Source organism: Oryza sativa, chromosome 6 (genome assembly GCF_034140825.1).
Source record: "Oryza sativa Japonica Group chromosome 6, ASM3414082v1".
Classification (NCBI taxonomy): Eukaryota; Viridiplantae; Streptophyta; class Magnoliopsida; order Poales; family Poaceae; genus Oryza; species Oryza sativa.
The window spans coordinates 8449364-8521452 of record NC_089040.1 but is presented as its reverse complement, the minus strand read 5'-3'; the positions used below and the strand labels follow the sequence as shown (position 1 = coordinate 8521452).

General features: G+C 40.2%; 3 protein-coding genes across 5 annotated transcripts; 1 reads left to right on the top strand and 2 right to left on the bottom strand.

The window, feature by feature from the left end:
- The first annotated feature begins 26063 nt into the window (after positions 1-26063).
- LOC4340685 (putative 1-phosphatidylinositol-3-phosphate 5-kinase FAB1C) lies at positions 26064-34432 on the top strand. The gene is made up of 11 exons (XM_015787356.3): positions 26064-26771; positions 26859-27608; positions 27700-27853; positions 27940-28278; positions 28420-29154; positions 29238-29569; positions 29641-29767; positions 30394-30552; positions 30670-32118; positions 32209-32475; positions 33857-34432. The coding sequence occupies exons 1-11, from the start codon at positions 26509-26511 to the stop codon at positions 34109-34111; spliced, it is 4830 nt and encodes a 1609-aa protein (XP_015642842.1). The 5' UTR covers positions 26064-26508; the 3' UTR covers positions 34112-34432.
- Positions 34433-35330: 898 nt separating this feature from the next.
- On the bottom strand, positions 35331-50416 carry LOC4340684 (uncharacterized). 3 transcript variants are annotated; one of them, XR_001546712.3, is made up of 42 exons: positions 50151-50416; positions 49972-50044; positions 49651-49728; positions 49490-49570; positions 49234-49307; positions 49094-49148; positions 48934-48982; positions 48654-48791; positions 48477-48558; positions 47804-47882; positions 47613-47656; positions 47340-47534; positions 46828-46903; positions 45506-45586; positions 45310-45390; positions 44809-44885; positions 44652-44706; positions 44514-44562; positions 44204-44341; positions 43535-43616; positions 43371-43449; positions 43082-43128; positions 42785-42999; positions 42563-42650; positions 42365-42484; positions 42164-42282; positions 41977-42049; positions 41782-41901; positions 41407-41475; positions 41087-41257; positions 40962-41009; positions 40680-40821; positions 39672-39769; positions 39185-39329; positions 39000-39085; positions 38791-38901; positions 38483-38557; positions 38104-38177; positions 37789-37977; positions 37588-37698; positions 36317-36397; positions 35331-35821 (listed from the first exon to the last, which is right to left on the bottom strand). XR_001546712.3 is itself a non-coding variant. In XM_015787354.3 (42 exons), exons 1-42 carry the CDS (start codon positions 50259-50261, stop codon positions 35642-35644), a joined length of 4152 nt encoding a protein of 1383 aa, XP_015642840.1. In that variant the 5' UTR covers positions 50262-50416; the 3' UTR covers positions 35331-35641. The 3 variants fall into 3 exon arrangements, 2 of the variants coding, with proteins under 2 accessions (XP_015642840.1, XP_015642841.1); XM_015787354.3 differs by having other exon boundaries at positions 38091-38177; XM_015787355.3 differs by having other exon boundaries at positions 38112-38177.
- An 18293-nt stretch (positions 50417-68709) lies between these two features.
- On the bottom strand, positions 68710-69138 carry LOC107275396 (transcription factor MYB44). Its single transcript, XM_015786781.1, has one exon. It carries the CDS (start codon positions 69136-69138, stop codon positions 68710-68712), a length of 429 nt encoding a protein of 142 aa, XP_015642267.1.
- Positions 69139-72089: the final 2951 nt, after the last annotated feature.

Sequence of the window (72089 nt, the reverse complement as noted above, 5' to 3'; positions counted from 1 at the left end):
TATTACATGATAAAACATTGGTAGTACTTTATGTGTGACTATTTTTTTTAATTTTTTCATAAAATTTTCAAATAAGACGAACGGTCAAAATGCTAAACACGAATATATATGGCTGCACTTATTTTGGAACGGAGGTAGTATATTTATAAGCTTTTTTAAAAAAATAAGCAAATCAATTTTTCATGTTTACTTAATTAATTATTCGTTAATGACATGTCTCATTTACATGAAACAATTTGCTCTAGCTAAATGTTCAAGTCAAACCCACCCATAGGCTGAGTTATTGCGCTGAAAAAAATTCCTTGTTCAACGTGAGCACGTTTTCCGAACTAATAAACAATCTGTTTCACGCAAAAGTTTTCTATGTAGAGGTTTCTTTTTAAAAATAAGATAAATTTATTTATGAAACCTTTAATAATTAATACTCGATTAATCATTTGGTAATCGCTTATATTTTGCGCCACCAAAAAAACTAAGGCAAGCTGCTCTCCCTAACTCAGTCTTATTGTATTTTTTTTTTAAAGTTTATTGCTTCTCTTCTTACGAGAGAGTGCGAGAGAAAATTAAATTGCTTACTCCTTCTCTCCTTAGAACGGAATAATAATGCATTGCCCTTACACTTGGTGAAATGAGACGATTCAATTCAGTAATAACATTGTACTCATCGATGACGATTCTATACAGCAAAGACACTTCCACCCACAACACCTAATATATTGCGTTCCTCCCAATATGATGTACCGTGACGTTCACCATCACGCTCGCTTTCTGCCAATTTTAAAGATCACACTTTAGTCAGCTGTTTAATCATAAGTTTCTTTCTTCCTTTCTTAATTATATTTCAACAGAGGATAAAAAGTGGTGGTGGTTGTGACACTTTCATTCCACAGGAATCCTTCCTTTTATACTCCTGTATAGTCAATCTTTAGTCGTTAGGCCACACGCAAGATTATACTCCTGCATGCGCAAGAACACATCACTGCTTACAGCTGCAGTACAATCATTGTAAAGCTAAACACAGGGTTCACGTGGCGGTAATCACCTCACTAATACCCATGGGTTATTTGAGCTGCAACCAATTTATGATTTTAAAACATGGTTTTAAAATTAACCTGGAGGTTGTTTTCCTCTTTCGTAGTCCACTTTTATATTTTGATCAAAAAATAGAAATGTAAAATATAAATAAGTCTTACACTAAAATTGTTTTTTTCTAGTTGCTTCAGTCACATGTTTTGGGCTTATAAACCGTGGCTATGTAAATGCCTTCCAAACATGCTTATAGAGTCGAGAGTATTTAGATGATGGTCTCGGTTGGCCGTGGATTAAAAAAAAAAAGAACAGCCCAAGGCCCATATTTTTTTTAGAGAGGGTATTTTCCATATATGTAAAAAGAAACTTCTGGATAGAGAAAAAAGAAAAGTCCCTTATTAATATATTATATTAGTGATACGCTTTGATCAATTATGTTGTTCTATTGTATATCACCGTGTTATATTTGTAGTATTTTTAAGTGTATATATATGTTGGATCTCCTATATCCAAAATCCTAGGTACGTCACTGCATATATAATTCAAATCCTCATTAATTTCTTTTCAAAAAAGAATAAGAGAAACCCAATAGAGATGCTGTTTCAACTTATTTTTTTGGCACAATGCCACGATTCAACATACCCGATCACATTACAAAGTGAAATATACTATTATTACCTTTTTCATGCCATGTTGTAGTATCCTTGTTTCTTCTCTTTGCTTTTTTTAACGATCTACACAAGACCATGGGAAGATTCATATTGATATAGCATGAAAAAATACTGGAAAAAAAAAGGAGAAAAAGACCATTCCACCATGTGCTAGAGGCTCCAAACACTTCCTGGAGAAGCACACTAGCACCAAGTCGTTGTTGTGCGTGACCAATCTCGCTACTCTACAAGAGGATCGGAGACGCTTCCACCTCAAACCAACTTCACCAATAAGGTCAGGTGTACTTAGGAACTATAGCGTGTGTATAGAATCGAGGGTATAAAGGAATCGCACACACCAACCGATAGGTTTACAGTATGGTTGTATACACGCATGACAAGCTTAAAAACTATAGACATGAACTTAATGACTCCGTGTTATTTAAGAATTAAATAATTCTAAAATATTAAACTAGGTTGGATTTGAAGAGATGATTTTGCCAGGGTGGCGATCTAAATGGACAATAACGTGGCAATGACCTCTCATGTCAGGCTTCTTTCTTATACATCTATTATTCTCTTATAGCAGGGCCCACTTATCATTTCTTTCTTCTAATCAGTAACTTTCTCTCTTAATCCTTGACCACAACGTTCTCCAATTCTACATCGCATCTCACTCTCTCTACCATGGGCATTATTCTTGTGTGTGTCTTGGGGGTGGTAGCAAGGGCGGAGCTAGAACGAAATTGAGGGGGTTCCACCAACATATTTTAGTCTATTTTGGATTGAGTTTAGCTTGATACGGGTGTCTAAGTTGGAATCGAGGAGGTGTATATATAGTGAAAATTGATAATCTATAGCTGAAAAAATTTCTGAACCGGGTTCCTGGGCACCCCCCTTGATACACCTAGCTCCGCCCCTGGATGGTAGGAGCTCGAGATAAAGTGCGGTAGCGCGAGAGCTTGGGCTATGGCATTATCTTGTTTCTCTTGAGGAGCATAATATTTATAATAAATTGGAAAAGTGAAGAAAAGAACTCATTGCCCGTTTAGGGGAGCTTCTAACTACTGCAGCTTCTACCAAAAGCAGAAAATCTCCTAAACAGTCCAGTTTTTTGTTCAAATTTTGAAAAGCTGTAGTTGTAGTTTCTGAACTAGAAACCAGAAGCTGTAAAACCCAGCTTTTCCAGATTCTCAAAAGCTGACTATCAATTAGCTGCTTCGCAGAATCTTGATCTCCCCAAACGGGCCCTCAGCCTTAATCACTAGGTGGTTGGTCTCTCTCCTTTTCTTTGAAAAATATGATACAAGAGTATTCTTTACCTTTTTCATGGTCAAAGTAGTTCAAATTGATGGTATCATATTCCTATTTTCTACTCTCTCCGTAGCGAATATAAGGACACGCGAGAAGAATTTGGGAAAAATTAAGCTAGAAAGAAAAAAAAGACTCAATTGCCCCTCATTAAAGTTCCGGAATCAGTTAGCTACATATTGGCGTAATTAATTAAAGACCGATTTGTTCAGTTAACCTAGGCCTTAAAATGTATATTTGGGAAAATGCTTTATATCGTACGTACGATGAAACCGAAATATCGGACGCGTCATCTACTGCAAATCGGTATATGGATAGGATGAACCATATCACTGTAACATCCATGGCCAATCGTTTCCTTTTGTTCTTACCTCTTCTCTTTAAATATTTTTTCTTCTAAATTACTTATCCGATCTACGAACCGATCACACTGTTGTATTCGTTACAATTAAATCTTTACAACAAGATATTATATGATTATATTATGTCAAAAGAAAAACATATGTTTCAAACCGTTAAAACTAAATGTTTCATACATGATAGTGATATGTTTCAATGTGCGTCATCAGTGTGTTTCACAAAATTCCTGATACTACCTGCTACTACTCTCTCTCTCCTCTCTCTCTCCACCTCATTCATGCACACATGCATGTATTTTAGCAAGCTTCAAAATAATTTTTCTCTTAAATTACATATCCAATATATGATCCGATCACACCATTGTATTTGTTTTAATTAAATCTTTACAATAAGATATCGTATGACTATATTTTGATAATGGAAAAACATATGTTTCAATCCGTTAATACTTGTTGTTTCATACGTGAGCAATATGTTTCAACGTGTATCTTCACCATGTTTCATAAAATATTTAAATGTTTCTGTTGCTGATTTTTTTGTTTCACCATATATAACTTAATGCTTCACTTGTTGGTCAACTGCAACATTTGACCATCCGATTTTTTGATGGGCATCGGACGTCCGATGGGTAGCTTTCTCTGTATATTTGACTTTTGATTGGTAAGTGATAGTATTAATTTAGCAGCAATCTATGGATCGAGTTGAGTCATTAAGACACAACCACAAGTTAATGCACTGTAGACGGTTATTCTCACAAGTCCTTATATTTTGGAACAAAAATTAAATATTTATATTTGGGAACGGTGGAGCAACAAAAAAAATACTCTACTCCCTCCATCCCATAATATAAGAGATTTTGGAGGGATGTGACATATGGGACGGAGGGAGTACTACGGTAGCACAGTAATTAAAAAGAAATGATGGAATATCAACGAATACACAAAATTCCATTGGTAAATACGTCAATTGACTTTGCTTTGTTCCACCTTATCCCTCTAGCTCTATTTGGGGTTCTGACGGCTACGTATTTTCAGAAACATTAGTTACGGAGAATTCAGAAAATAAATAGGAAAATGAACCCCGAGATTTTCCTGACTATCAATAGTTAGCTACTCATAAATTGCTTCTTAGTTATTTTAACTTCGAATTAAATTATCCAGATAATTGATACACAGCGACTTACCGTGATATATAACCGTCTCCGGTAGTCCGGTGTAACTGACCGGTTCATTAACTACCATTGTTTTGTTATCCTGGTGAATATATACATTCAGCAAAAGCGGAAATAATACTGGAGACGTCTTCTTTACTCTATTTAATGTTCTTTTCCTCCAGAATCAACTTGCAATTGATTGGACAAATCGAAAAGGACCCATCTTGTATGACTTATTATTCATGTGCTGATCGATTATTCTTGTGTCCAAATGTTTAATCATAAAAGGAAAAACATATGTTTTCCTTTAAGCGCACATAGATTCTTTTTTTTCTATACATGTTTTCTATTCTGGTTTTAATTGGAAAATAAAAACTGTTACCAACGCAAATAATGTAGTCAAAAGAGGAAGAACATTCTAATCCTTGAGGGGATACCTCCTAGTGTAAATATTTCTCTCCAATTCAATGCAAATAGTTGTGAAAAAATTCTAAATTTGTTTTTGCCAGCTTAGAGTATACTAACATCTACCACTCCACTAAAAATCATATTCAAATTCTATCTACACATTGAGAAATGAAAAAGACCGATTAAGACGTGAATAGTAATATTATTCACACTATTCACATCTGAATATGTCTATTTCATTTCTCAATGTGTGGGGTTGAGTTTTGACTTAATTTTTCTGGAGTAGTCTAAGTACATGTTATGAATGTTAACAAATTTTTTAAAGAATTATTAACAACTATTTGGATAGTGTTTGAACAAATGAGTGGGCACCCCCTCGAGAATTCAAAACGCTTTCCCAGTCAAAAGAGGAGATGAGTTTTTAAAAGATAAAAGAACTTTTGTTCAACTCAAATCATTTTGAAAGTCTTTTATATATAAAAAAAAGAACCATATTGAGAACCCTCCCGATTTATGCATAACTAGAATACACCCGATCCAACACACACGTATGAGGGTTGAAAACGGTTCAGAAAGTTTCCAGATTCTGGACCTGTTTTTGAAAACAAGAAGTAACGGTAGGGTTTTGTTTCAAAAACTTTTAGAAAACAAAACAGATTCGGACTTTTTTTTGCCTCAAACGAAAACGAATACAATAAAGGCACTATTTGTTAGAAAGTGGAATAGGTCATAAACTTACCGCAAAATTTCTCGGAAAAGAACTTGAAATTTTCTCTAGGCAATATTTGTTGTTCAAAAGATGAAAAATTGGACTTTAACGAAGTGGTATGTGAATTGTGATGTTATTCTTATAATATAAAGTGGTATTGTTATTTGCTAAAATTTGGAATTTTTTATCTATTGTTTTAGAAAAAAAAGGTAGAAGTTCAGTTTAAGTGGTTTTTATATTTTGATAAATATTCATAACATTATTCACTTCATTTTTGTAGTTGATAATATTCGATCATGTTTTTGTATTCGGGGTTTCCAGTTCTGAAAAAAAAAGGAAACAAAAATGGTAGAGGTGGGTTTCTTCCGTTTCTGATTTGTTTTCATCCCTACATACATATAAAGTTTAGGGTTAATTAGATCTATACCATTAAAAATTTGTCAGTTTTGAAATATACCATTACTCTTTGTGTATTTGTAACGAGGGACTAGGGGAGGGAGGAGCCGCATCGTCAGGGTAGTTGGAGGAAGATGCCATCGGTGGCGGGGACCGAGGGCCCCATGGCAACGCTGTCGTCGGTGTGGAGCTCTGCGTAGGAGGACACCAGCAGCGGCACGAGGTGGAGGGAGGCGCGGACATCCTGGCCGAAGGAGCGCTGGAGAGGAAGGAGATGGCGGCTATAGTGACCATGTCCATCGTCAGTCATGCTTACCGCTGCCGTTGCCGAACTATCGCCTGTCTTTCACGCCATGGAAGAGAGGAGGAAGGAGAAAGGGAAAGAAGGAAGAAGGGGAAAGGGGCAGGTTGGTTCAATTTTTTTTTCATAAATGAATCCAAGGGGTAAGTAATGGCATATCTGAAACATGTGTAAAATTATAATGGCCCAAATACGCGAATACTAGTGGTAAATTTGAAACCAACATATTTTTTATGGCATGGATCCAATTAACCGTAAAGTTTATTACAATTAGAGAATATAGGAAAAGTTGTGAGAAACCAATCCTTAGGCTAAATCGCCATCTATTTTCTGGGGGGGGGGGGAACGTGTCTTGACCACTTACTCAAAGTGCTGACATACCGTTGCAACCAAATTTTGTGAACCCAACTTCTAAAAAATAGCCCAAGTACAAAACCTGTATGTAACTAGACATATAACCTGCAAAGGAAATGAAAATTTCCTTTTGTTAAACACCATATAATTTCTGCATAGCCATATATAATAACAACAAGTAATAGCCACACCTAGTAGGACCTTTGTTGCCACTCCAATTTGGCCCACCTTCTCCACCTTGAGCATCCTTGCTGCCACCGGAGTTGAGGGAAATGGGAGACTTTTCTCGTCCCTTCTCTCGTTAGTTTTTAGGAGTTAATTAATAAACTCTGGAGATTAGATCTATTATGTTATAAAAACTCTGGGTGATCTCATCAATACCTTGGATGGGATTGACACCCTCGTGCCCGATGGTGGTTAGACACTGCAGTTGTGTAGTGCCTCGCATCTCCTTGCCCTCTCAAGGCACTCCATTCCAACCAACGCGGTGGTATCCATCCATAGCGTCCATAACCGATTCCCTATATATATTTGTACCAATGATCAATGAGAATCTAATCCTCTTCGCTCAATCTCTCTCGCTCTCGCTTTAATCTGAACATGTTATCAGCACTGCTCGCGAAGGAGAAGAGGAAGAGAAGGAAATTGTTGACGCGAAATCTTCCACTTGACATGCCAGATGTGCATTGATCGCGCCAACACTGAGGCCTGGGAGATTTTGCTTCTTTTTTTTATTGGCAACTTGGTTTGTGAGGTCCTATGCAAAGATTTTGGAAGGTGCCGATGATCGAATAAATGGCTTTGGCTTTAGCCTTTAAGTCCGAGTCGCTAAATTGATCGGCAACACTGGTTTGCTGCTATGTTGGAGGAACAAATATGATGGTCGATATTCGTTCATTTGCTTTTTCGTATGTCAGAGTTGGTCAGTATTATGGTTACATGTTTTTTAAAATATTACATTATGTGGAGCCTCTTTGTTTTAGGTCGATATATTGTTATGTATAGTTATTGTAACCACATGTTCTGTAATCTTTTATATCATTTGTTATAATCTATCCTGTTCAGAAAGAAAAGACCTACATGATGAAAAACATTACATACAATACAAAGTGATGACACATACTTCCTCTGTTCCAAAATAAATAAAATTAGTAGGGGAATATGGCATATTTTAGTACTCTGAATTTGAGTAGTAGTAGGATGAGTTACATCTCGTAATAGTTTTATTTATTTTAGGATGAAGGGAGTATATATACTCCTACATAACAAAAGTTGCAAAACTACTGACATATGTGATTCATTCCGGCCCATACATCACAACATCTTATCTAAGATATTATCATCAAGTTGTTAGCTATATTCTTCACATTGTATTTCACTGGAAGACAAGGGGTTTTCTGGATAAAACATGACAGGGTGTCAGTCGGTTATGTGCGATATTTTTAATAAACATGAGGAGCTTTTTGCAAAATAGCAAAACACGCTTAACCTCTTCGAGGAGCCGAAAAAATTCAGAAAACAGAGAAAATCGGAGAGGGTATGGGGCGTTAATAACTTGTTATTTTGATAGGTTAGACTCTGCCAGACCAATGTCAAATAAGCTATTTGTGGCAAATTGTTAATACGATTATAATACAATTGTTTTTTATAGGCGAAACAATTTTATACTAGTTAATGTGGTGGTAACCGGATCACCCAAAAGCCAAAACCACAGTGTAAAACCGGCCTTAATTAACGTGAAACTAGCTTTTTTCCACGCATAAATAAAATAAAAGCAACTAGTTAATCTACGGTTAGTTGATCATTATTCATGAAAAGTCGCTGAAGAAAAACTCGAGTACTTGACGTACAATTCATTGCCGCGCATCTTTCAACAAACCCCGTACAGAAAAATCTTATACCGCGCATGTTTCTCCTGAAGAAACCAAACCGTGACACCGGTGCCTTCTCGCGGGGAGACGCCGCGTCCACCACGCATGTTTTCGCATTGGCTCGTTGCGCGTTTCCGCATGCTACTCTTTTTTCTTTCTATAATGGAGTAAAAATTTCGCTATATGTTTTGAAGAAGTTACAATCACTTAATATAAAATTCTCACAAGAAAACAGATACTTAGACAACAATAAAACCAACATATATAAGGAGAAAAAATGGCATCATCTTTTCGCTTATACTTATACTTATAAGCCAGAATTTGAATTTTTAACCTTAAATTTGGAGCTAATTTCGAGGTTTTTTCATCGAAGTTTATTTTTCAGCCTTTGATTGTAGATCACTAAGAACACGTATATAAAAGTTATATATATAAATTACTTTTTTTTTGTAAATACACATTTCACTTATTTCACGAATAAGCGAAACAATGGCTCCATAATTGCTGAAGTTTATCTGTGAATCTTCACTGCATGATAGTAGGTTCTAATTTTCAACGTGCAGAATATATGAGCTCCCTGCCCGTCGGTTTCGCGTTTTTGTTTCACCGTACCGCGCACTGTCTCACCTCACGGTGTCACTGCAGTGCAGCAGATGCGTCACGCATGGCGGCGACGCCGTCCATCATGCGTCTCTGCCCGTCTCTCCCGCCTTCCTCGAGGGCCCGGGGCCCCTCTGTGCCCAAGAGCGCGATAGGCGATCGGCTCGAAACGGACCAATCATCTCCGGCATGCACAATCTCTCCAGCCTGCACGTCTCTCCTCGTTGCGTTGGTCTATCTATCCTAATCCGGTGGCCTTCTTCCACCAACAATCGCCTTTAATAACAGTTCAAAAGAAATAAAAAAGAAGAAAAACAATCGCCTTTAGGCGTCACCGGTCTCTGTCCTGGGGGCCACCTCATCCAACGTTCAACCTAAAAACGCTGTGCAGTGTGCAGCTGGGACACGCTACATGGGCCCTGTGTTCCAGTGAGAGTCCCAGCGACGCTCGGAGGAAGGACGGGTGGAGCCGTGGGGAGTGGAGAATGGAGAACGAGACACGAGGAACAAGCCAGACTATATACAGGAGTGCATTTGGAGTTTGCTGGAAACACTATCTGTATATATGCTAAAATGTACGCCCTATCTGGAGTAATACTTTTTAGTTGTTTTTTTTATCGTAAATCATCTTTTATACTCCCTCCGTACAAAAGTTTTAAGCATATTCCATTTTTCAGTTTTTCCCAAAGAAATTATCATATTTGTAATTAATTTTCATGCATCCAAGATTTCAATAAAAATATTATCTTTTTGTTTTATTCCCTCTATCCCATTTTAAGTGTAAATATAAGTTTTCGCGCCTAATTTTGATAGTCCGTCTTAGGCTGTGTTTAGTTCACGCAAAAATTGGAAGTTTGGTTGAAATTGGAACGATGCGACGGAAAAGTTGGAAGTTTATGTGAGTAGGAAAGTTTGATGTTATGGAAAAAGTTGGAAGTTTGAAGAAAAATTTGGGATCTAAACACGGTGTTATTTAAATTTTTTTATAATTAGTATTTTTGTTGTTATGCAATGATAAAACATGAATATTACTTTACTGGTGACTTATATTTTTAAATTTTTTCAAAAAAAATTTAAATAAGACGGATGGTTAAAGTTGGACGCGGAAAACTAGGACTGCACTTAAAATGGGACGGAGAGAGTATAAGGCTAGAATAAATTATTGACGAGAACCTGAGCAGTCATCTTAATACTTATTGGTTGTATGCATGATATGATTTCTTGATCTTTGGTGTTGGTGACCACAGAAATATGTGACTTTTGGATTGAGGGAGTATGCTATACATAAAATATTTTTTCTATTATCTTTTGCACAAGTTATTCCTCTCTCATATATGACACGTAAATATTTTTTTTGAATAATACATGAAAGATATCTTGGAACAGATACACAAATTTGTATGTTTTGTAAGGAGGCTACACGAAAAATTCATAAATTTTTAAACAAACCTTCTAATGAAAAAAAATCAATTCTCAACCTTAATCTTAATTTGGTACATGTAGGTGGATAAACAAAATTAAGGTTGTGTTCGAAACAGCTGCTCGACTATGATGCTCCATCGTTTTTCGTGAGCTTACTTCTCGAACTACTAAACTAAACAGTTCATTTCGTAAAAAATTAGAAGTTCCTTTTAAAAAATCAAATAAATGCATTTATTAAATTTATAATAATTAATATTCGATTAATTATGTGTCAATGGTTTGTATCATTTCACATGCTTCCGAAAAATCTAAGCCATCAATCTTATTCGAACTAAGTAAAAAACGGCATAAATAATAGTGTCTGTGTCTAGGAGAAAATTCGACATAATTTTTTTTAGTGCGGAGGGGAAAAAATGAGTTGTTGTCGATTCATATATAGCATGATACTTTGTTTTATAGAGGCTATCAACTTACCATGGTTGAACAATATATAAAGTTTCCAACCATTAATTCTCACCAAAATATTTTTATCATATTTTTTTCCCTTTCCATCCCTATACGACAAAATTTCATTTTATTTTGGGCTAAGAGAGGTTTCTCTCTTCTACACGCAAGTAGATTAGTCTAGTAGTTAACGTTTTTATGGGCTAGCTATTAATTGTTATTATAACACAATCAACACTATATATGTTGTTTAGAGAATTATATCATTATTAGTTATATATGAATATATTCAAGATAGCTAAACAGATGGCTTATTTATTAAATGTGATATATGACATAATAAAAAATATAACTAATTATAAACTACTGTTCATACCCTAATCCTAAGTAATGGGGCACGATCCGAGCTCACTGTTTCGGTTTGTCTCTTCTTTTTTTTCTTTTTTTTTTTTGGAAAACTCATGCATTTGTAGAAAGAGATGAATGGAAAGAAGGGACTGTCATAACTGTTGAGCGGGCCATGCCGGCTGTTTCAATTCTCTCTGACTGAATTTGCTGACTTATTACTTGTTGGTATGCATGCATGTCAGCATGTGTGGAGGCCATGCACACAATATATGAAAATTCCACGTAAGCCAAAACCGGATGGGTTAAGATGAAGATGGCAATTTCTGTTATTTTTTCTTTTAACACACAACTCAAAGGCAAACGCCTATATACGAAGTCACCACAGCGTTCCAAGAGATCGGCCATACCGGCGCTACATTGTATATTACTGAAACAATGACTAAGTGTAAATATGAGATATGTGTAAAGTTTAGAACTTAAATCTGGATGGACATGTTTCCACCATAAGAAATGCTCTTGTTTGATTTGGCGTTAGATCGACCATGCTTAACACAATTTCTATCTGTTTTTAATAGTAAAGGTTGAAAAGTGAACCATTTTAGAGTTGCAAGTTCAAAATTGGACCAAAACAATTTTAAGGCTTAAAAATAAAGTTCAAATTATAAAATACTACTTGTTAAGATTACACCCGGAACCACTACGATAACGTGAGAATGGCGCGTATTGAGTGTAGAATCAAAATGTACTCCTAAAAACAACATTATTTTTAATCCTGCGCTGGCTAGTTGTATCGAGCTCTGGCATTTATAAAATGTGTTAAAATAGGCCTACATCGTCCAATGATATCCCTAGAGCGGCGCTACGGATGGACACGACCTTGATTACTCTTAAACATGTTCGATCTGACGCCAAATTAAACAAATTAACAAGTTGCTTTCAGGTGTACATGTAAGTATATATAATAATGTCGAACCGTATATATGTTGACGATTTGGTTAAAAGTGTACATGACAGTTTTTATACTCATATTGGCACCTTTTTGCTGATGTTACTATGTCTGCGAATAGATGAGAAGGGAACATCAAGGCATTATTTGTCTTGTACGATCTGCTTTGTGAGTTGCGAGAGAAGACACACAATAAGAGAGAGTCTTCAGTTCCACCAAAGTGGCTAATTTTGGTGTAATAAGTAAGTTTTAGGGTTCTTCCATATAAAGTTGTTTATATGTAATAGTGAGTCTTAGGTATTTTTCCAACTCCCTCCGTTTCAGAGTATAAGACTTTTTAGCATTATCTATATTCATATATATGTTAATTAATCTAGACACATATATATGCCTAGATTCATTAACATCTATATGAATGTGGGCAATGCTAGAAAGTCTTAGATTGTGAAACGGAGGAAGTACATCATTTGCGAGATACTCGACAAAGATCTTAAAAGTCATCTTGTTTGTCGGGTTGCTAATAATTAAATTATTGGTGCCGGTTTTAGTGCTAAGGGCACCATGATTTATTTGGTGATGCCAATTTAAGCAATGGTGGAGGACATGGTCAAGGTCAGACACTCGTCATACCTTGGCGAGGCCATGAAAGCACTCCTTCCTCAACAGGGATTGCCTACAGTACTAGGCCCACACGTCAGCCACTGCTACTACACCAGTAGTACTGCAGAGGATCTACACTCCTTCCTATCTTCCACAATTAATTTCTACTTAGAAAATATCATTAGTTTTTCTCCGTATAATAAGTTACTACTTAGAAATATGATAAAGAAAAGTTAATCTTGCAATTTTATTTGAACTTATTCCAGTACATCTTCTCTCGTAAGTAATATGTTATTTCATTGAGGGCAGCTACACAACGGGATCCGATTACTATGGGATATTTTAAGTGACTCATCCCTTTCTCTTTTTTTTTTTTTTGTATAAGTGAGGTTCCACGTGTGCTCCCTCCTGGTACCTGGTACCACGTTCAAAGGTGCGATACCTATCCGATTCCTCCTCGATATCATGCGCGTGATACCTCGTCCCCGGCATCGCTCCTCTACAGCCAAAGCAGCCAGCATAGGCTGGTACCTGATACCTGGTACCCGATACCTGATACCTGATACCTGGTACCTGGTACCAGTATAGTACCAGCTGCATGGTGTGTGGTACCTGTGGAATTGAAGGGATTCAAGAGGATGGGACAGGGGAATTGATACTATCCATATAAGCCGGAGAAAAAATCAGCAAGGAAATCATCAAGCAAAAAAAGAGAAAAACACACATGAAGAAGGGATGCAAGCGATGATGAAGCATTGCCGGTGTAGAGGAGGGGGGGGGTGGAGGAATCAACCAGAGTTGAATGGAGTGCGAGGGGTACCTGCAGGGTATCGAAAAAATGGATGTGAGCAGCGGCACAGCACCGCCGGTGTGGAGAGGAGGATGGATGGAGGGGAGCAGCGGCAGTGCAGCACTGTCGCGTGGGGGCGGAGGGACGGAGGAGCTCGCGGTCCTCGTCGGCGAGCGCGGCGGCACGAGAGCTCGCACGCCGCTTCGCCGTCGCGCGTTCCTGAGCCGGCGAGAGCAGCTCCGCATGGCACCGCCTTCCCCGGCACTAGCGAAGGAGAGCGGGCCGAGCGCCCTCCACGCCCGATGCGCCACCCCGCACAGCAAGCCGCCGCCGTCGTCTCTGTGCTCATGAGGGTGGTAGTCAGAGAGAGAGGGGGAGAGGGAAGGGGAAGAGGTAAGGAAGAAGAAGAGGATAAGATGCCAGCTAATAGTCGTGTACGGGATACTGTTGAGTAGTTTTTCTGTAATTCATTTCAAAAGTCCAATGTTAGAAAAGAAAAGGTGATTCACATTCAATTGTGAAATTGCATGCGTTGTACATTATATTTCGTGATGCATGTTCCGACGGATGATTGTATTATAATCGTTTTGATCTATTTTTGATTGTTTATCACATACTATTAATTTATTGTGTTTAGATCTATCAAAATAGCGTCCTTAGTTATGCCCAATGTTTTCTGCAAAGTAAACTAACTCTACCAGTATTGTTTTTTATTCAAACTTTAGATTCAAATACTTGTGAAGTAAAAATTGATAGGAGTAGCCATCAATTGCTGGAGAAAGGGTTTTTAACCCCGGTTCGTAACCCCCTGTAGGAATACTAAAGATAGCTATCTTTAGTCCTGGGTGAAATAACAGGGACTAAAGATGGAAGATCTTTGTTCCCGGTTAACCAACCGGGACTTAAGAGGAAGAGGGCATGTCCCGATTGGTTTTTTAGTTTTTTTAATTGTTTCTAAGATTGAATTCACTCCATTCCTAAATCATCGTGAAATCTCCAAATCATCTCTATATCACAGATCAATCATCCCCAAATCGTGAAATCCCCAAATCATCTCCAAATCACATATCATACATCATAAATTCTCAAAGATGGCTACATCACACATTCTGAAAAAACATCACATATTCACATCACAGTAAAATACATCATGAATTCTCAACAAAAAAATTCATCACAAATCCTAAAATCCCTAGCCTGGTCGCCGCCCCAGCCTAGCCGACCAACCCTCCGCGGTGCACCTCCTCGTGCGCCCGGCCGCCGCCTGGCCGCCGGTCGCCCGACCTCCTCCTCGCGTGCCCGGCCGCCGCCCGGCCTCCTCCTCATGCGCCCGGTCTCCTCCGCGTGCGCCCGGCCAGCCCACCCTCTGCCGCCGGCCGGCCGGCGTCCTCCTCGTGTGCTCACCCCCTCGTGAGTCCTCCTCGTGCACTCGCTCAGCTGAGAAATAGATAGGGGAGATAAGGAGTGAGAAAGAAAAGAGATAAGGTTAGAGGAAAAAGAGATAGAGGAGAGAGGAGTTTGTGAGGACGGAAGAAGATGATAAGTATTAGGAATTATACAGAGCGTTTTGATTTTTAAAGATCACATAGTCCTATTGTGTTTTTAAACTGGGACTAAAAATACTTTTTAGTCCGGATTTTTAAGCAACCGGGACCATTGTGGGTTTTGCAATCAACCAAAGATGGTTTCTCCAGTAGTGGTACAATGCCGGTCCTCAAAATTGGGGCATGGTACGTGTCACTTAAATCCACTATCTTTGTAAATCCAACATTTAGATCAATGATTTTGTTTTAGTGAATCATTGTAGGTCCAAAGCCCGTATGACCGTTGACCTGGCTACGTGGTTGTCCAATATAGCCAAAACTTTGCATTTAACCCCTTTCATGTCCGGTCGACCCACTTCTCCTCCAAATATCCCCTCTTCTTCACTCTTTCGATTTATGGTTGCGGTGGTAACAGCAGTGGAGATGCGGCTGGTCGACCAACCTAACAGTGGTTGCCATTGATGCATGTGTATAGAATGATGGATCTGGATATAACTTATGTGTAGAATGACGGATCTGGATATAACTTCTGGTATTGGAAAGAGGGGTATGTCAAGTATCATCAGAGGTCTGGCTTGATCAGTGAAGAGGAGGCGGGCAGATGTGAAGCAGCCTGTATATTCAATTGAGAAATACTTCAATGTAGGATCTATAGTGCACAAATTCAATTTCAGGCAACATAATAAACCCTAGATTACATGTCAGTTACTACCAAGATCAACTGACCAACCAACTAATTAAATACCTAGCTTTAGCATGGCAAGATCCGCTAATCATCTGCTAGGTGAAACCTTAGAAACTGCTACAGAGATAAACGTTGAAATTGCGTAAAACACCAAGCTTCACCACTACAGATTCAACTAGAGAAATGGAAGGGGATAGAAAGAGGATGGACAGGCACCTCTTCACCTTCCCCCGCAAGGTTAGGTCCATCTTCTTCCTCAACACTACTGACAGCGCCACCGCCTTCAGCTGATCGACTGGCGTCTGACGGCTTAACGCGCCATCCAAATCTTGTCTCTGGCCACCATAGAGTGCCCACGATCACCGTCACCACGCTCAGAGTCGTCGCCACAATGCAAGTGTGGGGGTTAGAGTGAGGTTGGGATCGGGCGCGGAGGGGGCTAAGTGCAAAGTTTTGACTGGTAGGTCAATACGGTCAAGCGGACTTTGGACCTGTACTGATCCACTAGAACAAGATCATGGACCTAAATATCAAATTTACAAGATCGTGGATCTAAGTGACACAACGCTCTAACTTTAAGGACTGACGGTATACTTTACTTTTTAAGAAACTACTATTTGTAGCTTGTGGCTGCCGGTTAGGTTTCTTAAGGCGCGGTCTGCTTTTCTAAACTTGACACTGGTATACTCATATTTATAACTAATTTTTATGGTAGGTGATGTACTCGTTGATGGCGAAACGTCCGTTACTACTTAATAAACTATTTTTCCAAACAACCCCTATATTTTTATAGGTGACCTAAATAAAGACATGCATGTGAAAATGGATAGAGTCTTCTCTCAATACCCGTATATGAAAATTAATATTTACGGATATGCTTCCTAGCTTGTAAAAATATGATTATTTTTATTGGCAGCCGTCTTAAAAGCCCGACTATGAAAATCGTAATTTTCACAGATGAAATCACTCCTTATATCCTCACATCCTTTCTCACACAACTCACAAAGCGATAGACTGACGGTGGATAAGTATTGAGGTGGGTCTGGCGGAAGCAAAGATAAGGTCTGGGCCGCCTGGCGGTAGCGATGACCATGGATTGATCGGCAAGGAGGTCTAGCGGTGAAGCTATGTGTCGGCTCCCTTTCCTCCGATGGCAAGATGGCGGGAAGGGCACATCCTTTGCACGGAAGGCGGTGAATCGACTGCGACATCCCGGGAGGCGGTGAATCCATCGGACGCATGCCTCATGAACGGCAGATCTGCTGCCAGGAAGGTTGGGGATGGCATTGGCAATGTCTGCAACGGCGGATCCGGCGGCACTCATTTGCATGGGCAGTGTCGACGATGGACTGCGGTAGTGATGATGATGGCTTCACCGGTGACTACTATGCCACTAGGATTGGATCGAGCTAGGATTTCTGGAATTTTGTCTTTTGGAAGTCTTTTAGCCGAAATATCTTGTAGTTGGTCCTCATAACGTGCTAGCCTGTGAAAAATAATTATTTTCGCATGCGGTTAGGTGTCTGCTAGGAAAATTTGGATTTTCACAAAACATCTTACTCGAGGTTGTTATCCCACCCACGTAGAAAAAGCCTCTTAATGCGTGGTGACTTTGTGAATGAAAAGATATGCCGGCCCATTTCGGATGTGCTACTGGTCCAATCTTTCGGGATGCTTTTAATGTTTGGTATACGTCAATGAAAAGATATGCCGGCCCATTTCCCGATAGTATCTGCCTTGTTTTCCATTGACACGCAATTAGCGAATAAGTTTTTCAGTGGGGGTAAATAATCACCTGCTTTGTACCCTATAGAGTCTGTTGTGTGTAATCAGATAATTTATCAAAATTAAATGCTCATATTTTTTTCCTACCGTCACATAAGTGAAAAGGAATTCCAAAATACCATCAAGATGAGCTACATCATCAAACAAATATTAACCGTTCGATGCACGATTTGAACAAAGAGGACTGCTGGATCGGAAGAGAAAAAAATAAATAAATAACCAACAATGTTCATGCAACACCAATGAGATATGTGGTAAGAAAGGTATTAAAATGAAAAAAAATATATTGGCCACATAAAAAATCACCAATAAATATTTATAGTAGTTCTATTGTATCAAAAATAACGAGTATTAGTGTATATATGAATAACTAATTAACCTAATGCTATCAATTATTCATTATGCCTTAAAATTATAAATCATGTTGCGTGGAGGACATAGTAAATTTTGAAAAGATAATTTAACATGTGATTATAAGATTTACGATAAAAACTATATATATACTTCTCAACGTGTAAAGGATGTGGGTATTTACATTATTAGATTTAGAAACTGAAGGAGTCAATGTTGTAAAATGTGACAAATTATTTCTTTAGATAATATTCTTAATCACAAATCAAGATATAGAACCTGTTAATTTTATAGCTACACTTTAAAATGTGTTTAAAATGTATTTATTTTTAATTTTTATTATATATTTAGGCCCATTAACACAAATAACATATAAATACATCTAATAGATAGGTTATAGTCGCGCAAACGTGCGACTTATAGGCTAGTATTTTACTGGTAAGTATTTGTCAGCTCGTTACAACAGAAATTTTAATATGAACATTGTCATATAATTATCAAGCTAGTTATTGTTATCTCCTAATTTTACATATATTTTTTTGCCTGACAGGTGGGCCTTTTACCCATACGCTCTCTTTTTTTTCTTCATAAACATAGCTACTTGCTTTTTTTAAAGTATCATATAGATGTCTACATCTATATAAAACAAACAAACAAGTTTATTCTTTGCTAGATGCACCAAAGAAAACATACATAATTCGATCTAAATTGTAGGATCATTATCTAATACTCCATCCGTCCCAAAATATAAAGGATTTTAGTTCGATAGTACGCATGCTAGTACTAGGATGTATCCCATCGAACAAAATTACTCCCTCTGTTTCACAATGTAAGACTTTCTAACATTGCCCACATTTATATAGATGCTAATGAATCTAAACATTATTATATATATAGATTTATTAGCATCTATATAAATATGAATAATGCTAGAAAGTTTTACATTGTGAAACGAGGAAGTATATATCTTATATTTTAGGACGTTGGAGGTACGAATCATTGGTTTAATGCATCTTTATTATTACTACTATAAAAAGTAACTGTTCGGAATTATCCCCATAACTTATTGATACCATATTATTGTTCCTATATAATTAACAATCAATTAAGCTGCTGTTATTGTCAGGACGGGAGGATAATTCATGAAAGGTGTGTTTCTTGACCTGGTTTTTAGTTTATACTAGGTGATACCCCACGCTTTGCTGCGGGATTCATAGATGAGTATATGTTAAATATTATCGAAATGATGAAAGTTGAAATGTTGAGAAAATAATGTGAGAAAGATGATTTGACATATACTTGTTGATCTCTATATTATAATATTGTATAATATTGTAGATGATGTGTAATACTTGCATGGAATTTAAAATATACTAGAATAGTAATTATTAGTGAGTGACTATGTGGCATGCTTGCATGGGATTTTAAATAGGCTAGAATAGTAATTGCTAGTGGGTGATGATGTGGCATGCTTGCATGTTGAGATTTAGCTTCTAATAATTGTTAGTGGGTACTAACTATATATGGAAAGTATAGATTTGCCACTGCGTGCATACACGTACACGATTACTTAGTAATTTCTAGCAAGAGAAATGCCCATGAGTCTTCCGGTTAGCTTCACAAGGTGGTGTGCTAGTCGACCTGGGTTCGAAGGCTTTGATATTAGGTTATTCCCTAATATTCATGTTTTTTAAGTAATTTTTAGCAAGGAAACTACTATATATGTTGGGCAAAACCAACCACTTATCAAACATAATATGATTTTCAACCAGTTGGGGTTTTAACCCTTGATTTTGTGCCGGTTGATGTCAAACTGGATTCATTTAGACTAGGTTGACCCCATTATCTGATATAATAAGGTTTTTTTTTGTTATTTTTTCCATTCATGGGAAAATGAGTGAGAATGAGACCGGTATGGTCATAACGAGAAAGAGAAAATTTACTACAGGACATTCAAAATTTGCGGTATTTACTGCAGGGCACTTAAAGGACAATAAGGAAAATATGGTAGTTAGCTACGGGATACATAATGATTATTTTATTATATTCTCTGTAAATAGAGAGAAATTTTTGGAAAAGATAAGTTTACACATGGGGTCATTTTTTTTAACTTGACTAGATCTAATTCGAATCAGACTCAGACTAGAGGAGTGAGAAGGATCGAATCAGGGGAGTGTGAATAGTCAGACCCAATAGCCCTATAAGCCGATGGATGTATCGCCCTGATTTTCGTTCGGGATTAAAAATCATTAAATAAATCATTTCTAGAAATTATATTAAAAATTAATGCAATTTAATCAAGTGAAATAATGAGAGAATTAAAATTTTCCTTTAAAAATCATGGCTAGGAATATTTTTTAATATTCTCTGAAATTTCCCGTGAATTTTCAGAGCTCAATAAGTAATTATAATAATAAAAAACCATAAATCCCCTTCTTTGTCTTTGGGTCGCTTCTGGCCCAAGCCCTCTTTCCCTCCCGCGGCCCGCGCGCCCCTCTCTCTCTCAAGCCGGCCTCCCCTCTCCTCCCTTGGGTCGACAGCCCGCTCAGCTCCCCCTTTCCCCTCAAGTCCGTTTTGCCTCCCTCTCTCTCTCCCTTCACCGATAGGTGGGATCGGCGGCCCCACCTGTCAGCTCTCTCTTCCACCTCCGGCCGAAACCGCCATGGCCGCCACCTTCCCACGTCACCGCCTTCCTCGCGCCATCTCCCGTGCGAGCCTGGACCACGCCGCCCATCCCCTCCACCTCCACTCTCTTATCCCCCACTCGTCCCGCGCTATTCGGCGCCGGCCGAGCCGCCACCACCCCACGACACCGCCCCACTCCCCCTCCAAATCTGCCGCTCACCGGCCCTCTCCTCTCCCCCTCGAGCTATAAAAATGCTCACCACACCTCCCTCTCTCTTTTTCCCCAACTCCCCGATCTTGCCGCGCCTTCCATCGCTCTCCCCACGCCGCTCCTCACCTTCGCCGCTCGCCGAAGCCCTCCGGCCGCACGCTACCGCCGCCCTAGCCACCGCGAGCCGCGCCGTTCTCACCGTCGGCTTCACCGCTCTACGCCGCACCCCGGCCCCTACCTCTTTTCCCCAAACCGCCATCAGAACCACCTCCCCACCACAAACCCGAGCCACCGCCGCCTTTTACCGCCTCCAACCACCGCTCCTCGCCGCTCTAGCCACCGTCGCGTTGTGCCGCCACCACCGCCGGCTTCGCCGCATGACGTCGCACTCCGGCCTCCCCTTCGCGCCCTCAATCCGTCGCCGAAACCCCCTCCATGCCACACCACCCTACCGGCCGCCCCTTTTACCGCCTCCGGCCGCCGTTTGCCATCACCCCGGCTGCCGCCGCGACGCGCCGCCCGCATCGCTGGCTTCGCCGCGCCACGCTCTTCCCCGGTCGCCGCCTCTCCTCGCCGTTGGCCGTCCACCCGCGCCGCCTCCTTGCCTTGTGCGCTCGGTGAGCACCCCTTCGTCTCCCCTCCCTTATCCCCTCTCTCGGCTGCCTCCCGCGCGTGCCGCCGTGCCGGTAGTCGTCGTCGGCGACCATCGGGCCAGGCGCCACCATCTCCCGGCCGCTATGCCGGTGAGCCTTGCCACCTCGCTCGCCCATGGCAACCCGATTCACTTCAGGTGAATCTGGGCCGTCCACGTGGCCTCCCGGTGCTGGCCCGTGTTGGTGTCTTTGTGGCGCCACGTCGGCGCCACCTCTGCCCGCTTGTCCACCGTGGCCGCCACGTGGTCGCCACGTGGTGCGCCCGCTGCCTTGAGTCACCGATGGGTGGGGCCCGCTTGTCGACGCCGCCTCTTTCCCCTCGGCTGACGTCATAAATCGTACTAATTGCGCAATAATTCGAGTAATAATTATAGAAGTTCATATAAATGGCTCAAAACTTCTAGAATTCATAACTAATTCCTACGAACTCCAAATTGGGCCATTCAACTTGCAAAATTCATCTAAAATTGAGCTCTGCATGTTGGTTTACTTTTTATGTATACTGTTTACTTGGTTTTTATTAGAGTTTTTCCTCGTTTTGCGTGCCAGCGCGTAGTTTCTGTCGTTTCGGAAGATCATGGTTGCGAGGAAAAGAGTTCAGAGGATTGAATTGAAGAAGCAAGACAAGTCACACATTCCCCATGAAAATATTGAGCCTACTTTATAAATGCTTTACCGTTTGTAAATAAAATTGCATGTTTTGCTTACATGGGATTACGGGATTACCTATCTGTTCGCTTGTGCCATATTACTTGATATCCATTCCTTGCAAACTTGGGGGATAATTTGACTAGCTTGTGTTACTTATGTTGACCTAGCTAGAATTATATATGCTTAGCCATGCTTAATTACCACTAGCTCACATAATGGGATAATTACATTATTAGACACTTAGTATCATGACGAGCTGCGTGCTCGGGACACCCGGCCATGTTTCATTAGTCGTAATTATCCAACTAAAATGCGACTGAATGGTGGGCTATGAGTGCATGGTTTTGCTAGTCGCACCCATGGCAATTAAGGACCGGTTCGCGGGATGCACTGGAAGACTTACTGCGCTTACCACAAGCGGTAATGGGTAATTGTTGACTTGTAGTATAGCTTTTCTCTAACTGACGTACTGCGGCAAAGGTGAGCGTGATGGAATTAGGATGGGCCCTGTGACAGCCTTTGCTGCTTCCGGATTCACCTAGGCATGAGGGGGGGCTGCCTGCTGCCCGCTGCCTGCTGGGGAGAGGGGGTGAAACCTGAGGTGTGGCATCGATTGGTCAGGGGGAGTTATGCGAAGAGTCTTGTCACAATCACTCGACATGGTGATGTGTCTGGTCAGGCACGGTGACATGCCGATGGATTGTGTTTTGTAGATACAGTTGTACACCTCTGGCCAAAATAAATCTATTCGAAGAGCCGTGCCCGCGGTTATGGGTGATTGCCCAGAATCACCGTGATTAATCTTACGCCCTTAATAACTTGACCTAATGAACTAGTGTAGTTCAGGTGGGTTGGTTGGGCTTGTTCAACGTGGGGTAGCTTTGTTCAGTGGAGATATAATCTTGCCTTAATTAATCAACTGTTTTTACTATTTTCAACAATAAATGTTTTACATCTGCCTTTATGCAAATAGCCACAAACCATCCTTGTATTCCCTTGCATACATGTATCATTGGTGTGGCTTGCTAAGTACGTTGGTTGCTATTATTCCTCCTTTTCAGAAGTGTAGTGCTCCTGAGCCGAAGATGAAGTTAGAGGATCAAGGTTCAGACCCTAGTTGAGTTTTGCCTGTGGAGTGGAGCTGAAGCCCCGCTAGGATCGTCTTTTTCCGCTGCTGCCGTTTTCTTTTGATATGAGGACTAAGTGCCTCTTCTGTAAGTATTTACGCTTTATTTATGCTTGGGTTTGTATATAAATTTGTCGTTTTGTGTACCCTGGCCGATTCCTGGATAGGGATTTAATACACGAAATAGTCTGGAATTTTTGGCTAAATTTCTAGGCATGACAATGGACATAGAGGCAAATTGGTACTTTCCACACCGTTTCTCTCTCTGAACCAAATATATAACACGTTTAATGTCCAACAGCTAATTACCATGTTTAGTGGTATCTCATAGGAGTAGTATAAGCATTTTTAGTATAGTGTCAAATCAAATATTTTTTACTTTGACTATTAAAAGCAAAAAAAATGATCAATCATGTAAAATTTGATGTTATTAAATTGATGTTATTAGATTTATCATTAAACAAACAATCATAATATGCAACTCTTTTTATTTAAAATATCTTACTTTTATAGATATTGTTGCTTATGGTAGAATCTCGAAGACTATGTCAAGTTCCAAAAATGATTATATTTGAGGACAGAGGGAGTACATATTTTTTTATTGTCCTACAATAAATACCATGAACTTTAAGTGTCATGTAAGAAACTTTGCCATGAAAAAAACTAGATAACCTTATCCTCATATGTGTAGGATCGAAACACCAGAACTAAGCCAACCAGAGAGGGGGTGAATGGTTGGTATACCCAAAAACTCAAACTTTTAGCAGAAATAAAAGTTACCTTGAAATTCGACGGATCACGGTCTGACCGCTTGATAGCCGTCGGTCTGACCGGAGTTGATCGCCCGGTTGGACCGCCGAGATCAGCTGCCGTCGCCTGAAGCCGCCGCCGGTCTGACCGCAGGTTCGCTGCCGGTCTGACCGCTGCCTTGCCGCTAGTCCGACCGCCGGTGTGTCGCCGGTTAGACCGCCAAAACCGATGAAACACAAATCGAAGAACTCTCAATGACAACTTTATTGCTTCTCTCTGTATTTACAAAGTGCAACAACAGCACTCCTTACAAAAATCTCGACTAAACTCGAAACCCTAACTAAACTATCAACTCAATTGCTCTCAAAAGCGATACCGGGAAGCCTCACGCTCCCTCTCTATTTATATATGAGGTAGACAGCCTAAAGCCACGAACCAAACTCATACTAAAGTCCTAATCCCCTAGGAAACCTTCTCGTACAAGAAACAAACTTTGCATAACCAATCATACCAAATTTGGACTCCTTCCAAATTCAACTCCGCATCCTATACGCACACAATACCTCCATCGTATGCCATATAAAATCTTCATCAACCACGTGCATTGAACTCTAGACTAAGTATCCCGCATGATATCTGACCGTCATGGACATTGTCTTATTCCTAAGCCGACTCCCGATCTATCACCGGCAATACTCTCTTGAGGCATCAAGTCACCTACACATGAATTAAACAAAAAAAACTATATTCCGAGACCAAGCTATCTCCAACTTGACTCATTAGTAGCAAACAACAGTATTACATACGCATAGTATCTATCTAGAAGCCATAAATATGAAACAATCACGGATATCTAAATAAACAACCCGAAACCGAAACCGATACAGTGTTGGCCGGTCAGACCGCGGGCTGGCCGGTCTGACTGGCAGCACCTGTCCGGTCTGACCGGACCCAAATCACAAGCAGCAGTTCCTATTCACCTGCAAATTCCAATAATCTCCAAAACCACTTCGTAAATAAATTTCAAATATCAAAACCAATAATATCCAATACTAATTGTTCAACTTTGATTTTACAATATGACCATGGTTGGATAATGAGACTACCGAGGGATTTTACAGGTACGTGGATAGAAAATGGGTTAGAGACAAAAGGACGACGATAATGAGAATGGCACGAGTTGAAGCGCCGGAAGAATGGCACGCTTGCTAATATGCGACACAAATTAGTCATGTTCGGCTAAATCAATTCAGTGTAATCTAGAGCAATGATGGTGTAGTAATGATAAAACTTTATTATGGACATAATGTTTGAGATAAGACCACAGCAAAATTGCATTATTGCGGTGCATAATATACAAATCAATTGAGATAAGGGAATCCATCTACCTTTTTTTTCTAAAGAGTACTACTTATAAGATTGATATTTGAAAAATGAACTAGTGTCATTATCTAAAAGTTCTCCATTATAATGAAATTCTTATGTTGAATTAAAACTATCAGTATGATTAGGATGGGTGGTATTTGTGAACAACAGCAGTCCATAGACACAAACTCGAAGAGTACAAGATAAAGCAAAACACACACACATGTAGCCAAGTCTCAATAGGGAACAAGATATGTCAAATGATACAAAATCTGTATATACAGAACAGAAAGAAAAAAAAACAAACCCAGCACAAATCCACAAATTGATTCGCGACCTAATACTTCTATATATATCAAGAAATGATGGAAAAGACAAATGAAATAAGGAAATGCCTTCACAGATTTTTCCAGCGAGAGGAACACAAGTCCGTTGCCCATTGGCTTTGACCAATTAAAGCAAAGGAAAAGGTAAATTACAAATAAAAAAAGGGAAAGAAATATATTTTTAAAAAAGGAAGGATAAAACCATAAAAAAAAATTCTACTACCCCACCAAACTTAATTTTATTTTTTTAATCGTCTTACCCGCTCGCCTTTCCTTTTCTCTCTATATCTACCTCATTCTTGTCGCACCAGCAAAAAAAGCTTCCTTCTTCCTCCCATGGGTGGTGCCTCCCCCTCCCCCTCCCCCACCTCCACCTCTACCCGCCGGAAACCCGCCGCCGCCGCCGATTTCCCCTTCTCCGACGCTTCCCGAGTCGCGCAGCTGGTGCTGGATTGGGGAGTATTGAGCGATGCTGCGTTGCTGCGCCCCACGTGTTCGACGGAATGCCTCGGCTGCGCCGACGCCAAGAACCGCTAGGATTAGGCGCTCCCTGGGGTCCCTTTTAGTTCCCCTCTGACGATTCGTGAGCCTTTTCGTTCGCCTGGTTGGCTTTTGCTGTGATTTGGTGTGGGATTTTTTCTTCTTGTGGGTTATAGAGAGTATAGAGAGAGAGAGAGAGAGAGATCAAGAAGTGCTTGATTTGGGCTTACTCCGGTAGCGTTTTAGGCGGTTCTTGCTGCTTTTATGGGAGTTCCCGTCGTCCAGAAGTACGATTCTTGGACTGCGGACCTTGCGATGACGGATTGCGGCGGCGGCGGAGGCGGCGAGCGCTGCGACCTCGGCTTCCGGCCTATTAACGGAGGCCGAGGCGCTGCCATGGAGCAGCGTGGTGACGGTACGGATGGGCCGTCGGTGTCCCCGCCGGAGCGCGTCCCCACGCCGTCTTCGTCGAGGTACGCCGGGTGGCGGCGCCTCTCGTCACCTGGTCCTCTCCGATGCTCGACAAGGTGAGAAATTTAGCTTTTTGATGCATAGCCAGGAGGATATAGCGTGAAAAAAGTATTCTCACTGAATAAGGTTTGCTGGATGTATAGGAGTGTTGGTTATGAAGATGGTGATGACTCGGAGCGGTATTTCTCTCCGCACAGTGAGTTTTCTCAGGACACTTCGGATACAGATTCGGTGAGCACAAGTATTAGTAGGATGTACACCTTCAGATTGGGGACTTCGAGCCCGGTAGATAGTCCCGTGAGACGATTGGGACTAGGAGACACAAGTCCATCCTCCAGGAGGAGCTGCCACTCTCCTGTCTACCCTTTGAATTCTGTCCATGGCTCTGAAGATGTCGATTATTCTAGCTTTGTGGATTCACCTGTTTGCGGTGATGAACAGCAGAACAATACCTCGATACCGATTGATTTTGAGAGTAACAGACTCATTTGGTATCCACCACCACCTCAGGACGAGGGTGATGACTTTGAAAATGGTTTTTTTGAATACGATGATGATGATTATGATGGCAATGATGTTGGTGATACGAATACCTTCACACGTGTTAACCATGATCATGGTGGTGAAGATGATTCGCTGGGAATAAAAGGAAAACACAATATAGCCCATAAAGAGTTCCTAAGGAATGCTTTGCATGGGCATTTCAGGGCTCTTGTGTCCCAGCTGCTCCAAGGTCATGGCGTTGATCCTGTGGATGTATGGTCAGACATAATATCCTCATTAGCATGGCAGGCGGCTACCTTTGTAAGGCCAGATACAAGTAAAGGTGGTAGCATGGATCCCACGGACTATGTCAAAGTCAAATGTGTAGCATCAGGGAATCCCAATGATAGGTATGCCTTAATGAATAACATGTATATAAGAATTGCATGACCTTCTTTGCCATTTTATTGCTGGGGCTAAATGGTATTCATCTGTTTGCAGTACTTTCATTAAAGGTGTAGTTTGTTCTAAGAATGTAAAACATAAACGCATGGTGTCAAAGCATGAGAACCCTAGATTGCTTCTTTTGGGGGGAGCACTGGAACACCAAAAGGCTTCGAACAAACTAGCATCGATAAACAGCATTCTTGAACAGGTTACACATCATTCATTTTCTAGTTAAGGTGATTATCTGATTGCTCTCAACATGTAAATGATGAACTCTAAATTATGATTTTACAGGAAAAGGAATACCTTAAGATTGCAGTTGCAAAAATAGAGGCCCAACGACCTCATGTTTTGCTCGTTGAAAAAAGCGTGCCACTATATGCTCAACAGCTTCTTGCAAAAGATATCTCTTTAGTTCTGAATGTCAAGAGATCACTTCTAGAAAGGATATCACGCTGCACAGGTGCTCAAATTGCTTCATCCATTGAAAATGTTACTTCGGTAAGGCTTGGACAGTGCCAAACATTCTGGATTGAACGAGTTTCAGAGTCTTCATCACCAAAGAATGCAAACAAGAAGTCTGCCAAGACACTGATGTTTTTTGATGGTTGTCCAAGACGGTTGGGCTGCACGGTAAGCATCATACTGTTCGTTGTTGACTCAATGATCATCAAAGTTACATATTGATTACCTATTGTAAATTGCCATGATCATGTAAGGCTTCATGCTTTGTTTTGTGACTTACATAATCAAACCACCTTGTTTTTTTACTAGATCCTTCTAAGAGGCACATCCCACGAAGAGTTAAGGAGGGTTAAACTTGCTCTACAGTTTGCACTATTTGCAGCCTATCACCTATCACTTGAGACCTCATATCTTGCAGATGAGGGTGCAACACTACCAAAGATCCCTTCAGATATTTCAGCTCTTCCACTTGAGAATCATGTGGATGGTGGGAACTGTTCCTCAAGTTACTGTCTTCAGGATTTTAACGATTTTCAAATTGTTGGTCAGAAAACTTCAGATAATGGGTGCAACATGCCTGCAAATTGCCTTAATGATTCTGAAAACCCGCTATCTGCGGATAAATCTTTTCTGGGACCTAACTTAAATCAGGCAGAGTACATCGGTGTCACTAATGGTATATATCCTCGTTCTCCAAGATCCTCCCTTGATAAGGGTTGTGTACCACCTTCAGACATTATTGTTCAGACATCCAAAAGCTCACCAATGGGACCACGTTTTCATAGAGTTGAAAGTGACTTGGATAATGGTTGGCAAAATACATCAGATGAAGAACATGCAGGATTAGCTGTACGTGACCATAATGAAAACCACATTGAATATTTCCCAACATCTGATAATCCACAAAGCATTTTAGTGTCCTTGTCAATCGCATGTCCTCAGAGAGGGGTTGTATGCAAGCAATCGCAGCTCTTTCGCATAAAGTTCTACGGTAATTTTGATAAGCCACTCGGTAGATATTTCCGCGAAGATTTATTTAATCAGGTGCAGCATTTTTCCTCCTTCTATTCTTTTTTTTTAAAAAAACCTTTTATTACCTTATTAATTTATATGGTCTTCGCTGGCAGATTTCGTGCTGTGAATCTTGCAAGGAACCTGCAGAATCTCATGTTCGATGCTACACCCATCGACAAGGCAGTCTCACAATCAGTGTTAGAAATCTTGCCTCTGTAAGGTTACCTGGGGAGAATGATGGGAAGATATGGATGTGGCACAGGTGCCTCAGGTGCAAACCTAAAGATGGAATCCCTCCAGCAACACAAAGAGTAGTGATGTCTGATGCGGCACGTGGACTTTCTTTTGGGAAGTTTTTGGAACTTAGCTTTTCGAATCACACAACGGCCAACCGGGTTGCCTCCTGTGGACATTCCCTTCAGAGGGACTGCCTTCGTTTTTATGGGTATGTGATTATTTCTTGTGGTAAACTTGAGTCAAGGCCAATGTAAAAAATGTTATTATTTTCATCTACAGGTATGGAAGCATGGTTGCTGTCTTCCGCTATTCTCCTGTGGATATTCTTTCCGTGAACTTGCCACCCGCAGTACTGGACTTCACTTATCCAATGGCTCAAGATTGGATCATCAAAGATGCTGCTGATGTATGTTCGCTTACATTTAGTTTTGTTTTTTTTTCTTTAGGGCCTATCTGGTCTAGTTTCTGGATGAAAACAGACTAGATTTTCCAGCAGCTGAATCCCACCTAAAGCAATATGATGTGGAATAGTGGTTCTTTTGGTTTCTCAACCTTTTTCTAATTCTATCACAACTCCCATATAAGCTAATGTTTTTAATTTTACCAATCTGTGTATTCTATAACAAGCAGACCAAACTTAGATTATTGATTGATGACCATAAGCCACCAAAATTAGTTTCTTACTCCCTCTGTCCCATTTTAAGTGCAGCCATGGTTTTCCGCGCTCAACTTTGACCGTTCATCTTATTTGAAATTTTTTTTTAAAAAAAATTAAAAACATAAGTCACGAGTAAAGTACTATTTATGTTTTATCATCTCATAACAACAAAAATGCTAATTATAAAAAATTTTCAAATAAGACGGACGATCAAAGTTGGGCACGGAAACTTATGGTTGCACTTAAAATGGGACGGAGGGAGTAGATAATAAAGTTAAGCCAGAACAGACAAACCATTAAAATTTTAGATTAACATTTTTTTTTGCGCGTGTGTGATCTGTTCACCTATTCAAATTATTTGGCTTTACTTGCAGGTAGCCAGCAGGAAGGAGTACTTTTACAAGGAGATATTCGACAAACTTGACTCAATTGAAAACATAGTTTCAGCCCAAAACATGAGCATGAAAACAGGCTTGCCTAAACATGTTATTGATCTTAAGGATTTGATTAGAGTTGAATGGAAGAAGTATGATGTAAGTTTAACTGCTAGATTGTTTTATTGTTTCTGTTAAGCGGTACAATGTGTTACTATCTAAATGCTGTCATGGAGGTTTGATTTGTTATGATGACTGTTCAAAATTATTTTTCAGGTATTGTCAAGGTTTGCTAGCACAGAAAACCTGAATACACTTGAACTGGCTATAGATATTCTTGAGCTCAATCGCCTGAGGAGAGAGCTTATAGTTGATGCACATATATGGGATCGTAGACTGTACATGATGCAGGCACTTACCAAGGAAAACTGTCATACTGTGCCAACTGACGTGCAGTGTCTTGATAAGATTCCTGAACGTTTTGTAGAAAAATCAAAGGTTGAGATTCCTGGTACACATGAGAATTGGGAGAATTCACTAGAACATACTCAGTCAAGTTCATTGACGGTGGCTGCAAATAGTATAAAACCATTGATCAGGGGAGACCAAATTGACACAATTGTGACACATTTTGGGTTGAAAACCGACATTAAAGGTGAAGTACCTCCGCAGTCTGCTGAAGACTATTCCAGTTCAGTTGTTCCAGGCCCATCTGAACGACCGAATGATGGGATACTGACTGATGAGCTTGAAAAAACATTTGAGAGATCACGATCTTCTGCAACCAACCTTTCTGATAGAATTGACTTAGCATGGACCGGCTCTAGTCAGCTTGCTAATGACCCATCAAAGTGTAGCATTGAGGCACTTCCAGTTGTACCTGCTGCTCTGGTGGATGATCCCTCATACCAGAGAGTTATTGCACCAATCAGAATCAATTCATTTGATTCTGCCATCAATTTCAAAAATAGGTTATCACCTGTAGATGGCTCAGACGGAATCATTAGAAGAGCTTATTCTCAAAAGCCTCCAAAAGCTCTTGAGAGAACAGGCAGGGGTTTGTCCCCGACATTCAAAACTGAGCTATCAGTTCCTGATATAATGCATGGTGAAGGTCGTTTGCTTCTTCAAAATGCTGGAGATGTTGTTGTTCCAATTTACGATGATGAGCCATCCAGCATGATAGCCCATGCCATGACTGTTCCTGATTATCATAAATTCATGTTGCCGTTGCTGGACCAGCAAAATGACTTGGGCAGATTTAGTGTTGGAAATTCTTTGGATCAGGATTCCTCTTCTAGGAGTTCATTAGATGTATCCACGTGGAGCTATGGTTCTGACCAACCTCGAACTGGAAATAATGACTCCAAGGATATTCATTTGACAGTTTCTTTTGAGGATGACGATTCAATTTCTGTGGATAAAGCTAAATTTTCTGTAACATGTTATTTTGCAAAGCAATTTGATGCAATCAGAAGAAAGTGCTGTCCAGACGAGCTTTACTACATTCGTTCTTTGAGTCGATGCAAGAGATGGAGTGCTCAAGGTGGCAAGAGTAATGTATACTTCGCCAAAACACTAGATGACAGATTTGTCATAAAGCAAGTGACCCGAACGGAACTAGATTCATTTGAGGACTATGCAGCTGAGTACTTCAAATATTTAACAGAATCTGTATCTTCAGGAAGCCCCACGTGCCTTGCTAAAGTTCTTGGTCTTTACCAGGTTTGTGATTCTCTATTGTTATATTCATGTGTCTGTCAGATGATGTGAGATTGAAACATGTGAAATTTACCGCTACGTATTTTTGACTAGGTTGCTGCCAGGAACTTGAGAGATGGCAAGGAACTAAAGTTGGATGTAATGGTCATGGAAAATCTTTTTTACAAGAAGAAGATATCAAGAATATATGACCTGAAAGGCTCTTTGCGTTCCCGTTACAATCCTGATACATCAGGAAACAACAAAGTTCTCTTAGATCTGAATCTATTAGAGACACTTCATACAAAGCCCATTTTTCTCGGAAGCAAAGCAAAACGAAGGTTGGAGCGAGCTGTCTGGAATGATACTTCTTTTCTGGCGGTAAGTCACTTGCACTTCTGCTGTTGTATGCTATGTTTCTTCAAAGTCATACGCAAATAGAGCTTCCAGTTCCATAAGGCTATCATTTTGCAAACTGTTAAAATTTGTTTAATAATTATAATTGTAAGTTTGGTGGGAGCTAGCTGAATTCAAAGGGTACATCCTTTGAAATTGGCTAAATGTTGCAAATTCTGTGGAAATCAGGTGTACAAGTTACTAAAATTCTGAGATAAGAGGAAATGTGCAAAATTTAAGGTCAAACTCAATTGCATGTTTTAGATACTAAAAAGATATTAACTTAGAGGACAGCACAAATTCAGGATTTAGTCTAATTGAAAATTGTTTAGTGGATGGTGAATATTCACTATTAAATAAGTATCGTCTCTTTCACAAGATGTTGTCTCTTCAATTTATTTTGAGATTTATATACCGTGCCCTTTCCTAGTTATATTGTTGCTGGGAACAGTAAGAAACTTTTGAAGATGTGTGCAGTCGATCTTCATAAATTATGCAACATTTAGTGCAGAATAGAAAGGATATGTGCCTGAACTAAAAAGTGATTTGCTTGTTTCCACTTTGCACAATTAGTACTGTAACATGTGAAATAATATGAAAACAGTCTAGAATTGGTGTAAATCAGTTATGGAGTGTTTATGTTAGTTTGATACTGTAATATTTTTGTCCATCTTATGAAGTCCCTATATTTTTACTTTTAGAACTATGAATACACTATGTCAGCAGTACTTTGCTTGGCTGCTGCCAAATTAGCTTAGGGAGAGTTTTTTTGGAATTGGAGCACATGCTTGAACTGAAGATTATATGGGTGTAGGCAGGGAAGGAAGAAAAAATAATATAGAAGTTTTTAACCCTTTATGTAGCTTTAACTTACACATTTTTTCTTTTAAAACAATGAATGACCTTGGAGGTGTGTAGTCCACATTCTATTTCCAAGCTATGACATTGTAGCCACTTGCTAGATTGGTTGCTGATTTTATTGCCACCTTTAGCAGCTGTGAGTAAAGTTATTGCTCAATTAGTGATCCTACTTAGCCAAGTCTCCAGTCAGTTTGGGATTGGCTTAGCCATTAATGCTATCGCAAGACCTTCAACAACCTTGGCTTGGTTAAGGTACACCCTGATTGCCGATGGATAATTGGGCGTCACGTAACCTGTTGCTAATCCTCACAACGGTGGCGTAGTTTTCAAAATGCAGGATACATAAGCAATCTTTTTTTTTATAAAAAAAAAGTGCAAACCATCCGGGTGAACAATTTCTGTAGCATCGTGCTAATTGCTAACACCAAGCTGCATAGGTTGTACCTTCCTCTACTCGAGCATGGATGACATCTACTCATTCTGTCCTGCATTTTCTTTTTTTCAGTCGGTGGATGTGATGGATTACTCACTATTAGTTGGCATTGATGAAGAAAGCAAAGAGCTTGTGATGGGAATCATCGACTACCTTCGTCAGTACACCTGGGACAAGCAGCTGGAGACCTGGGTGAAGGCGTCAGGGTTCCTGGGTGGCTCCAGAGACGTGCTCCCAACTATCATTTCCCCAGACCAGTACAAGAAGAGGTTCAGGAAGGCCATGTCGAGGTACTTCCTGACTGTCCCTGACCAATGGTCATCTTGATGTCTCGATGCCATTGATGATATCCAAGCATCAGACGCATCCAGACGGTTCAAGTGCAAAATGGAATGATGGGAGAAGAACATGCCGTTCGTTTTTTTTTTCTTAACTTTCTTTTTTCGTTTTTTTTTTGTTAGAATAGTCGATCCTATTGTGCCTTGTGTATGTTATTTTTGTCACAACGGGCAGGATCGAGAGCTCCCTGGAGAGGGCTGACGCCGATCAATCCAGGCAGCCTAGAGATCAATACGTGTAAATTTTTTACCACACTATAACAGGAATTGTATAAAGAATGGGAAATACGCGAGTTGTTTTTTTTGCAAAGGCAATGTTGTGAGCTCTCGTCGTCGGTTGAGCTGTTGCTCTGGAGTACAATTCCCTTGCTGGCGAAGTCGTCGTGAAGTGCGTGCACGAGAGACGGTAGCGTAGGGTGGGGGAGGAGAGAGCTTTATGAGGTGTCGGTAGAGCATTATGTAGTTGGTTGGTAGGCGACGACTGATCGCGGGAAGGGAGAGGAGGTGCGTGGGAAGGATTGGGGCAGGTCGTTTACCAAACCGATCGTGGTCGTAGCAAGATCCCGTCCAATTGACGAAAACAGCTTAAGTTGAAAAAAAATCATAATTGAATTTTGATAGTACATAGACATAATACTCTCTCCTTAACGTAACAACTTGTATCCTTCAAATTTTATCCTAACATATAACAATTTCTCTACCTACATTCTCTTCTCAACCAATCACAACCTTACACCATTCGAACTACTTACATTCTTTTCTTCTAATCAATCATAACATTTTTCTGTTTAATTTCACGAACTTTTCCTCTTCTCAACCAATCATAATATTTTTCTATTTAATTCCACCAACTTTCTTATTACTCGTGCCTAATCCGAAAAATCCATATATTTTAAGGCGGAGGTACTATTATCCAAATGCCAAAATTCACAAATTTTAATGCCATTGACATAATATTATCCATAGGTAATTTCATTTTTTCTATACTTTTTTATTTTAGTTTGTATTTTAATTGGGAGCAGCTCAAATTGGTCAGCGATGGCACTTGATTCTACACCTTGTGGCCGGGGAGGGAGGGGGGTGGCAAAAACAGAGGTACTGGTCAAAGTTTTTCGGGGATGAGGAAAATGGTGATGAATAGTGTTGGTTTCTAGAATGAATATGAAGTTCTTACGTTGAATAACTGTAACCTGGCGACAACGGAATCATTTATCACGGCAAGTAATTTCATCGACAAATTTTATTACTAGTTTATCATCAATAGCCGTTGATAGCAACGTCCTGAAGTCATGTTGCTCTAAAGGACCAGACGACGTATGTAGTATGGACATGAACTTGATCACATGACAGAATGGCATCAATCACTCCGAAGCACTTCAGCCAAGAGTCGGTAATGAGTTCTTCAGATTATGGGCTGGGCTCCACTGCAGTCTATCAAGATGTCTTAATCCCACGGACCAATCATGCCTCCAGAATTAAGTGTTCATGGAGTGTTCATAAGTGGCGATGCAACTTGAACTCAAGCTTTCCCAGATGAACCGAACAGGCGCATTTTCTCAGCCACAACAGCTTTCATTGCTTCCTTAGCAGATGCCATGACATGAATCAGGTCCTTTTCTGGCCTTTTAAGGGATTCAAGGTAGCTGTTTCGGACCTCCGTGTTCACGTTGAATTTCCTCACCCCCAAAGCTATGCATTCCTGCGCAGACGTAAGTCAAGATTAATAAACACTTGTAGAACAAATTTCAATTATGATAGGTATTGCTGACATAAGCATTGAGATTGACTTGATCATGGGTTAAGGTTTTGTTTTTTGTTTTGCTTTTGCTTTTTTTTTTACAAAATGTGAACTAGTCGATTCATGAACCTCGACATTGTTTAGAGCACCAAAGTCATAATTCACGGTATTGTTAGGTCGACATCACTGAAGGACTTATTTTTCTCCATCGTTGATGCTCCAAATTAACAAGTCTTCAACAAAGAAAGTCTAGGTTTGAATATGGTATACCATGTTCGATCACATGCACAAACTGATTAAACAAAACATAGAAAACATGGGGAGTGATAGGTGATGGATTTCCCTCTTTCACCCAAAAAAGGTAAAAACAAACTTCTGTAATTGCTGGAAACTCATCGAGTACAGGCTAAAACTTCATTAATCAATCTTATTAAAGACAGAAACAGTATATCGAACCTTTACAAGTTCATGAGGCAGTCCGGATGCTCCATGGAGAACCAAGCTAACACCTTTCTTCATTGTCAATGCACGAAGGTCCTGTCATTATTTCAAGGAAAGATCATAATGCATTTTTCTCAAGAAAATTACTCATCTAAAGTCTGGTCCAACAGTAATATGATATGTCCAATGTTCCTTTACAGAATACTTAGGGTGTGTTCGGCCTCCAACTTTCCCAACCCTCCTCTCTCGTTTTCCGCGCGCATGCTTTTCAAACTACTAAATGGTGTGTTTTTTGCAAAAAGTTTCTATACGAAAGTTGCTTAAAAAAATCAAATTAATTCATTTTTAAAATAAAATTTAGCTAATACTTAATTAATCATGTGCTAATAGATCGTTCCATTTTCCGTGCAGGAGGGATTAGTTCCCATCCCTGAAATCCAAACACAGCCTTAATGACAATGTTATGGCCTTGTGGGAACAATGACAGGACTGTTACTCCATCGTTCCATTTTTCTTCTGAAAAATCTATTTATTTTTTAAGGTTTATAGGTTTTGTCTTGTAAAACATAAGGCTTGGACGTGAATTATCACAGTCAAATTCACACATTCATAAGAAAAAAAAAACATCTTCTAATCATCCCTACTGTTCTACTCCTATTCCTAAGATAATTTTAAGGCTGTTTTCTTCTCTCAACTTTCCCAACCTCTAGTTTCTCGTTTTCCACGCGAGCATCCCAAACTAATAAATGGTGTGTTTTTTGCAAAAAAAAAAAACTATAGAAAAGTTGTTTTAAAAAATAGTATTACTCCATTTTCCAAAAATAATTAACTAATACTTAACTAATTATGTGCTAATAAGTTGCTCCGTTTGTCGTGCGCAAGAGATTAGTTCTCAACTCATGGATCCGAACACAGCCTTAAGAGGGGTCATGGCCTTTTTGACATCTCTATTCTTGGTTCTATACTCAATCTTAGCATCCACTCAAAAGTAAACCTTATTTTGGGAAATAGAGGGAGTGCTATAAGAATCATATGTTGCATGTTAGTATGCTACAACAGTATCTTCAGTAGCCCCATATTTTATTTACCAGTTATGTCTCAAACTTTTGGGACTCAAACACACATGCCAGTGAATGCAAAAACAAGGGAATGGGTAAAAAAAAATTCAGCAACAGGTGATGAATAACTTATACTAAAGTGTTCGACTATACAATAGTTTCTCCATTAAATATTTCCTGTTTCCACAAACCAAAAACAGAAGGAAAGTTTAATCGCATTTGTCTGACCTCTAGCAAGTCAAATCTGAGATTTGGTCCACTGGGGGGATATTTTCCATGAACATTTCCAATACATACTGCTAGAGAATCGATACCAGTTTCATCAATGAATTCCAAGGCCTGAAAAATATGTACCATAAAATAAAATATTACACAAGTATAAAAAAATAATCCAATAGAATGGATATTTGATGGAAAATAGGAAATAACCTGAGCAACATCAGTAAATCTTGCTTCGTATTCTTCGACTGTCAAGCCATCTTCAGTGCCTGAGAGTCTCCCCAGTTCAGCTTCTACAAGCATGCCTTTTGAATGAGCCAAGGAAGATATGCTCCTTGTGTATAAGATGTTCTTCCCTAAAGGTAGATGTGATCCGTCCACCATGATTGAATCAAAACCCTGAAAAAGAATTAAGTGCCAACAGAAAAGGTTAGGAAGAACTTCTTTCAGCACTAAGAAGATCCCAAGATTGAGATAGTCATCAACTGTCATTCAGAGAAAAGATAGCACACAGAAATTTGGTACATGCACACCATCTCAAGAGCTTGAAGCAAATCAGACTTGGAAGTTCCATGGTCATAATGAACGGTGATAGGTACCTGCAATGAGACAATCACAAAATGTCATCCACAGAGGACGTAAAAAAAAGATTTGTCACAAAATGACAATCACAAAATGATGTAAACATCTTGCTAGCTGGATAATGTCGAACTTGTTTACTAAGGAAGTAGCATTTGTATGCAGAAAGCAATAGGAGAAGAATTAGAGGATACAATAGGAGTTGGGGTTTATTTCCAAGTTGAAGTCCAAGTCTAATGGATTGAAGTCCAAGATTAATGGATCAACTTAACGTCTCAACCCACCCACCCAACCACAACCATCTAAATTCCCAGGTGTAGCTTACACTAGCGTGTTCTGCAGCAGCAATGCAACATGAGACCAATGGAACTCCACCTTGCTTCAGGGCACTGGGATGAACCTAAATATAACAACCACAATGTCCGTGATCAGAAATCAAGAAAAATACGTACGAATATGTTTCTATATATAAGAGTGCAGTCGTTGTATCATGGGGTACCCACATCCCTGTTGTTGAATTTACCATGTCGCAATGATTCAGATATCATCAAAGGGCGGTCAGTACGATTTATCATGTGATTTGCACCATTCATTTCCATAAAAATCAGCATGCTACATTACAGCATCACTAACCTGCAGAATAGCAGGACTTTTTTCGGCTTCGGCAGCTGAAACGACAGCATCAATTCCCTCAAGGTTATATACATTGAAAGCACCAATGGCATAACCACCATTCTCTGCGTTCTTCATAGCAAGGGAAATGGTTAATGATGATTCAAGGCCAAAACAATGATGTATAGATTAGCCTTGGCAAAAAGTTCAAATGGAAGAGAAAATCTTACAAGGAGAAGTTCTTTTGCAGAACTTCTAGAAGGGCAAGCCCAATTCTGGACCACTTTTGCAAGAGCACTGTTGTCACCAACATTACCTGTTTTTTTTTTCAGGGAGTCTCAAGACAGTTACTTTATTATTAAGATTAAATTTTCTATATCAATAGGAACGGAAAATGAATAAAAATATTTCTTACCAGGAAAAACAATGTAAGGGACACCAGGATGTCTACTCTCAGGACCAAGCTGCCATAAAGGGACACCAGCTAAAGCTTGTCCCATTACTTTGGCACGCCGAGCTTCCAAAGCCTTCGTAGCAAGATCGGATGAAGTGATTCCTCCCTGTATAAATGACGTTGGAAACAATAGATTTCAGAAATAAATTTCAAGGCCAACTTGTGGGTACAATCATTTTGTTTGCACTACCTAACACAGTAGCACTCACACACATTTTATTTTGTTCTGAAGTATTTAGGTGTAATGACATCCCCGGATTTCATAAAGCTTGTGAAAAACGAAAGCACAAAATTGCAGCATAACTCAATATTCTAAAATGGCAAAAATTTACAGTTTTGTAGTGAGCTATCAATATGCATATCGAAAGCCTGTTGTAATGAAGCAAGGGACAAACTTGACAACTAACAGGTTTATTTTCTAAAATTGTTTTGGCTGTTTAATGGTTACCTTTGCAAGAATATAACGGGGTCGACTGCCAATCCCTCTCACAATCTCCACTAGGGCTGAGCTCACTTTGTAATTAATTTCTAAGCTTTCTTCAGGAGCTGCAAGATAAAAATTACAATCTTGTTAGGAGATCAAACTACTTTAAGAAAAATATATAAAATAACAAAACATATTTTTCCTGGCGTAAAAACAACTGTTGTCAGGTAAGTCAGATAACAGTAACATGTCATGAATTGTCATTGCTTTAAAAGAAGGTAAAATAAGCTGTCCTCATAAGTACTACTCCCTCCGTTTCAGGTTATAAGACTTTCTAGCATTGTCCACATTCATATAGATATTAATGAATCTAGACAACATATATGTTTAGATTCATTAACATATATATAAATAAGGGCAATGCTAGAAAGTCTTATAATATGAAACGGATGAAGTATTTTTTAACACTGAGTTAGGTACTTCATTGAGCCTCCAGGGATACCAAAATAAAAATTTAAGTAGTAAACATGTTTTAAAAAACTGAGCTAGACATTTTTACTATAGCACAAAATTTTCAGGAACAAAAAAAAAACTAATTTGGTTAAGATTTGGTCATTACAAAGGTTGCAAATAATAGGTGTTAGTTCTAAATAAGCTTATTTCTTGCACTTTTAGATTATCCATATCCCTAGATTGACAAATTCTGGTCTGTCTTTTGGTACAGTTAATCTTGGTTAATGCCAACAACATAAGAAAAACCGATAGTGAAGTATCTCCAACAGAATGTTGAGAGAACATGATAATATTTCTTGGATCTTACGTGCTTATCTTGATAATCAAACCTCTACACTGCACACCTTGCTCACAAAATTCGCCAAATGGATGTGTCTCAAGGCATTAGCGATAAGTCAAGATTTAACTCAGCATTTCAATCTCGAATAGAACATCTACAACCGGAACTTAAGTTCCCTGTCATTTTATTACTAATTAAAAAAAGGTAACTAGAAATAATATGATAAAAAAGGTGCTAACTTTTTCCTGTGATGAGTTGGCGGCTGGTGACAACTAGAGTGTCTTTCCTGGATTGTATATAAGCATTTCCCAATTCAATAACTCGGCTAATTTCATGGTCTCTATCCTCAGCCGATTTCATTGAAATCATCTCAACAGATACCTACAATGAGTCAGGAAGAGAAAAGGAACTAATTATCTCAAATGAAATGATTCAAATTTTAAATAAATTGTATTTCATCCAAGTATATGCATACAACTTCCATGCTTAGGCCAGATGGAGTCAATTTAAATTTAAATCACCTCTATTATTCGGAGAGATTGCTCACACTGTGACCTAAGTTCATCAACCTGAGAAATGCAAATATATATGAGAATAAGAAAAGTATGGGAGAGAGAAAATAAGGGAAGAACCTTAAAGTATTGACCTGCTTTGTAGTTTTTGGCACATAAGAGCCAACAACAATGAGGCCTCCAGTTAAAGCTCTTTTTAAACCTAGGTCAGTTGGACGAATAGGTGGCTTTGGCTTTATTGCAATTCTAGCACTTACAAAACTTGCAGCTGTGCGGCACAGAAATCTCTTTCCTTTCAATTCAGCCTATCAAATTTACATATAGAGAAGAAAAGAACAAAAACAAATCAAAACATAGTATTCCTGCTTCAGTAAGACATCATATTACTTGATAGAAAATTTTTAATATGAACAAATGATTCCAATTGAAATGTAGAAAGAGCAACATAACATACCTGGATCATTCCAGCAGCAAACACAGACATGTCCCTCTCACTAGCAGCATTGACAATACATGCAGAACCCTGCAAACAAACAAATTGCCTGTTAGAGAACTGAAAAAGAAAAGAAAATGAGAAGACATCAGAATTACAAACTTGGATTTTTTTAAAAAATATATATATATCTGGTTGAATTTGATGATAAAGCTCAAGAGTTCTTTGAACACCTGTGATATAATAATTGGTAACTCATTATCATTATTTAGCCTGGAATGAGTGCATCAACAAATGAGGGTACCCAAGGCCCACAAACATAGACAATAATTTTCTGGGAAAAAAAAAGAACTGCAAAGTAACTTTTTGTATGGAATGTTTATATTACTAATATACCTTCTTCAAACTACAGAGATGCTGGCAGACTGCATTCGGTCCCTCTTTACGTAGGAGATTAACAGAAATTGTTGAAACTTGGTTCTCAGAAATCCGTCCTTTTGTCTTCTCTTCAACCCACTGCACAGTCAAGTACAAAGCAAGTTTCTAAGATCCTTGATCCTCTTGATCAAACAAACACTTCCAGAATAATACCTGTCTGAGATTGGAAGATTTATAGCCAAAAGCTGCATCCTTTGCAAACTCAGTTTCACCAGCAGGAATTAATCTGTTAGATTATTGGACTTGTCTGAGATTGGAAGATTTACGTATCAACCTTACGTCATGAAGTACTTTCCTAAAAAAGTTAAGTAGATTGCATACAGAATCATGCATAGATTACCTGTCAGAATCTGCAACATAGTGAATGTCATCAATAGTGTAGCGGCCACCTTGAAGGAAAAATGGGCATATTATCCAAGCATCCATCTCACCTAACACTGAAACGACTGCATCGGCTTCCTGGGAAGTAGAAGAGACAAGGTGTGATCAGGGAATGAAATGGAAAAGTAAAAGAAAAATTGCGTTAACTTCAGATATTAACCTCTGGGAAATGGCCACGTAAAGTGGAATCCCCTCTCAATACCACTGTATAGCTAACACCAGGGACAGACTTAGCTGCAGCTTCAAGATTTCTGCAGATATCTTTTACTAATAGTGTAGCCTATTAAAGTGACAAACAGTTAAAAAAGATCTAGAAGGTTACAAATATAACTAACTGTTTAAGACTGCACTTTCCTACCTTTTCCGCAGTCATTGAACGGGAGTTTGTCAAAATAAAAAAGCAAGCTGGTAGCTTTTGAAACTGTTCTGCAAGGGCTTCAACAGGCCTGCAGTTTAATTTCCAAGTGAGGCTTATGGCACTGTTCACAGAACATTTTTACAAAGTAACAAAGTACGTCAATCTATTCAGTCAATACTATGCCACAGGCTCAAAATATACATCTCCCATTATTTATTTTACCATTCAGTTAAAACTTCTATATCATGAACTGTCTGGGTTCCAGTTGGATCATCATCCAAAACCACAAGAATTTTTTTGCTATTATGAGATGCAGATGAAACAAGATCATCCATGGGATCTTCTGGCCATTCAGCAGGAAGAGAACTCAGAACATCTTCTTTGTTAAGCATGGGAGGCCTCCCTTCAACTTTTACTCCAGTTAATGTCTCATAAACCTGAAGGCACAGACAATTAACAGATGATTATGTTTTGGTGATCTAGTCTAATGCACACTGCCTAAACATAGTGCAGGCTCACCTTCACAACAGCAGCATCATCAAATCGACCCCATCCAGAAGCAGAACCTATCGGAAATACATAATGTCAACAAAACAGTCGACATGTTTTAAGGCATGGCCACTATTAGAAGTCAAAAGTGCAGAATTATGCCAGCATCTGACAGTTACCAGTTCTATAAATACATTTTGCAGTGGAGAGTGGGTGTTCCCTTATATATTAACAAATCTATTTCATAAGGGAACTCCCGTACTGTTCTCCGCAAGAAACATAGAATAAAAGAGTTGTTTGTTCTGTTACAGGAAATGACCTGAAAGAAAAAGTTGATGAGCAATACTAGAGACATGCAGTGGGATCCTTGCGTTGGAGCTTTCATGAGATACTATACCCTGGAATAGACAAGATACATGCATTATAATTGTTCCTAATGGTTTATAACACCTAAAAGTTGGTGAATAGTTTGGTTATCTATACAAGATCCTTGACAAATATGTCCACTGCAGAATAAGGAGTATAATCATTATCAAGCATGTGTGGCACACGATTTCCAAACATCCTGCAATATGAAAATTGATTGTGTCAGTTTTCTTATCACCAGCCATCTTAACTAATTGCAAAGCATAGCAGTTAATGAAGGAGTTCCATGAGATACTTGAAATACCGAGTCTAAAGGGAGCTGATAATTAGCAGAAGCTATAATTAATTGAGTTTTTTTTCCCAGTCCTTGGGAGGTATATGTATCTCATAGTGCTAACCCTCTTAGTAGAGGCAAATACCTCCCAATTAACACTAAAAATCTACCACCCAAGGACTGGAGAAAAGCTCAGAAAAACTACATTTTCAAGTTTAGTCAGCTTTTAACTCAACAAACATATACATGGGTCGTGGCATGTGGGCTTTGGGCAGTTTGATCCCTCTAGTGCTCCAACCTGGTCTCCTTTTTGCTAACTTAGTAAGCTTAATTTTACTCATCTTATCTTCCTCAGTCCTCTTTCTAGAGGCCTAATATAACTTTCAACATAAACACCTCTAAACTTGTAATCTTAGGACTCTCCTTGTGCCATCTTCTGTCCACAATAGCACATCTGAAGAATTGAGAAGTGAGTGTGGTCAAAGTGAAGGGACATAACTAATGGAACGTACCATGAATAACCTCTTGCATGTTGAATAATTTCAAAAAGTCTCCTTGTCCTCAAATTTAATCGAGCACCAAATGCCATTGCTTCAGCTGCTGAGGCTATATGAACCCCAGCAAGAAGTTGGTTTACCATCTTTACAGAACTGGAAATAAGAACAGAAGAAAGATCCTGATAAGGAAAATAGCTGGAGAGGGAAATTGATCCGTGCACTACCAAGCACTCCATATCATGTAAAAAATAGTCGCGATGGAGAAATAGTGAAAGGCAAAGATTTGCAATAAGCAAAGCACATAGCCATAAAATGTGTGTATCACCTTGCAGCTCCACATCCTCCTTTGATGACATAAAGCTTCTCACTTAGTGCTGTTACATAAAATATACTACAGTCATGGACCAATTTCTGCATGTTTGTCTACAAATATATGAAGTGTTAAGATAATCTACTTTAGAACCTGAGAGAACACTGCCAGTACACTGCAGAGCTTCATCTGTTCCTGAAGCGATTATCTGTTAAAAATGTGATTCTTATATTATTAAGGATACAACACATCTTTGAACAAAAAAATTTGATGCATCAACATCATACAAAAAATTTACTGGCAATCATACTGTTAATGTCCCCTCTGCTGCCCTTTTGACACCACCAGACACCGGAGCATCAACCAACTTTATGTCTCGGCATTCAGCTGCACCAAAAGTTAATGATGCCAAATTTCTTTTAATCACACAAATCAGTATGCAACATTGCCAGAATATGTGAAAAGTTGACTTCAACTCTATAGCAATGGACATAAGCAGTAAAGAGAAAGATGTGACCGCTTTGCCACCAGTGAGTCACTGCAACTTACGGTTAAAAAGGTTGTAAGGAAGTTTGTTTCTTATATATATAAATGTAAAGCTAAAGGAATCAGCTGCCATCCAAAATTCAAATGGGTTTGAGATTTACATGAGTAAAGCAAGGGAACCGATTGCATTAGAACAAGACCAAACAACTATATTTATAACAATATAGCCATCATTACTGAGTTCATCATTCAAATCTATCAGCAAAAAAGGAAGAAAAAGTCTTCAAACTTATTTTAGGAGAAATGGAAGCAGGTAAGTTCCTACCTTCTAATCTTTCCTTGAGTTTAATCACAAATCCAGGAGAAACTGTTGAAGATAGGATGATGGATGTTCCAGCGGCCATTACTGAAAAGCAAAGGTATTCACAAACATATAACTGGAGTTCACCAAAATAGTAAACCTAACTAAAAGACACATAATTCTATAAAAACAGAACATGGCTTAATTTTCTAGGGATTACCTGATACAGCACCAGCATTTCCATATAGAACATTTTCAGCTTGAACTTCATTTGCAACCATGATAACAAGTATTTCCACATCTGAAATAACCTCGTATTTAATATTTCAGGCAGGGTATCTCCATAAATACTTTCAACATGGTACAGCTTTTAAGTACTAATAACTAGTTAGCTCAACATTCTGTACGTAGTATATCGCCAGCAAGTGATAAGTGACAACTAGTACTACCTCCGTGCCAAAATATAGCAACTTTTGAACGGATGGGACACATCCTAGTACTACGAATCTAGACAAGTAGTGTCTATCCAGATTCGTAGTACTAGGATGTGTCCTATCCGTTCAAGAGTTGCTATATTTTCGGACGGAGGGAGTGTAACTAATGTAGTAACAGTGTTAAGTAATAAATAACTACACATGCACAATAAATTGTGAAAGACTAAAAATTAGTTCTCAATGAGAATTAGTAGTCTAAACTGTTTTCCTGTGGTAAAAAAAATCATGAGTATCTATTACTCCCTCCATCCAAAAGTGTAAGACATATTACTTTTGTCACCAAGACCAAGTAGGAATTAACTCATCCCCCAAGTAACAAAACCAAGAAACTACATGCATTCATGCATGCAACCAAATGAGTATTAAAATGGTTGCTTGGGTTCCAGCCAACAATTAATTTAGCACATGGAGACTACAAATATGACCATCTCTTCTGGAAAAACCAAAAAATGAAACATGCTTAACACTTTTGGATGGAGGGAGTATTATATTATTTAAACAGGGCAAAATAATCCACTCCATTCACTCTCAAGGGCTAGAAATCATCATATTAATCAGTGAAAAAGAGAAAAATACACATTGATCATGATGGGTGTAGATTATAATGGTGTAAACTGACCACTAAAACTATATTGAAATACAGTTATATTGCTATGAAAAAGTAAGACTTGTAACATACTACTTTAAAAGGCTCTAGTGATGGTAGCAGTGAATCTGCCATTCGGCCAACTCGAGTACTCGCATGGTAAATTTTGTAGTCACTCCTTGAGCTTCTTAATATTAAAAAATCAAACCTAAATGGATAGCAACATATAAAATTAAAATAAGGTGAATATTTCCCATATCAAACCATGGGTAGCACACTTCATGAAAAATATATTTTATCCCTAGCAAAGCACAGGCATTCAGCTAGTATATCCATACATATATTTTTTCCATGTGGACTTTGATTGCGCAACACATTTTAGCTGACTATAATTCTATAGTTGATCAAATTTTATCTTATGGTTGTGAGAACTTTACTCTGTAGCAGAAGGTTGCAAGGTACCTTTTGATACTTCCTCAGGAGAATCTTTAGTCAATCCACCTAAATCAGTAAACCTGGCCAGTGTTGGCTTGTATACCTAAATGGAATACAAAAAATATTATTGTATGTAAAACCAAAAAAAAGAGCAAATTTTATGAAATAAAGTTTGCAACATTATGTCCGTTACTGAATAAATGTATAAAATGGTGAAAATGGCATGTAGGCTGTTCTATTTTCTCATCTCTAGGAATAAAGGCGTTCACAAACTATCTGCCTGTCATTCAGATCACTGGTGTCACGTGCACCATGCACGTGAACTTCAACTGTCTATGTGAGTGAATAGTCCCGTGATAGTGTGGCACATGAGCAACGGAATTTGGAGGCTATCTTTTACCTCATATGGGTGACAATTATTGCATTGGAATCACAAAAATGGAATTCAATTCCAATGATGAGGCTGTTAGGGAAGATTTTTTGTACTGCAATTCGCAGAAAATTGAATGACCAATTATGCAATTAGGAAGAATTCTTACATCATAAGCAATAACGGAGAAACCTGATTTTAGCAAATGAGATGCCATTCCAAAGCCCATAGCTCCAAGACCAATAAAGCCGATAGTTTTTGCTGTTTTACATGCCATAACAAGCTGGTCAGCTAATTTGCTTGCATCGTAGATTTGTTGACTGGCAGCATCTATGATGTTTACTCCAAATGACTGTTCCCAAACCTGCAAATGAAGTTTTATAATATATTTGCGAAACTGAAGCATCTATAATCAGAATTAAAATAACCCGACAGTTCACACCTTCAACGGTGAGACTAATGCATCTCCATTTGCTGATGAACAACCTGAAATTAAGAACAGAGAAATGCATATGAATGAAAAAAACATAAGCAAAGAATGTAGGGATTCAAGTCTTTTTATTAAAAGCATAAATGACTTTGAACTAGCATTTTGCCATCAAATGGCTGATGCAAAGGAGTTTAACAGCATACCATGTATTAATTGTTGATAAGAAACAGCTACAAGTGGCAAAGGGAATATTACTGCTTTAGCCATATCCATCACATAGCCCTATAATGTTTAAGAGTGAAAAAAATAATAATTCAGAAGCAGAAGCGTTCAGCCTTGCAGTAGCCATAGTCCTTTTACATTTCACAACATCAGAGCAACACTTAAGTAATTAATAATATCTGAAAGAGAGTATCCTGGCAACATATACAAAAATATAAATACCTAAAAATTAAATCCACAAGAGTAAAAGACTAGAGTAAACTGTTTGCCATGGGGAAGGCAACAATTATAGTTAGAACATTACAACTTCTCAAGCTATTTTAAGGACCAGTCAGATGGAATTCATCCCTTGCCCCCATACCCCCCTCCCTTGTTCTTTATCACATTTATATATTTGCCCCTGGCACCATCTCATATATCTAATCTCCTCTCCAGTACCTCTCCTCCCATTGGTTGTAGAAAAAGAAAGAAGGGTTGTAGTGAAATTATGAGAGAATGAACATGTGTATGTTGAATGAAAAATATTTCACCAAGGTGAATTGATTGTCTGACAGGGAAAAAAAGTCTCAGGAGCTGTTTCAGTGTGAGTATTTAAGGAATGAAGGATACTATATTTTATGATGATGCAAGTAGTCCTGACATAAAGGAGCTTACTGCGTTTGTCTTGGATGACTCTAGATAATCAATAAGCAAAGAATCCTCTCTCAAAAGCTTTGGTACGATCTCCACGAATATTCTGTAGCATAATAAGTTAAGATCTTGATTTAAATAAATGCATAAAAGTATGGAAGATTTAGATAGAATAAAAAAGAACTGAATTACTCTTATAACCTTGAGCTTCCGGCAGCATTCGATATTATGTCATAGATAATTGATGGATGAATCCCAGCCCGAACACCAAGAAACATTGCTTCAATAGATGCTATAAAATGAATGCTCTCCAGCAAATCATTAACCAGCTTAATTTTGCTGTAAAAATAAGTGGGTTGCAGTTAAAACTGTGATCAGTAACATTTCAGTTAATGGGCTATGGTACATAAATTGGAAAAGGAGAATAATGCTCAATATTCTATAATGTAAGATAATCTTTACTATGAGAGAAGACAGCAACCTGCTACTGCCAAATTCACCTTCAACAAAGTAAACTGCTGTATCAAGACCTAAAATATCACCATGTAGCCTAGAATCAGCATCATTGCACCATCACAACATCAAAAGACATAGGCCAAGAAGAAAATGTTGGCAAAATGGTAACACATATTTGGAATTACCAGAGAAGAATTGCCCGGTTCTTTCTGTAACATCATGTCTCCCAGATGCAACAACCTGGTATTTAAAAGGAAATGGGTGACAACAGAATAAAGGACACGAGCACGCGCAATTCATATTCTCATCTTGTCCCATCACTTACAACAATCTTTTGCTTTAATTCATCAGATAAACCACTAAAAATGTATCCATCAAGAAGGGCATTCTTCTTCTCATCTGCAGGATAAGTCAGGCTATAGATTAACTAGTATTGTGGCTATTGTCGTAATTGTCCATCACAAAGATCAGTATTCCCTTTGCTGGAACAGAATAAAGTAACCATTACCCAGTATACATCATACAAGTTTTTTTCCAAGAAAACTCTTCTATTAATTTATCCTAAAATCAACAATGCCTACCTGCAAGCTTCTGATTCAACTTCTCCAGATGACTAGGCAGCATTGTTGATCGAATCAATACAACAGCACCCGAGCACAGTCCTGCACAAATGCTCAATGAGACGTTGTATGAAGCATCAAATTTAGTAACTGGGAAAATTGAGTACGTGCACATGGCATACCTTTCACTATCCCCTCAGGTCCGAAGAACAGCTCATCAACCCCATCCGTGTCACTGAGCACAATGACTAGCTCAGCGTCTGCAGGTATCAAGATATAGCAATCGATCAGATAGAGGCTGCAGACATGTGGGGGCGTGCTTGCTCCACGGGAGCACGGCATTCCAACAAACGCCTCGTGAGCAAGCACGAGGCAATCCAACAAACACCACGAACACCAACTGGCACGCAAACAACTGCTACAAATCACGAGGAGGCCATCTGTCTACTCGCATCGGGACCGGTCCAGCAGTCCAGTACAGGAGCTCCAGTCGAGACGCTCACCTCGCGCGGCTTCCGCGGGGCTCGCGCACCGGACGCCGCCCAGCTCCGCGAGCGCCGTCGCCGATCCATCACCCTGCAAACGCACGCACGCACGCACGCGCGCACACGTTCCCTCACGTGAGCCCGTCTCTCGTCAACCTCCTGCGAAGAAAAAAAAAAACAAGGAAGAGAAATCGAACCCCGGGAGCGACGAAGCAGCGGACGATGGCCCCGGACCGGACGAAGGAGGCGGCGAGGGACACGCCCAGCTCGTCGGCGCCGACGAAGGACACGACCTTCCCGGACGCCATCGCTCCCAGTATCCGCACCCGGTGCTCGCCGGCGGCGGCTGCTGCGGCGGCGACGGCGACACGAAGCAGAGGCGGAGGAAGCAGAGCAGAAGGGAAGGAAGCGAGAGGGGGGGAAGAGTGAGCGAGGAAGAGAAGTGGCGCACGGCCGTGGCCCCGCGTGTGGATGCGACTGTGTTGGACTTTTATGCATCTACCTCGTGTCACTGGCAATGCGGGCCCGAGGCGGTGACCCCACGTGGCAGTTGAAGCTGCGGCAAGATCGGAAAGCTTTAGCGCGATAAGCGGAAAGCTGACGTGGCGATCCGGAGAAGAAGACAAGCTCGATGCGGTGCTCACGTGATGCAAAGTCAATAACAAAAATTACTAGTATGTCTTTTTTTAAGAAAAAATAACCAAAACTTCTACTGGCATTTTTATGTCGTACTATCGTTTGCCTTACGCCTGGAAAAGTAAACGAAGTGAAAAAAACTAATTTGTGTGTAACATTTTTATATGTTTTTTATTGTTTATTGTTTATAAAGTAAATGTAAAAAATAAGCTACAATAAATAAATCTTAAAATTAATTCTAAAATTAAGTTTTTTAATGGCTGATAAACTATTGAGCAAACTATGACACTACGAGGTGTAAAGATGGCCATATGACCCACCCGGCACGGCCCGGCCTAGGCACGGCCCGAGGCGATCGGGCCAGCACGGCATGCCTGGCACTTCGTGTCGTGCCATGCCTGCCCACGGGCTGTACCTCAGGCCCAGGCAAGGCCCGATAGCAGTCGTGCCGGACCGTGCTGGCCCGACGGCACGATGAGCCCATCGTGCCCGGGCCAGCCCAGACACGCCAAACACTAACTGCCACTTGTTCACTTCAGTTTTGCACATACATATAAAAAATGCAATGTCCATCACAAAAAACAGCACAAAACCATCCAATTCACAAGTTAACAGATCACAATATCACAAGTCTTAGATTACAATATCACAATTCACAAGTTATAGTATGTGCAATATCACAATTCAATTCACTAACTCAACTACTAAGTCTCACAATTCACAACTCAAGTCACAAATCCACGAAACATTTTCAAATACTAAGTCTAACAGTTCACAAATCACAATTCAAACTTAAGTGATCAAGTCACAAACACTTTCAAAAATAATAGTAGCTGTGTAGTGCAATGGCTGCCTCATTAAAAACCTTTCTAGGTAAAAACTCACACCTCGTGAGAAAACTCTAGAAAGGAAAAAAGAGTGCAGCCCACAGCTTTCATCTAACTATCATATTAAAGTCCAAGTCCAGTACAATCATCCAGTTCCAGTGGCATTGCCTCTGGTTACATCATCAAGAAACAAATTCTCAAATGATTTTATAAGCTCTACATTCTCAGCAGTGTGCTGCAACTTCTTGTCTGCCTGCTCCCAGTCCTTGATCAATGCCAAAGCTTGCACCATGTCAAGACCTAGACGTCGTCGTCGCTCCTCGATGATCCTGCCAGTTAAGCTAAAAGCAGACTTCGACGATATAGTAGAAACAGAAACAGTCAAGACATCTCTAGCTAATATGGACAGAATAGGATATGTGTGTTTGTGCTCATGCCACCAGTTTAGGATATTGAAGTCATCGTCGAATTGGTTGACAGTGTCACTATCAAGATAGGCAGACAACTCAGAGGCATTCGAGTTAGCATTAGAAGAAACAGCTTGAATCAAAGCAGTAGCAGAAGTTCTCCTGGAAAATAGACCAGCACCAAGTCCAGAAGCTGGACTGGCACCAGCACCATGTCCAAGTGCATCACTGGCACCAAAAATCTTTCCCCATGCTATCTTTTTCTTACCAGCAGTATTGCCTGGGGTTGTTCTTTGCAATCTCACAGCACCAAACTTACTTTCATACTTAGAAAAAATGTCAGACAATGCAGCCCTAACCTCAGTTAAATAAGTAGAGTAATCAGAGGTCAAAATTTGTGACATAATTTGTAGAACATTGCTAAAACCTCTGATCTTAGCCCTAGGATCCAAGATAAAAGCAAATGAATACAGAAATGGAATCTCAGACCAGTATGCCAAGAACTTACTTTTCATGGGAACAACAACATTTCTAAAGTTAATATCATTCTCATAAGTGTTAAGATGTCCAGCAATCTCAAGAATGTGATGCATAATTAATGGAGATGTTGGATAATAAACACCAGACAAAATAACGGTTGAATCATAAAATTGTTCAAGGAATAAAAGCACAGTTTCAGCAATTGTCCAATGCAAATCAGTAAGCAATAGTCTATCATTTTCCCTAGGATAATGAGTTTCAATAAACAATGAAAAAAGCTCCTTATGTGGGAAGAGATGCTTAAGCATTAGATAAGTTGCATTCCATCTAACATCCATGTCCAAATCAAACTTACGAAGTCGAACACCCTTAGCAATACACCAGTTTTTGTATAAAGCAATGCGCTGATTAGATGCATTCACAAATGAGATGGCTGTTCTAAAATCTTGAAGCATGGGTTTGAAAACTTCTAGACCAGCCTTAACAATCAAGTTGATTATATGACATGCACAACGCTGATGCAAATATAAATCACCAACATAAGCAGACAACTTAGGTTTTAGAAAATCCATTGCCTTAGTATTAGAAGAGGCATTGTCTAGAGTAATAGAAAAAACCTTATCAGTCAAACCATATTCTTCAACAACAGAAAGCACACGTTCAGAAATATTCTCAGCAGTGTGCTTCACATCAATCAGCACTAGACCCAAAATCCTTTTCTCTAATTGCCAATCAGAATTAACAAAATGAGCAACAACACTTAAATAATCCTCCTTAGCATTACCAGACCATATATCAGATGTCAAAGCAACAGAGTTAACAGACTTGAACCTCTCAATAAGCATAACACGACTCTTGTCAAAGTACTTAAAAACATCTCTACTAATAGTTTGCCTAGAGACAGCATGGAATCTAGGGTTATGAGCATTCTGAATGTACTCCTCAAAAGCAGGAGATTGACTAAAATTAAGTGGTAGATCCTCTACAGCAATCAATTTAACCAACTCAGATATAGCATAATCAGGATCATATTCCCATGGACGAACAGTACCGTCAGCATTGTACTTAAGCATAGACTGAGACAAATTACTAGCAGTTCTAGGTTTGCATGACTTGAGATGCCTAAGCAAATGACCAGTGCCACCAGATGAATGAGCAGACAAAGTTTTTTTTTGCGGTGATTGCATTTAGCAGAAACGCGAACCTGCGCGCCATTAGGTGATTCAAAGAGTTCTTCGAAGTCATCCCATACCTTGGATGATCTTGGCCGCTTGTTGGTAGCACTGGAGTCAGTGCCGGACGGCGCGCCTGTGCCACCATCACTGTCACTGCCACTAGTACCGTCCACGTCCGGCTCCGTCTCCAGCTGCAACCCATCGAAGTGAGGAGGTGACGAAGTGATTCCGAACACCTGCACGCGTACCTCCTCCAAGTCATCTTTGTCATCACCCCGCATCCCCATCAACCTCAACTCGTGGTTGCAAGAGGATGGATCGTCCATCGTCGGCACTCCGGTTCCTCAACGGCGGCTACCGCTCAGCGACCTGCAAGACACACAGAATGAGAGAAGAGAGCAGTTAGGGACCAGAGAGAAGTAGAAAACCAAGAGAGGAGAGAGAGGAGCAGAGATAGGTGTGTACGATGTACCTGCGCATCCGGAGCACCGGAGTTGCCGTTGATGATAGAGATCGATGGATCTACGAGAAGAAGAGAGCAGAGACTGGGTTTGGGGAGTGATCTGACAAAGAGCTCATGGAGAAACGGCGAGCGGGCGAGAGTGGCAAAAAAAATGAAAAAGAAACAGGAAATCGAGAGCACGGCCGACGATCCGAAGACTGGAAAGGCGGAGACGAGACAAGGTCACGGATCCGGCGAGGCGGCGACCCTTGGTGGTAGATCCGGCAAGGCATTCATCAGAGACGGCGACGAGATGGAGGCGTGGTCGCGTGGAGGTGGGGGCGTGGATCGACGGAGGCAGAAGCGGAGGCGAAGCGGTCAAGGCGGAGGCGGAGCGGTCAAGGCGGAGGCGGAGGCGGAGGGGGAGGCGTGCGTGGATCAGCGGAGGCGGCTAGGGTTAGGGTTAGGGTTGTGAGGGAGACGACTGGCGGAGGCGAGAGGACGCGACGGCCTTTATATATGAGGTGCGGGCGCGTGGCGGCGGCTCCCGATAGGCTTCGTCGGGACGTGCCTACCGTTATACAGGCCTGTGTCGTGCCGGCCCAGCGTGCTGCTGCGGGAGCCCAGGCACGGCCCGACTGTCGGGCCGGGCCGGCACGGGCACGAACACTGACGAGCCGGGCCATGCTTAGGCCGGGCCAAATGCCCGTGCCTTGGGCCGGGCCGTCGGGCTGCAGGCCATATGGCCATCTATAATGAGGTGAACCGAAAAGATTCCACTTGTAGCAGTTAAACTTTAGATTACTTAGATTTCTCTCTCAAATGCCTGATTGGCTAAAAATGTGTTAATTTCTATGCATTGGAGTTGGTGCCCTTGAAATATTTATAATATTTATATTGTGATACTACAAAATTTTAAATCGTAAAATATTTATACCGAGACAGAGAATATAGGGCATGTTCGGCTGCCTGTGCTGCGGCTGCGGCGCAGCCGGCACCAACAGTGCCGCACACACATGGCGCAGCCGCAGCCGCCGCAAACAGGCAGCCAAACAGGCCCATAAGTTGTGGGAAGTTTCTAGTCCTATACCTTCGATGGATCAAGTTGATCGCTAGCATATGGCCCCCGAAAAGTTGGGCCCCCAAATCTTAAGCCCTGTTTGATTCAGCTTAGAATTATTATAATCTGGATTATTAGGAGTAAGCTGAAATAAACAAGTAGATTATTAAGTTAGATTATTATAATCTATAAGTCAGATTAGTATAATCCAATAATCTCCTTTAGAGGAGCTTTTTCCAGATTATTGAGTGGCTAAAGACTCTCTACCCTTAAATGCCTCCAATAATCCAGAGAAACAAACAACTCGCAACTTATTCAATGTCAGCACTCAATTTAGCTTAGAGTAATCTGATTTAATAATTAAGATTACAAAAATCTTAAGCTGAAAAAATAGGATCTTAATTATCTTTTAAGTATGTGCTTAATCAAGGAAAAGAAAAAGAAATACCCATCAAGACCTAAATACCCCATACTGATTAGTAAGTACTAATATGTTATCTTGATGCTGTTCGGTTCACGAACCATCCGGCTGTTCGTCTCTCCGCCGTCGGCACCATATCGTGCGTGGCTCTGGCTGCGTCCCTGCTCCCTTCTCTGCTGGCCAGCGAAACGAAGAATGCCAGCCGCCAGGCCGTGACCTGCCCAATAGGGATGCAAGCGGGGTGGGTAAGCGGGTTCTTTTAGCCCGCTTATCTCACTTCTATTTTATATTTTCTCTGAAATTTTGTACTATTATATGGAAAATAAACTAGCTAACGGATTTTTATACGGGTAGCGGGGCTATCCACTTGCATCCCTACCTGCCAAGAAGTGCCGACGCAGCCGCGGCGCTGCCGTCGCGAGCGAGAAAGCTAATCCGCGACCAGTCGCGCGCGCCCTCCCCCACGTTATTTTTTTTTGGGAGTGGTTTCTTTTTTTTTTCCTGTTTTTCTTTCCGTATCTGTAGTTTGCGATTTTATTTTCTTTTTCTGTTTTTTCTTTCCGTAGTTTACGGTTTCTGTTTTTGTTTTGTTGCTTTTCTGTTTTTCTTTCCGTATCATTATTAGTTTTTTTTAATACGTTATACATGTATAAATACAAACTTTGTATACGCATATACAAACGATGCATATGCAAACTTTATATACGTATATGCAAAGTTTACATACGTGTATATAAAGTTTGTATAAGTATATTTTTTAGGTTTTATACGTATGTACACAAACTTGGTATACATGTATACCAAGCTTGTATATATATATATATACATATACATATATATATATACATACATATATATATTTTCTATACATAAGCACACAAACTTTATATACATGTGTATATTTTTTATACAATAAAGTGTATACACGTATATATATACTATATAAACATACGTATAAACTTTGTATACATAAATACAAAGTTTATACGTATGTATATATAGTACATAATACATATATACACAGTACTCCTGTATAGGCAGTAGAGACTACAGAGGGGGGCGCTGATCGCGCGCGTGCGCGGCCGCGCGACTAGTCGCCGATCAGCACCCACCGTCAATCGTGACTCATGCAATTGCCAAAAGAGGCTCAAACCGCTGAAATTGTTCAAGTTGATGCTAATATATTGCCAACGAAGTTAGTAGCAATGTTACTATGTAAAAAAAGAAAAAGGTAACAATGGCATAATTTTTAGAGCCCCAATGTGTATTTCGCACTGGGGCCTCAAATTCGTGAAGACGGCCCTGAACGGTGTCAATGCGAAATCTTTACAGCGCAGTTTAGATTCTTTGTTCTTATCTGTTTTTTTTGCTGATTTAATTAGAGTCCGATATTGTAATAGTTTTACCGATGCTATGGCAGAATTAGGAGTTTTGCTAGAACATGAGAATGCTTGCTCGACATGGTGAAAGAAGACTTTGCCAAGCTTGTTATTTCTGGAACTAACAACAATTATCTGGCATGGGCTTGTAAAGTCGAATCTCATCTAGCTAGGAATGGTCTCAGTGACACGATTGTTCCTGGCTCCAACTGCACCGACGCAGAAAAGGCAACGACTGTGCTCTTCCTAAGGCGCCATCTAGGCGAAACTTTGAAAAACGAGTTCATGTTCGAAATGGATCCATCTGTTCTTTGGCAATCCCTCAAGGATCGGTTCGATGAACAGAAGCCCATCATTCTGATCCAAGCACGATATGACTGGGAGCACTTGCGATTCCAGGACTTCGACTCTGTGGCCGAGTACGATTCAACTCTCCGCGACATCGTCTCTAAGCTCAAACTGTGTGGGCGAGATGTTTCAGAGGATGAGATGATAGAGAAGACATTGTTTACATTCCACCCAAGCCAGCTTGTACTCCAGATGATGTACATGGACAGACATTATCAGAAGTATTCAGAGCTTATCTCTGCACTGTTGCTAGTGGAAGAAGGGGATAGGAGACTCCTGGAGAATTACTATGACCGAGCAGGTGGCTCTCAACATGTGCAACGGGCTTCATGTCGAGGACAATCCAATTTCTAAGTACAAAGATGATGAATGATATATAGTACTACCTCCATTTTAGCTAGGTGTTCTTATCTACGTACTTTCTCCGCCTTATAATATAAAGGATCTGGGGTGATATAATAGTTCAAATTTGTTATAATAGGATGTATTACATCCACCTAAAATTCTTTATATTTTTGAAAAGGAGTGAGTACATCCTTAATAGTAGTTATTTAGTTACAATATACTACCTCTGTATTTTAATGTATGACGCCGTTGACTTTTTATTCAACGTTTGACCATTCATCTTATTATTATTATTTGTTTTATTATAACTTGATTTGTCATTAAATATTCTTTAAGCATGACATAAATATTTTCATATTTGCACAAAATTTTGAATAAAACGAATGATCAAACGTTGGTAAAAAATCAACGGCGTCATACATTAAAATACGGAGGGAGTATGTGCTTTTTAGATAGATTTATATGGATTATGTGGCTGTTAAGGATATATATGCCAGTGTATATAAGATATATCGTAGTAGTATTTGTTACATATACTGATATACATATCTCATCATTTTACTCATAATTTTACTTATGATTTTATAGTTTTTCTTGTTATAGTTATACTGGTCAACCGTTTTGGAGTACATCACTTCGTCTGTCGTTCGCTTGCCCCACGTTTCACGATAGGTGCAAAAGGCATCGCGACATGTCGCAATGGCAAAACAAAGGGACTGTTAATGAAAAAAAAAAACTTACCAAATTTTGGCAATGCTAATATTTTAACATAGTTATCAAAATTTAAATTTTAACTTGGCAAAATTTTGGCAGGATTTCTTATATAGTTACCAAAATTTGATAGCAATCTAAATATAGCCACTTTTTTTGACAATTTTATTAAAATTTGGTAAGGTTGAAAATGGCATCAAAGTAAACAAACCCAAAAATAAATTGATCTCCGTTCATTTGTTTCAGAGAAAGGACTGCAACCTAAGATGCAAATATGTGCATCGACCCATCGATGAACTTAAAACAGAAAAAGCGCAACGGCTCTCAGAATATAAATTCCGCACGCATTTCACAACGATTTTGCAAAAACAAGTTACCTAAGAGTTTTTTTTCTTCTTTTGAAACTAAGTTACCCACAAGAGATTTTTTTTAGATAAAAAAAAGAGTTTACTTTTTGATCTTAACTTACCCAAGAGTTGGCCCACTTGTCACAGAGAGTGAGAAGCCCAACCTCCTCCGTGGCAGGCTGGCAGCAATAGGAAGAGAGGAAGCCACCGTCCTCAACTCACGGTCACGGAGAAGGATAAAGCAGAGCGTGGTAGCAACGGCCAACGGGTGGGGTTCGGGGAGTTTAAAGAGGCGCTCGTGCTGGCCGAATTGGCGATCCCAACGGTTAAATCACCGCCACGAAATTCGACCTCGAGCCCTAACCCTAGCCTGACCTCCCTTCTTGGTCGAATCGACCGCGCGCACGCCGGAGTTGAGCGGCCGCTTGCCGGAGTTGGGCCGCTGCGTTGTCGTCGAGGTGCCTCTGCCTCGCCGCGGGGATCGCCTGCCGCTGTAACGTCGCTTCGTCTCGCCCCATCTAGTTTGGTCCGGTCAGTTTGTTCCCCTTCTCGCATTTGGCTCCCTTGGCGTCTCCTTTGGTGTGTGATTGTGCTGCCAAGGGGCAAGGGTGATCGCTAGTTTGGGTTTCGGCCATTGTTTGCATCGATTCGTCCGTTCACCGGGTCTGCTTTTTCTTTCCAATTTTGCAAGTGTTGATGTCGATTTGGTTCTGTGATGCCTGCGTTTGCGCGTGTTCTTAAATCTTAAGACGAGGCGGCGCGCACGTTGATTCTGTACTTCGTGTCGTGATGAGGTGTTTCTGGAGATAAGCGCGATAGGGCGATTTGATTTGTGATTTTTGTGTTGTCCTGGCGGTGAGATCAGCAGTTTGAGCGGCGTGTTGAGATTTGTGTTCTTTTTTGTTTTTGCGGCTAGTGCGATTCGAACAGCGGGTTGATTTTTGATTTTGTTGTTTTTACAGCGAGATGTGCGATTTGAATGACAAATTGATTTCATAGATGGCGCGATTTCGATGGCAGATTAATGTGAATTGTTTTGGTTGTCGCTGTGGTGAGCAGATTGGACGTGTGGGTTGATTTGTGATTTTCTTGTTTTTATAGTGAGATGTGCGATTTGAATGACAAATTGATTTCATAGATGGTGAGATTTTGATGGCAGATTGATGTGAATTGTTTTGGTTGTCCCTGTGGTGAGCACATTGGACGTGTGTGCTAACGTTGGTGGATTGATTTGAGTTTGGTGTACTTGTGCTTACAGTGAGGCGTCATGCGTGATATTCATTTGTCTGGTCGGTTTTGTGGTGACATGTGGCCCATATGCCTAAGAATATAATTTGAGCAGTTGATTGATTCGATTTGGGTTGGCTTTAGCTATTCATATAGTAAGGAGGTCGTTCTAAGTGGAGAATTGATTTGGTTTTGGTCCAGCAACGGATGCATGTTGTGAGTGGCCAATAAAATAAATTCCTTTTGGTGAGGCGGTTGATTTGAGATTTGGATGTGATTCTATCTTAGGGTTCTATTGCTTAAGTTGTCTGTATGGTTTTGCTTCCGAGTAGCAGTGGGTCTGGGTATAGAGAAATAGGCTTGACTATGGTCCAATACAAGAGGTTGTGCTTGTGGTTAAGAATGTGATCAAGGGATGGTTTTGCCTTGCCTTTTGGTTTTAGGTCGTTATAGTGGTGTTGTGCTTCTAAATGAGTGAATCTTGTAACAATTGTTCTATGGAGAGATGGCAGTTTGCCGAATATGTCCTTTTTTCTTGTTTTTGCTTAGTAGGTTTTACGTAATGGGCTTCATTTGATTATATGTTGAATTGATTCAGATGAAGTTGTGCTTTTAATTAGAGAAACATGATGTGCCTCCATACTAGCATAAGTGCTCCCTCGTTTGTGATTTGATTTGCTTGGTTATGGTCAACTACTGCATGCACAGGCACTTTTGTTCTTCTGCTTTCTGAATGAGGTAGCATTGCATCTGTTAGCTGTAATTGCAAAAAGGGAAGATAACCGAGTAGCTGAATTTAAAAATTCACATAGATGTGTCATTTTTTTTCATTTGTGTCGAAATGGTTCAATGCTTGAATGCATGGATCTCATAACATGTACATATGTGCCTGAATTTTATTTATTTATCTATTTACTATCTATGAGTACGTCTGATTGCATGGATATGAAATTAGTTTTTGAAAACTTTCATCTCATTAACTCATCTATATTATGTTTTGAATGCATCTTCAAAGGCAATATGAAGAAATATACTATTTGTAGAGTCCATGCTCAACATTTTATATTTTGTACAGACTGAAATTAGTAATCCCATATCATCCTGGTTGCATTTTGGTCTCTGCTTATTCGGAGGTATATGATTAGAATTTTTAACATTCAGTTCATGAAAGCGAATTAATCATAGGTAGCTTTCTTCTGTTTCTGGTCAAGTATTTTTTAGACTTCTTTTTTTAGTTGAGTTAATCATGGCAGGATCTCTTGTATTTTGTTTGCTTGTCTACTGATGTTTGTTCCTAGTTCTATGTAGAACACGATATAGATTACTGGTATGATATGGACCTCATGCTCAAATAAGGTACTCCTATTTTCCTCTTGGTCCTTTATTCGGTATCTTATTGTAGTTGGATTGTAAAGAATTTATATAATCTGTAAAATGACATACTTTTTTTCTTGGTGAGGCATATATTCCTTGATTTCCTAGCAAGCAACTACGACAAAACTGATATTTGCACAATACTTCTATGTGTGTGCACATGGTCTATATCTTTAGATGACTAGCAAAATGCCCGTGCTTCGCTACGGAGCTATAGATAAAAGACAGATAAATTATTTATTAGGCTAAGTATTGATCAGAATATCAATAATAATAGGATGGATAAAAACTACTATTGCATATTGATATACTCATATTCTCATAATACTCGCCCTTTCTCAACTATTGTGTAGCATTTCTAAAACCGTACGCGAAATCACGTGCAGACCGATCGTGTCACGCGTAAATGACGGATAGGTGATCGAGGGAGGGGACCAGCAGGCGCCAGTACCTACCCATCATCGACTGAGAGATGGGAGAAACGAATAAGGGATAAGGGTGGAGCAGGTGTGTGCATGGTGAACGATTGGATCGAATTGGTAAGTGGATAGCAAGGCAGGTTAATTCCTTCTAACTTTCAGGGTCCTTACCGAAGCGATTTAATGCGTTGGATGACTCAATCGCGCGATTCAACGTGGTCCACGTAGCCGACAAACAAAATAAAGTGTGACAGTAGAAAAAATATGTTTTTTAAAGTAGGGTGGAATATAAGTTCGTCAAGCAGTACTCGACCAGAACATCCTTGAATGAAGAACCATCAGCATCATCAACAAAAGCTACCCCGTCCTTCCCGTGTGTTTGGTAGCTCATATCTTCTTAGCCTGGCTTATCTCCCTTATACAACCCGAGTTTAACATGGCTAAGAGGATACGCATGCCTCCTTTGTTTGGTTGCTTGTATTTATTAGCCTGAGTTTGATATGGCCAAGAGGATACGCATGCCTCCTTTATTTGGTTGCTTGTATTTATATAGTCTAGCTAATATACCATTTTATTTGGTTACTTCCATAAGAGAAACGGTCTGGAAGATATTTTGTTTGTTTGGTTTTATGGATTGTGTATGAGCACCTTTTATTTAGTTAGGTGAGTTATCTCTACACTATCATATAAAATATCATATTAACATTTGAATTAGTCAATTAGAAGTATTCTTATACACGCAAACATGCCATAACAAAAGATTTTTCTGAAAAGTACTAATCCACGAATTAATCTAATGTTCATATGTCACAATTATACTGTAAGCAGTAAGAGAAAAGAAAAAAAGAAAAAAAAGAGAAGAGAAAAAAAAAAGAGCGTCGTTTCTTCGCTGGTGTGATTCTTGTCAGCTCGCTGCCCCCGACCTTATCCGCGTGAGCGTGAGTGGTTAGAGAAAAGAAAAAAAAAGGAAAAAAGAAACAGAATCGCCGCTCCGATAATTTATCCGCGTGAGCGGTTCTTTCCCCTCGTCTTCTTTTCTCGTCCTCATCGCCGCTGATATTCCCCTCAGCCCGCCGCCACTAATGCATCCATCTGCGTTGCTTGGTGACTTTGGATTCGTGGCCAGCCGATCTGGCAGCCGGAGGGAGGAGAGGATGCCGAATCCGGTGCATGGGATTCTCGGAGCTTGTGCAGGGAGGCGGTGGGGCGGCCTGTGAGAAGACAACGCCAGTAACAACAGGAGAAGAGGAGGAAGATTATTGCGGCGAAGATGTGTCAGTTTTGAGTTTGACTACTTGTTCATAAAACACATGATACGTTTATTGTTAACTCAGATTTGTTCATAATTTATCAATTAGGTATGGACACAAAAGGATTGGCCAATGGAGGTCGTGTTTCCTTTAGAGATTTGACTTGTTTCTTCAGGTGTTGTAATGTATCTACTACTTTGTACTTTCTATCCAGATCTCTACATACTCCTTTGGCACATATATAAACTATTAGTATTGTCCTTTTGTTTTAACAAAAATAGCTAAATCACCTCAAAATACATTTTGTAGTAACACCCATTGCAAGAAGGAAACTAGTGTGGAAACGTGGATACCGTGTAAAGAAGAAGGCTGAGTCGAACAACGTTATTATTCCTTACATTTTTACATCACAAACCACTGACTCAATTGAATGGATTCTATGATTTTTTTTATCGCATAATTGGGTTTTTTTTCTGTAGGATGGTACGACCTATTATTGTTTTTTTTTGCGCATATTTCGGCTGCCATCGGATGGATGTTTGGGCATCTTCTTTTCAGCCAAAGCCCATTGTATGGCTTATCTGGCTGAGGCTTTTTAGCCAAAATTGGTGGGCTCAACATTGGATGCATAATTTTGTGTGGATGATAAATCATGTGACCTTCCGTGTGGCTTCCCTAATTCCCACCCATGCTGAGCTACTGGGACTAGTTAGAAGTGCTGATTAATTATTAATTAGTGATAGTAATTTACTCCCTCAACTTGTAGCAATCGGGTTGTTATCCATTTGTTTTTTCTAATCCTTAAACCCATCTCATGTGAACGCTAAATATCAATTGGGAGCTACAACCATCTAGCCACATAAGATCGTTCAACAAGCAATATGCCAACCGATGGAAAATCTTTGGATGAAATGAAAATGCCTAGTTCGGCTGATAAGCCGAAGCATTTTGCTTTCCGATGGCAACCTTCACTTTAGGAGGTTTGTTTACAAGGACAACTATTGTAACTATTTGGTATACCCATGAATGGGTGAGTTCCTATTTAGCAGGTTGCAATTTCTTAACCACAAAAGTTTCCAACCCTTCTAACCCTTCCAATAGTTTGTTGTTAGTTAGTACACTCTTTGTTCTTACTATTTGGCCTGGAAGCACAAGAGGATTTTACTTGGTGCCAATTAGGTGATTCACATTGATGCAATTTATTACATACTTATATATGAATTAGTAAAGACACAGTATCCTAGTCTATGCTTCCCTATGATATGTGTAGTCTATACTATTTTTTAATGAAAATTTCCTAGTCAGCTCAAGACTTTGAATTTAAATTTAATAGTAAAAGTATACCTTATTCTGGCTTATGTATGCCATTATATGGGTTGTACGTATACGCAAGATAGGAAGGGTGGAGATCTATTTTTTGTTTGAGATAGATCCAACGGGTTTCAGTTTTGGGTTATCTCTTTTTCAAAACTACATTTTGAGATAGATACATGAGTCACGTGTTGTATTTTTCCATTGTTCTAATGTAAGCGACATGTTGTTAATTAGATGGTTTAAAAATCTATGTGATTTTTCCTAAAGTGTATTTATTGTCCATAGATAGTCCCTAAATTAAGATGCAAAGTAATATATTTCTTTTACTCTTACACGCTTGTTAATTTTGGTCTTGAATTATAATTTTTTAAAAATAATCTAATGATGTGCACATATACAAAATTAGCTATATATGATTTAGATGGTATAGTTGTTTAAATTTTGTTATCACGAAATATGTTAATTTCTATCTAACTAAGCAAGCATGAAAATAGGAGAGGTTGTCCTCTTGCATGAAGGGGAGGGTGCGGGCTAGGGATGAAAATGGGCAAAAAATTATCTCAACCATTTCCATAACCATATTTTTCTCGGAACCGGAATAGGAAAAGGTAAAGCCGGAAATGAAGATGGTACCGGAAATGTTGGAAATACGGAAACGAAACTATACATACGGAATCATATCGGCATCGGTCCAAAACCGATAACAAATATCAGAAACGTCTAGCTATAAAATCTCACATTTAACTTTTCATGGCTATGTAATATGATTATGATGAAATAAATTCAAGGTTATACTATGTATATTACAAATTTTGTTTCTTTTAACCTTATACTCTTGTTAGGGATTTGGTTAAGAAGTTGATTACGAATTGTCTCTAAACTATGGATCAAATAAAAAGTGGATATTTCATATTTAGAAATAAGGTAATTACCATCATAAAATAAAAAAAACAACAATTTGGAAACGGTCGGTGTAAAGTAAAATCGTTTTCATTTCTATTTTCATCGGTAACCATTTCCACATTGCTCGACGAGTAAAAATCAGAAATGAGCGTCGGTCTGTCAGGAATTTCCGTGACCATTTTCAACCCTAGCGCAGGCATAGCGTACTTATGTAGCGTGCTAGCTGATTTTATCTTGTAATCAGAAAGAAAGAATAAAAGCAGAATCAGTCGATCGATAGCCGGCCGATAGCGTATTGTTGATGGTATCAGCCGATAGAGTTAGACCAAATCGGCTATGGACTGGTTAGCCCCGACAGCGCGGGGCATTGAGATGGGTTACCTCTTGCGAAGAACTCGCTGGAACACGAGAAAAGCAAAAAGGGTGGCGATACGCCGAAGTTGTATTGGAGTTGTTGCTGTATTAAAATCCTATGGGGCCCATATTTATACCTCGAGTATAAACTTAGTCTATTATGAACACAACTCAAACCTTTCTAAAGTTAAGATACAAACAAGACCATATACGGCGGTCTTTTGCCAAATCTCTAACAAACAGACTCAATATCCTAATTAATAGATACAATTGCCTTAATCAAGCTCTATCTTTTATTGGCATAATAGTTATCCCAATCTAGGGCCGTGCCGAGCCCAAGTCATGTTGTATCGGCTGTATCGGCCATCGGCTTCATCAAGCTTCGACCAGCTTCACACTCTGTTTCAGCCGATATGGTATCCAGCCGATGTGCAGTCAGACTTCAAGTTCGGTTCGATTCAACACCAAATCCGCTTCGATTTCTTTCCTTATTTTCCGAATCTGATGCCAAATTATGTTGTTAACACTTAGGTATGTTTGTAGGAGTGCCACGTGGCAGGTTACAAGATGTTTAATGTTTAATGAAGTTTTAAGAATATACTCCCTCCGTCCCAAAATATAACAACTTTTAGTCCTTAGGATTTGTCCCAAAATATAACAACTTTTAGCCCTCAGGATTTGTCCCAAAATATAACAACTTCTCCTCCAACATTCTCTTACCTACTAATCACAACTCTCCACCATTCACTTTTCCCACCTACCTCCACTACTCATCCAATCACAACCCTCCACCATTCACTTCTAAAACTTCTTATATTATGGGACGGAGGGAGTAATAGATAACAGATTATATGTTTTAAAAAAATATTGCGTTATGACAAGATCATATATCTAACTTCATTCACATAAATGTAAAGGAAAAAAGTCCGAATTACCATGTTGAACTATTACAAAAGTACGAATTACCCCCTAAAATACAAAATCAGACATTTAACCCCCTAACCTTTTCAAACAGGATAAATTACTCCCTTGGACAGGAAGAAGGTGGTTTTAATCCTATATGGCACCCACTCAGTCAGCAATAATTAATAAAATAAATATTCTAAAATTGGGTGGTCCAACATGTTGCCCTCCTCTTCTTTCTTTCCCATCCTCCCCCATCTCTCTATTCTCCAATCAGCATGGAAAAAGGTGGTGGTGAGTGTCCTCCATAGTTAGTGGAGGAAGGCGGCGACGACAGTAGAGGCGGCAGTGGTGGCTGGCGTTGGAGCCCATCTCCCCATTCTCTCCACACCATTAGCAAGATGCATTGTCGGCGCTAGATCGAGAAGTGGCCGTTGCATTCAAGCTCGTTCATGCCCCACTTCCACTTCCGCTGCCGGGGAGCTCGCGGTGCTGAAATGGGCGTCGTTGAGCTCATTTTTGCCTTTGCTGGGGAGGAGAGGGAGAGGGAGAGATGGATCTGGCGGCGGAGTACGGCGTCAATCCGACGACACAGGATAGAGTCGATCCGAAGGACGCTGCTTGCCCGGCCACTGCGGGGTCGGCCTAGCGCTAAGGCGGAAGGCGATGATGACCACCACGATGATGACCTAGGGGGGGCGTGGCCCACCAGATCAATGAAGAGGAACACTGCCCGCTCGGTCACGATGGTGTCGGCATGGCACTGAGGTGGAGCTGACATGTGGGCCCACTATTTTTTTAAGAAAAAATGGTTGATTGGACTACCTCTTGTACGCCATATAGGACCAAAACCATTACGGATTAAGTTAGGAGGTAATATGCCCAGTTTGCATAGTTTGTAAAATGTATGGTATTCGAGGTTAAGGGGTAAATCAGACTAACATAATAATTCAGGGCGTAATTCATACTTTTTTCCTAGGGTTAATTAGATCCATCCCATTTCAAATAAATCCTTACAAAATTAATTCATATCCGTGACACTGAAATTTTACAAAATTAGAACCATGACATCGTTGTCATGTTTTTCATCTTCCCCATCTGCTGGTGGGACCTACCCATTAGATTCAACCTTTTCTTTCCCTCCCTTATCTTCTTCCTTCCCCATCTCAGCGCCGATGCTAGAGCAAGCTCCTCATGCTCTCTTCCCCATCTCTCTCCACCTCTTCCCCAGTGCTCAGCGGGACGATGCTAGATCTAGGACGAGGGCAGCACAGAGCTTGCCCACGGACGCCACAACAACCCTCATCGTTGATGTTCTCGAGTGCAAGGATGGGGAGCATGCACGGCTTATCATTGCCAAGCGCAAGAGCGGGAGCGAGGGAGGAGCAGCAGCTGCGAACACCACGACACCAGAGAGAGGGATTCCATCATGAGCAAGGAGAAGGGCAACGTCGGCGAAGCACCCACAGCCCCTCGTCGTCCTCATCCACGGCTGGGCACATGAGCACCTCATCTTTGTTGACCTCTTGCGCGTGGGCGCATAGCAGAGCGACACCCTTCGTCGTCGTCATCCACAACCCCGGGACCTCATTGCCACTGTCCTAGAGCGCACGCTTGGGGAGGACGTGCAGCCCTTCTTCACCGAGCACGAGCACTCCTTGCAAAGTAGAGCGGGCGCTGTGATGGTGATGGTGGGTACGCGGCCATCGCAGCGAGGGTGGAGCCACCCAGCATACGCTGGGTATGCGGCTGACGTGGCGGAGGACTAGGCGCATTGGTGGCGTCGCCAAGCACGCAGCGGACATGCATGCGGTCAGCGCAATGAGGGCGCAAGTAGGCGAGCACGGCGTCATCGTCACGGGCTCAGCCACCGCCATCACTCACAACGCAAGATGGCAAGAAAGAAGGAAGAAGACGAGGGAAGGAGATGGATTGGAAATGTGACGGCGGTGGCACGGTTCTAATTTTGTAAAATTTCAATAGCACAGTTATGAATAGACGAATTGTAATGACATTTGTCTGAAATGACTATTTGCAGTGGCAATGATCGAATGAACCCTTTTTAGTAAATGTACATGGCCAAGCAGATCAATCTTTTGATCAATATGACTATGTTTACTCATCAATTTGCTAACAACAATACATGAATACATGAGTATGTTACTCTCACGGGACACGGGATAGGATGGAAAAGATGAACTAGCAACACAAATACCCATCAGTTTCGAACATTAAACAAATCGAAACCAGCAATTACAAAAGGAGATCGACGTGCTACAACTAGCAGCTACAGCCTACACTAGTGACTAACTAGCAAAATAGAACTCTTGCCACGCCTAAGTTGGTGAACCCTAGCGCGCGCGCGTCGATCTGATCTCACGGCGTCGACGGTAGTCGCTGGTGGAGGCAACGCCGCTACGCATCCATAAGCTGCTCAATGCGACAGGGGACGACGCCACAGCTTGCCGAGGAACGCGTCGCTCTTGCGCAGCTCCCTCCAGCGTCGCTTCACGGCACGCGAGCTGCGACCGTCGTCGAGGCGCAGGCAGAGGAGGGCGAGCTCGGCGTCGTCGTCGGCGGTGAAAGGGCGGTGGAAGACGTCGCGGGCGAGGTGGTCCCTCCACCTGTCGCGGCACTGCGCGGGCGAGCGGCGGCTGCTGTGGCGCGGCATCTGCGCCGCCACGCGGCGCCAGTGGCGGGAGCCGTGCTCCATGGCGAGGCGCTCCAGGACGGCGTCCAACTCGGGCGTCCACGCTGGCGGGAGCCTGATGCGGACGACGCACCTCCCGAGCGGCGGCGACGTCGCAGATGAAGAAGCGAAGACGGAGGCGGCAGAGGAGGAGGAGGAGAGCTCCATGTCCATGGCGTGCGGCGTCAATCGAATCGTGGGTATGGATGAATGAAATGAACCGAGGACACGATGCATGTTGCTCCTTATAGCGGCACACCTGCAGACTCATTCTCCGACTCGGATTGGTACTCCTCCTTCCTTTCCTTTTTCAGAAAGAATCACATTATGCACTGCGAGTCCGATTAGGATTCAGTTTTTCATATTTTTGCTTTGCTTCGCCGATTGATAATATTTGAGAAATGACTCCTTACTTTTCTTTCAGATAATGTTTAGGCACTAATTTTGTGGCCCGGTCGCTGAGTTTTTCTCGATCCCAGTTTTTTTTTTATTTTTTAGAGAAGGGTATTTTTCATCCAACCGAATGTATGCTCTGCTACAGTAAAAATGGCGAGGGCATGCTTATGACTAAGTAGACTGAGTAAAGATGAACCCGGTGTGAGGCTACTATTCGCAATAAAGTTCAACTAGCCTACTTATCGAAGCAATTCTTTAGCTGATAATGAATTAGACATTAAAATTGCGCTCACGCTGATTTTGAGGAGCACACTACTATGTTGATAAAGGACACATGTTTCAAGGCATAAGAGAAGAAAACCTTGGTGGTTACGGTCGGCTTCACCTATTAGAGTGACATTTATATATAATTTTAATGGTTTTATTTCATGAATTGGTAGGAGCAATACTTTGTCGGCTCCCAAACCTAAAGATTCGGAAACCGATATGTTTAACTGTATCAAGCCCTGGATCAGTAGATTGATACAGCTTCAACAATCTGGATCTTCATTGCGTACATTTGAGCAAGGCTCCAAAGGATATGTTATTACATAAAATAATAGGGGAATTTACAAGATTGTGGCTAACTATTACAGCAGAAGCTATAGAATAACTCAACTCTAATATTTTGCTATAGACTTAAACCATCTAACTAATCTATATTTGAGAACTAGGTTGAAATAAGACTAACTTATATGATTGAACTCCTGGCTTCGGCAAGAACTTCAATTTAACTCTGGAAAAAGGGGGCTTGAAGCAAGGGTGAGTACAACGTACTCAGCAAGCTATTATATTCAATAATGAATGTATGAAAAGGTAATATTTGAGTAGGATTACGATTACTTGCAGAAGGCAGAGAATATAGAAATAGAAAGCCTGATATTTTAAATGCAGCAGCATTTAGTAAAATCTTGAATTAGGTTTCTAACCAAAGTACCATATGAGTCCCGATACTCAATTCCGTGAGCACGGCTATTCGAATAGATTCATGTTTATTTTATTGCAGTAAATGTACGTTTTACCCGCAATCCATGACATGCCAATATTCATTAGCTTAGTCATGGCAAAGCTTTTCGGTTACTAACATCAGTGGCACCTGTTCCATGAACTCTCATCCTCATGCGCTCTGAACGTAACGTTATCAGCAGCGAGAGGAGTTCTGGCGTTCCCGAGGTTTTTAGAGAGAGAACTGGTTGAGAGACCCCCGTCATCTCAACCAGGTTTTCACAATATACACACACTTGAGCTCAACAAATTATTTACCTGCGCCTCGGTAAATGTTATATTTGCCCTTCGCGGCATTAGTTTGCATCCTGCGCGAGGACTTAAATAAGAACCACTGTACAGAGGTACCACCTTTGCTAGACAACCTACTTTGCAAGGTCTGTCCCCATTCTAGAATTGTGGTCGTACTCGTTCATTTGACATAAGTACTTGGTAATAACTATATCGACTGAGACAGTACTAGCCACCCGGAAATCAACCAATTCCTACGTACTGTCCCAATCTAAGTTCATTATATTTTTACGCAGTCTAATTAGGCAGGGCTAAGCAAAGCTAGCATATCTGGTTTGCTATGTTCAGGTTATGCATTCAAAATCATGAATGACTAATGCATAGAATAGAAATATAAGAATATAGGATAATTATGCTCAAAGAGGAAGAATAATAACTTGCCTTGCTCCAACGCAAATAAATCCAAAGTAGACAACCTGATTATCCGATCCTTGAAATACCACAGGTTGCCATCCAAAATAAAATAAGCTCTACTGAAGAAGAGGAAGAGCCAATTTCAATAAAAGCCATAAAATAACAAGAAAGCGATAAACGGCTAAGAGGGCTAGGGTTTAGGGTATAATCTATCTCCTTTAAAGGGTATAGGGATTATTGGGTTAATATTTTATGTGGAGGTTCTAGAGGGTTGGAGGTTGAGGTGGAGAGGGGATCAAGCAACTCATGTCATTTATATTTCATGTGTGGGTCTTGGTTGCTTAGAGAGTAAGGGATATAACTGGTTAAGTGAGTATGTGGCTAGTATTGGCTGGTGGTAGGTTTGGGTAGTATAATACCTAGGGTTTGGTTATATTTAAGCCGATTGTGGAGTAGGGCAACATATCGGCTAGGTTCTATATTTTATGTATAGGTTCTAGAAGATTAGGTAGCTAATAGTATGGTGGATAGGTGGATATGGAATTTAGATGGTGGTTGGAATTTAATTAGGAAGGCATCAGCTGGGTTTGGTTGTTTGCTAGTCGCTGCTAGAGTTGGACAGTATAACGACTAGAATTGGTATCTTCTCTAGCCGGTGTCAACAGACAGCATAACGGCTAGAGGAATAGGAGGTTTGTGTGGGTTTAGTGGGGCGGAAGTGTTACTCCGACAACCGTGAGTGGCGGCGGAGCGGCTAGGATCACACAGAGCCCAAAATCTAACTGTGCGGCGTGCTGTGGAGGTCGAGGGAATAGTGAAGCTCCGACCACTATACGCATCGAGGCGTGGGGTGCCAGGAGCAGCACTTCGACCTTGGGTTTAGGTTTTGCTGGGCTTTACAACCAACGGTCCGACGTCGGGGATAGTAAACCGCGAGCGTCCCCATGGAAGGCGTAAAGTTCCAACCGGCGGCTTTTTAGTGGCTAAAGGGTATTTTGGAAATAAACGGAAATATTCGAAAAGCAAATATAAGTTCAAAC

Bases quoted from the DNA above. Each gene is read 5' to 3' on its own strand.
- LOC4340685 (XM_015787356.3), top strand. From the start codon at position 26,509: ATGGGAGTTCCCGTCGTCCAGAAGTACGATTCTTGGACTGCGGACCTT. The intron at 26,772-26,858 runs GTGAGAAATTTA...CTGGATGTATAG, and splicing joins CCTCTCCGATGCTCGACAAG to GAGTGTTGGTTATGAAGATG. The intron at 30,553-30,669 runs GTAAGTTTAACT...ATTATTTTTCAG, and splicing joins TTGAATGGAAGAAGTATGAT to GTATTGTCAAGGTTTGCTAG.
- LOC4340684 (XM_015787354.3), bottom strand. From the start codon at position 50,261: ATGGCGTCCGGGAAGGTCGTGTCCTTCGTCGGCGCCGACGAGCTGGGC. The intron at 44,563-44,651 runs GTTCTAAAGTAG...TTTATGTAACAG, and splicing joins TACTGGCAGTGTTCTCTCAG to CACTAAGTGAGAAGCTTTAT. The intron at 41,258-41,406 runs GTATGTTATGTT...TAAATTTGATAG, and splicing joins TTGCTGCTGGAATGATCCAG to GCTGAATTGAAAGGAAAGAG.
- LOC107275396 (XM_015786781.1), bottom strand. From the start codon at position 69,138: ATGGACATGGAGCTCTCCTCCTCCTCCTCTGCCGCCTCCGTCTTCGCT.